We start from the raw sequence: 62,715 nt of genomic DNA on the forward strand, positions 1-62,715 counted from the left end.
TTATGTTTTAACTCTGCTGTATGCACTTTCTTTGAATCATCCTCACATCTTTCAGTGCAAACAGGTTTTGCCATCACACTACCAGGTTGCTTAATTATCTTTCAACAGGAAGCAAAGTGAGCTTTTGTTTGAAAGCACATGTTTAAGGTGTGCCGAAACTAGAACAAGATTTAGAACAAATGTCAGATGCTAAACTGATGAGTCAAACAGTGTGGCTCTCTGAATGTGAAAGCGCTTCAGTTAGACTGAGTGTTCTCCTGCAGAAACGACTTTTAGGAGCAGTTTCACAGTCAGGATGCTTGTAGATGTTATGCAGCAGGATAAAGAGACACATTCTGCGTTTCTACTGGGAATAAAAGATACTATGAGGTATTAGGTCCTCCCTCAAGAAAATGTGAAGTTTTTGCCTTAAAATTATGCAATTATATATAATTTTCGACTATTATTATTACTGTAGATATTATTAAAATAAGAGTTTACTCAAACCCGACATCTTGGGTGAGACCATAACAAGTTGAAGGCAATCATCATTCTGAATGCGGTAGATTTGCTGATATGTTTGTATACAAACTAAAAAAGGAGTGTACTGAACAGTACTACATTATGTATGGTAAAAGTACGATGATGATTCATACACACTGGATATACTTAGTTATTATATACAGCACATCTTAATTAAAGAAGTAAGTTCACATAACTCTAGCCGACCAATAATTTGGAGGGACTCATTCCCAATAAGTAATTCATTATTTGTAGGTCATTTTAAGTATTGCTAATATCATTAATTAAGCCTGATGAATAAGCCCACTTCCTTTACATGGTATCCTAAAAACAACTGAAACAATTCGAGTTGCCGTCTCAGTAAGTGTGGGACGTGTCTGGTCCCACACTTACTGAACAGGTGGAACCGAGATGGTGTCCTAAAGCTTATTGTCTTTAGATAAACTATCGTCCAACACCACCAGAATGAACAGAGTCACCGTACTTCTTTTATATTGCTAATTTATGTGTATTCATATGTTTTCATATCTCTGCTGTATGCACATCTTTCAGTGCAAACAGGTTTTGCCCTCATACTACCAGGTTGTTTACATATCGTTCAACAGGAAGCACAGTGAGCTTTTGTTTAGATGCAAATGTTTAAGGTGTGCCGAAACTAGAACAGGAGTGGACACAAATGTCAGATGCTAAACTGATGAGTCAAGCAGTGTCACTCTCTGAATGTGAAAGCGCTTTAGTTAGACTGAGTGTTCTCCTGCAGAAATTACTTACATACGTATGATTTTGTGTGAAGTTACAATTGATGCCCCTGAACTGTACGTTGCAATATTTGTCACAACAAACTCAGCCCTGATGTCCAACTGAAACATTATACGTAGGTTTAAGGAGGTGTGTTTCAATATGTACAAATAGTGTTAATACTTTAACTGTTTTATTGTATTTGTTGCCTTTAGAATCGCTCTATGACATATTATAGGATGTTTACAGCCTGGAATAAACACCAGCCAGACAGGAGTGAGCTACTCATTCAGGTGTTTGGAGCAGTTTCACAGTCAGGATACTTGTAGATGTTTTGCAGCAGGTTAAAGAGACACATTCTGAGTTTCTACTGTGAATAAAAGACATAAACATTGTGTCGATATATTACAGAACACTGGTTCTCACTGATTCAAAGTTGTGTACTGAACAGGACTATTATATTTGATTTTTTTACAGATTCACATCTAATTTATGCTTTTTTTATTTTTACAAAAATGTCTTTGTGAATTAAGTCATTTACACAACGCATAATATTGTAGGACACGAAAATGCGAAATACTCCCCTGTGAATAATTATCATCAAACTCTTCACATTGTCAGCCACACAAAATCTGACACAGTTGCGACATTTAAATATAAGTTTAAAACATTAAATCAATCACCTCTTTTTTATTGCTAATTTATCTTTGTATTATTATGTTTTAACTCTGCTGTATGCACTTTCTTTGAATCATCCTCACATCTTTCAGTGCAAACAGGTTTTGCCATCACACTACCAGTTTGCTTAATTATCTTTCAACAGGAAGCAAAGTGAGCTTTTGTTTGAAAGCACATGTTTAAGGTGTGCCGAAACTAGAACAAGATTTAGAACAAATGTCAGATGCTAAACTGATGAGTCAAACAGTGTGGCTCTCTGAATGTGAAAGCGCTTCAGTTAGACTGAGTGTTCTCCTGCAGAAACGACTTTTAGGAGCAGTTTCACAGTCAGGATGCTTGTAGATGTTATGCAGCAGGATAAAGAGACACATTCTGCGTTTCTACTGGGAATAAAAGATACTATGAGGTATTAGGTCCTCCCTCAAGAAAATGTGAAGTTTTTGCCTTAAAACTATGCAATTTTATATAATTTTCGACTATTATTATTACTGTAGATATTATTAAAATAAGAGTTTACTCAAACCCGACATCTTGGGTGAGACCATAACAAGTTGAAGGCAATCATCATTCTGAATGCGATAGATTTGCTGATATGTTTGTATACAAACTAAAAAAGGAGTGTACTGAACAGTACTACATTATGTATGGTAAAAGTACGATGATGATTCATACACACTGGATATACTTAGTTATTATATACAGCACATCTTAATTAAAGAAGTAAGTTCACATAACTCTATCCGACCAATAATTTGGAGGGACTCATTCCCAATAAGTAATTCATTATTTGTAGGTCATTTTAAGTATTGCTAATATCATTAATTAAGCCTGATGAATAAGCCCACTTCCTTTACATGGTATCCTAAAAACAACTGAAACAATTCGAGTTGCCGTCTCAGTAAGTGTGGGACGTGTCTGGTCCCACACTTACTGAACAGGTGGAACCGAGATGGTGTCCTAAAGCTTATTGTCTTTAGATAAACTATCGTCCAACACCACCAGAATGAACAGAGTCACCGTACTTCTTTTATATTGCTAATTTATGTGTATTCATATTTTTTCATATCTCTGCTATGTGTAGCAGGTTGGAAATGAAATGCTACATGTTCGTTTTTATTAAAACAGACCCCCCACACTTTCTTTGTTCAGCATTGAACTATTCTAACACACTTCAGACTGTATATCGAGGTAATACATGATCACGTCAGTAGATGGCGCTTTGGTGCTGCTGTGGATCCATGAGAGAGAACGTAGCTTCAGGCTCCGCTCATGCGCAGCTCAGAATAAAACCAGCTCTGGCCTGAGCATGACGCTAACAGTTGTCCTCTCCCTGTATTAATCCACAGTGAGATCAGTTGGCTACACAGTGCTTCCTAGCCTGTGTAACCTTTGCTGCCGGTCCAGATTTCCCCTAGGTCTGGTGCCGGTAACATATGCACATCTTTCAGTGCAAACAGGTTTTGCCCTCATACTACCAGGTTGTTTACATATCGTTCAACATGAAGCACAGTGAGCTTTTCTTTAGATGCAAATGTTTAAGGTGTGCCAAAACTAGGACAAGAGTGGACACAAATGTCAGATGCTAAACTGATGAGTCAAGCAGGGTCGCTCTCTGAATGTGAAAGCGCTTTAGCTAGACTGAGTGTTCTCCTGCAGAAATTACTTACATACGTATGATTTTGTGTGGAGCTACAATTGATGCCCCTGAACTGTACGTTGCAGTATTTGTCACAACAAACTCAGCCCTGATGTCATGAGCTGGCTCTTTCAAACTAAATTGGGAAGAACACACGTGTGGTTTGAAGCTGTTATAGTATTATAACTGGGCTATATATATGCCCTTCATACCGTTATAGTAACGAAGTATTTCTACTTCGTTACTATACACTACTGTAAAGCAGTATAATATTAACGTGAACGGAGCGTGTTAAAAGCATTTAACGGTGAAAGTCATGGCGAGTGGAGGAACTTCAGAAGCCCCGGGATCATTTAAGTAGCAAGTTTGGGAGCATTTTGTCTTCCCTGTATCTTATAATGACGGGATAAGAGTGGTGGAGAAAAGCGTTACAGTATGTAGGTGTTGTTTAAAGACGGCAAAGACGACAACGGCAATACATCTGGAATGTCCACAAAGCGCAATAGCCCAAAGTTCTTTGCTTTAAGTGTTCTTGAAGTTCTTTAATTAATAAATGGAAAGCAAAGTTGTATTTGTCTCCTCCCCTTTTCTTTGCTGATCCGAAAAATGATGCATCCATGATTCAAAAACCGTGATCCGATCCGAACCGTGGGTTTTGTGATCCGTTGCACACCCCTCTGGATTCAGCTGCTTTCACAAAAAGAATAAAAGCATGTAAAAATCGGAATCTTTTGTTTATTTTGAAGGCTATGTGGGGTCACAACAACGCAGGAAAATATTCGCCCTTCCATTTAGAAGTGTCGTTGTCAATCATCTAAAATGTGAAAACTACAAAACACATTTAAGGAATGTTTAATCTGAAAACAATGTTTACACAACAGAAGGTAACCCTTGGCTTTCATGTAACTAGTGACGCTGGCCCTTATTAAAAAAAAATACAAGGTTTTGTGTAATACACATACCTTGTGTAAATCCGATATTTCACCGTGTCCGTGAAGGCAGCAGAGAAGACGCCCATGTGATAATCCAAGGACAGACTGCGCATGCGTACTGTATAAGCGGAAGAAGTATTTGCGTCAGCCGGAAGCCGCGACGTCCTTTCTGCTCCGGGACTGCCATCATGGTGAGTTCGCCATGAGAGTGTTAGCTTTTCTATGTAGAATTTCTTTACATATAACTCGTTGTTCTGGAACAACACCAGTCATGAGTGTTGTTAACACTATCACAAGCGTATTTGTGATGTGTCTGATGTGTGGATGTATGTTTTTATATTATAGTTTTAACGCGAATGTCTGTAAAATGTCGGCTACTGCCCCGCACTACAACGTGGTCCGTCGGTTAATGTTCGGCTAAGCGAACACATTTCACTCATTCTGTCTCCAGAACAATGACTGATATAAGACGGTATAATCACGACGTTATTACATTTAAATACATGCTATCGTATTTAATATAATCCGTTTTTGGTTTAGCTAGTTTTGTTTAGCTAGTTGTCGTTAGCAGAAACGTTAGCTAGTTTTCGTTAGCTAACGGCGTCCGCCATCTTTTATGGAGTGGTCTGCTGGGGAGCATTATCTCGACAGCCGACAGGAAGAGACATAACACACTTGTTATGAAGGCCAGCAGTGTGCTGGGGTGTCCACTGGGTACGGTGGAGGTGGTGGGAGACAGGAGGGTGATGGACAACACTTCCCACGCCGGACACCCAGGCACCTCTGTGCAGCTCCTTCAGCTACCAACTGATTCCCCCCGTGTGTGAAGGAGCGGTACCGCAGGTCCTTCCTTCACACACCGTGTGTATATATATATATTTGTGTATGTGAAGGAGAGGTACCGCAGGTCCATCCTTCCTGCTGCTGCGAGGCTGCAGAACCAGCTCTGCTCCCAGTAGACTACAAAAAATCGGTGCATTATAAATACACCGTGCAACACAACAATTATTCTGAAACAATTTAGTTTCCCCAGTGTGTGTGATAGACAGTTCTTAATGTAACGGAAGTTCGTACACAATTGTCCACGTGGCGTTAAAAGGCAGCCAACCTCCTACTTCAACGTTGGTCATTTCTGACGTGCAGCTCTCTGGTGTCTTCCTCAGGTGTTCAAACGCTTCGTTGAGATCGGCCGTGTTGCCTACATCTCTTTCGGACCCCACAACGGCAAGCTGGTGGCCATCGTAGACGTCATCGACCAAAACAGGGTGAGCGCCCTGAAGGATGGTGGATTAATCAGCGTTCTAACCCGTCTTCTTTCCACTTGTTGACATTTATTTGTTTGTTGTGCTTTTCAGGCTCTTGTTGATGGTCCTTGCACAGGCGTGAAGAGGCAATCCATGCCCTTCAAGTGCATGCAGCTCACAGACTACGTCATCAAAGTCCCTCACAGGTGAGCGGGAGCACCCCATAGTTTCTTGACACAAAAAAATCCAGTGTACGGTTTAGTTTTTGTCTTGCTCTTCTTGTATTAAGAACTGTCCACTTGTCACGTCACAGGGCCTTAAAGTGCCGACATCTACATGAATCTGGTGTCTTTTCTTAGTTGTAAAGTGGTTGTGTGAGGATGCCTCCAGTATTAGTACTGACTGTATTTGATGGTTCACAGCGCCCGCCAGAAGTTTGTGAGGAGAGCCTGGGAGAAGGCAGAGGTCAACCAGAAGTGGGAACAAAGCAGCTGGGCCAAGAAGATCGATGCGAGAAAGAGGGTACGTCTCTGCTCATTATCGCCATTACGGATATTACGCGTTTTGTGTAATTGAGTTACAGTTGATAGTGGACATTTCTAAAAACGTGTCTTCCTTGGCTCCTGAGCAACACACCAGTCATGGCATACAGTAGTTGCATCACACACCGAAGTCGTGGCTACTCACGCTCAAACTCCAGGAAAAAAAACACCGGTGGCAGATTTCATTGTTGGGCAATCTGCCACTGCTGTCGATTTATTATGATGTTTACATATGAATAATATTTACCCCCAAAATAAACATCAAAAACTGAAATTGTGCGCTACGGTGATTCTTGTGAGGAAAAAGTAAACGACTCCCTGACTTTTGTCTTCTGTTGTTCTCTTTGCAGAGAGCAAACATGTCCGACTTTGACCGCTACAAGGTGATGAAGGCCAAGAGAATGGTAAGTCCAACCAAGACACGATCACTGCATGCAGGCCGCTTTCATGCTCTCAATTTAATCCTGTAAAGTAAGAACATCCGAGGAAAACAATTTCACATCTTGTTCATTCGTCTTCCCCTCTGATTAATCGTAAATTAATGTTCATATCATTATTCTTATTCTAGATAATTGCCTTTTTCCCTGTTGCAACATTGTGTTCCTCAGTCGGCTAATTGTTTGATTTTGGCTTAAACTCACAGCTCTAAACGTGATGTAATTTAGCACAGTGACCTGAATTCTAATGAGAATACCCTGATCGTTGAACATGATCAATAATTATTTAAGAATAATTAATGAACAAGATGCAGCTTGATTTAACACCCAGTGTCACTTCAGTTAAAGGCTCAATTAGTGTAACTAACCATCCGACAGCCGCCATTGAGTATTTTCATTTCAATAAACTGTTCTTTTTGTTTCTGCAGAGGAACAAGATCATCAAGCACGAGGTGAAGAAGCTCCAGAAGGAGGCAGCAAAGAAGTGAACACTGCTCACTCAATAAATGTGCTGTTCAATTGTTCTTCTGTGTGTTCTCATCTGTTCTTCTAATGGCTTTGTTTCCACCGCGTGTGTCGTTTATTATAAATAAACCTTTTATGGACCGCTAAATGTCTCTTCTAAATTGGTGTGTGAAGGGTGCTGGGGAATACACTTCAGATTTCTTCTGCTTGACAGGAAGTCGTATTTTGTGGCACACACACCTGAAGTAGAAGATATTTGAGGCCAAAGGAAAAGGTCCCATGAAATGACCCGGACTGTTTGTTCGTCTTAAATTGGTCGCGTTTCACAGAGTGATTTAAGATCTCTGGCTGTTCTCTATTCTAACGTGTTTAAATTGAGACTCTTGCTTCACATAAAGTGATTTCAGCTGTGCAGTTCAATTGTGATGAAACCAAAGAGTGTCTGTTCAAAGAATTCACTTGACATTTAATCGCTAAATTAAAACAGGAAGAGAGTTTATATAAGCCAAGCCTAAACAGTCAATTAGATAGTGGATATGTATCACTTTATTTTATCATGATTGTCGAAGGGATCAATCGGACACATTTTAATGCTTTTGGACAGTTATTGCTTTGCGGGACGAGTTCACCGTTGGTTCCGATCATGTTCCGCTAAAAACGGAAGTTCCATTTTCTCTCAACGCACAAAGAAAATGAAATGATCCAATCTACTTATGCTGAACAGAACATCTTTACTATTATTTAAACTTCAAGTACATAGTGCAGCACTTTACTTAGCTGTTGACTTTTCAGTGGTGTTTATTACCTACTTCGCTTTTCCTGAAAGTTAAATGATTTCGGATTGACGTAGAATCCACTCAACTGTTATTTGTTTTGGTTGGATTTTTATATGAATAGTGTGAGTTGTTTGAAATGGGATGGGGAATTCACAAAGCAAAAAGTTGGACGAAATGGGTTTTGTAAGAGGCCGTTCCTCAAACATCCACTAGATGGCAGTCTCAGCTAACAGTGCTGATTGACCCCTTGTCTTTATTTTTACTTTAAAGAAGCACACAGTCAAAGTTACACCGTTTCAGATGCAGGGAGGTTAAGTCCTCTACAGGTTAAACAATAAAGGGTGAACTGTTTGCTGCCACGTGATGTTAGGAAATGAATACTTATCTAAACTTATCTAATTGAGCTGGTGTCACTCAAACACACCGACACACAGCGCTGCTTGCCAATCCGTGGCTTTGTCTCGTAACAGATGATCATTAAAATGATCTTATTTTACACAGAGCACCTGTGGCCTGCAGCACAGTCCTCATGTGAGATCCTGTCACCAGCCAAACATGCTCTAAATCGCCTCAAACCTCAAAATCGCAGAGAGGAACGTTTCAATATGACATAACTACACACTTGAACATACCAGCTGGTTGAGTGCAGAGAACAGAGACACACCTCCTCTCTCACCATCACCCCCACCTCTACCTCTCTCATCACCCCCAACACATCACACCTGGCAGCCAGAGAAATGTGGCAGTTGATGGGGTTAGAGGGCCAACGGGCCCACCCACTTAATGGAAGTATAAAAGCTTATAATGACCTATTGTTCTTTTAAATCCATAAAATAAATATGTATATTTCACTCTCACAGATAATTTAGCATTAAATGCCTTAAATCAGGATCCAAACATGAAGACGGTTCAGGTAAAGACACAACAGATAGAGAACATTCTCTGGTTTATTATCATGAGGCCTCATAAACACGTTTTTTTTCTTTTTTATCTGAGCGTAGTTCTGACGTCAGAGATTGAATGGTAGGATGCGCAGTGATGATAGAGCCGTCATTCAGTAGCAACGACACCGGAAAACAAACCAGTTGCCCTTCAAAATAAAACCACAATACATAAAGATTGCCAATTTTATATCCTGTTGGGCAACTTAAAACGGATTTAGATTTTTATTTTTTTACCTATTTGCCTATATTTCCACTATTAACTGAAAAAACGACATGCTCGTTAATCACGCCTTTGAAGTTATTCTTTGTCATAGCAGTTCTTACACAGTGAAATAATAAATAGCCGATCTATGTTTTATAAATTCTACATCTGTGCCCTTGTATTAATTGTTCATCTATCTCTTAGTATATGCCACATATACCTAAAGATAAATTACACATATATGAGTGGATTTTCCCATTTAAATACACTTATTTTCTCTCATTTACCTCAAGAGTGTGTATACAAAATAATGCAGTTAAATTCAATTGCAAGGCTGTTGCATTTCTTTATGTTCAATAAAGTTGTAATAGTTGGACGAAATAGATACAAAAATATATAAAAACGTTTTTTGAATCAAACATATTCATATACAACCACACAGACTAGCAGATCATTTCCCATAAAAGTTATGATTTTTAATATGTGAAATTATTACACATCCATGACATCAAGAAGTACTACCCTGAGCCTTCCACTGAGCACTTATTGTATTCGTATTGGTTTGTTTCTGCACTGTACTTCTGCTCTGGTTTATGCTCTTTGATGCTTGTTTAAACAAGGAGATGCACGTATGACTTCTGGTGACGAGTAGTTCTCTTGAATACATATATGTTGAATACACTTATTGTAAATCGCTTTGGATAAAAGCGGCTGTAATGTAATTTATTCATCATGTAATAATCCTTTGCGTGTAAAAGAATAATAATAATAAAATGAATAATCACCTTTGACAACTCAAAACGTCACTAACGTTGATTTATTCCACATCTGAAGCTAGAACTAATACAATATTTCGCTTTTATTCTGAAATCTGCACTTCCTGTGTATACCTGCTACCTGTGTTGATGTTTTTCTACGCAGCTGACCGCGCGAGAGAGGGGGAGAGATAGAGGGAGGTTGGGTTGTCAGTGTGACAGACTCACGCAGGGACTCATTGGACTTAAACGTCGGTTCTCTGTCAGTCGGTACCGACTGTTAAACTGAACGAGAACACGTTAAACCGCGCAGATCACCGCCCGGAGCTCCGCAAAAAGGGAACCGCTAGGACGGCTGTCGCTGCTTCAGATGCCTCCGTGGTAAGTAGGACTGGTGTAGCGCACGCATGCATGCGGACGGTGTGGGCCCCGCGTAGTAATATGTGTCAAGTTAGCTGTAGGCTCCGCTGGATATCAGTGGCGGATGATGCGTTTCTTTAATGCGCATCTTTTGGAGACGCATGTTAGTTCGAATGCTGCCCGACAGCTTCCTGTGCGCCGTTGGCGCAGGCTGTGGTCTGCGCTGTCATGTTATTGTGGATGCAGCCAGCAGGCATGTTGACAGTAGAGGGGAGGGGAGGGGAGGTTGGAAGGGTCCCAAACGGGCAGTAGCACCTATACAGGGATAAGTGATGCTGTGTAGGATGGTCAGCACAGTTTGAACACAACAATGCTTTAATACTCCACAATAGTGACATATTTATCATGCATATGATTTGACTATTATAAAGTGTTCCTGTGGTTCTGTGTACAGAGAGTTTAAATACTTCTCAATGTTGTCTTTATTATAGTCCTACAACAGACAAGATAATGTTTCAGTACTGAATAAATATAGTTATCTTTATTGTGTTCCCTGTTGGCTGCACACATTCAGTGTGCCACAATAAACCGATAAATCACGATATAGTTCCTGTATTATTTCTATAGGGACTTACTGAGTCTATGTCACCTCGTGTTAGACCATAACTCCTGTGGTGGCACTATGATATTCCTCTGGTGATGTACTTTCTGTCATATTTGTATTGTATTCTAGTAGCAGTGGTTCCCAAACTGGGTATTGGGATTCCTGCGAGGGGTTGCAAGTATATCCTGGTGGGGCCATGAGAGTATTAGGATAGGACAGCAGAAGAAAAACATATTTCTACAACTTAAAATGATCTAATCTTTACTTTTAAATGGTGTAATGTTTTTCACATAGAGTGCATTTTCTCACCTTGTAATTTTGATGACAATAAGATCAAGTGATTTTACACACACACACACACACACACACACACACATACACACACACACACACACACACACACACACACACACACACACACACACACACACACTGTTGAGATAAATAAGAGGTCTAGATTTAGACTTGCAGATCCTGGCAAACACACCAGCTGGCCACCAGAAACGCAGGAATAAGTGTGTTTTGTCTGTGTGTGTGTGTGTGTGTGTGTGTGTGTGTGTGTGTGTGTGTGAGTCTCCTTTCACGGCTTCAGTTCCTGAAACATCAACACCTACACGTTGTAAGTGTCAGGCGAAGGGTTCAGCAGAGTTGACTTTGCTTTTGTGTGTGTGTGAGAGAGAGAGAGACAGATTCAGATGTCATCTTCCTATTATAAGAAAAATGACTCACTCTTTTCTCACAAGTACAATCCTTCAACTGAGGATCACATAAAACCCCCAAAAGAGCTTTTTAGGCTTTCAGAGTTTCAGTTGAGCAACTGCCGGCGGGTTAAGAGACGTTTTCATTTCGTCCATCGTACTGTGTCTCGTCGCGTTGATAGGCGTGTTCCCTATCAACAGTTTATTTGCAGTTGTGTCGGTGAACGCAGGTGAGTGGGGCCACACCTGCAGGCGAGGATCACCTCGCAGGAATGTTGTTTTTGTGTGGACAACGTGTGTCTTTTGCCATCGTCTGTGCTCTTGGCACGCAGGTAGACTCCTGGAAGAGGAATGCCAGACGTCCCCCCCGGAGGCGTCGTTTCATCATCAGGCCTGTGAAGCGACATGACGACGGTGGCTTCCGGTGAACAAAGCGGCCGGTCGGACATGTGTGCACAGCTTGAGTGAGCTTCAGAGTTTTGTCATCCCAGAGGGGACAAAACATATCAAATGACCAACATTAATTATGAAAAAACTCTAAACATAGCAGACAACTATTGCACAAAGATGCATTATATTAACTGGAGCTGAAAAATAGTCATTTAATTGACGAGTGGCTTGACATTCCACATATTAATCTGCAATAGTTTCAATAATCAATTAAGGTGATTTAATCAACATTTGCTGGTTCCATGTGATATTTTTCTTTGGGTTTTGGACTGTTGGTCGAACAAAACATTTGAAGATATTCACATTTTACTATTTTCACACATTTCATACACGAAACCATTACTTTATGTGTTCAGTTAATTTCATTCTCTTTGAGTTTAAATGTGTTCTGTTTTTATTGTAAAGCACTTTGCAACATGTGCTGTACAACAAAAGTTTAAAATTATAATTATAAACAATGTATTCATGTATATCTGATGATTTCGGCCTTGTGGTGGCGTGCACTCCTCTAGGACTACTCCATTTAGTTTTCATTTATTGGTAAATGATGTGCCAACATGCACCCAGATGGCATTTTTAGTCACGCCAGCAGGAAGACGTTGGCAAACCTCAGTCGGTCAGTTGGTCTCCCGCTTTGGTCCAGACTGAAATATCTCAACAACTATTGGACATTCCATCGAGCACCATCAGCAGGTCCAAATTCAGATTCGTTCAATGCTTTGATTTATGACCAATAAACCTGTCACACTTTGTTTCGTGGTAATTATCAAATGATAATAATACACGAAATTAAGATGTTAACCAAGGTAAACATTAAAGCCCTTAAACATCAGCATGTTAAATATGCCATGGTGAACACGATGGCATGCTGATGTTAATATTCAGCTCAAAGCGCCTCACAGAGCTGCTAGCATGGCTACAGACTCTTCGTTTCGCTTTGTGTTTTACTTTTGGTCGTGAATGAATTATAGAAACTTTGAACTTATTAAGTTGTTAAATGACACACAGAGTTCATCGGACAGGTTCAGGGTTCAGCAGGAGTTCCTATGAATGGGTGGATTTAGATTTGCTATCTCTCTTGTACCATTGTCACCCTCAGATCGGGAGAAGATGGGATTGAATTGAACACCGGCAGCGCAGGAGGACAACGCTCTGTGAATATTTCCAGTTACCGTCCAGCAGCGGCGTCAAAACCCTGAATCTACCTCGAGAGACCCGCAGCTGGTCTAGAATCACCCGAACCTCACCTAAACTACCCAGGAGGAGATGGAGAACTGACCAGAGACCAGCAGGCAGCTCCTCCCCTTCCCACCTGCAGCCATGGCGGGGCTAAAGCGCCATCGTGATGGCAAGATCGCCGGGCTGTACGACCTGGACAAGACGCTGGGACGCGGACACTTTGCTGTGGTTAAACTGGCCCGACACGTATTCACTGGGGAAAAGGTCCGCTGTGATTGAAGCTCTTCATATTTAAATAGCTTTCAATAGATTACTCACCCTTAGAGACAGATCAAAGAAGGGTGACTGGTAACACAGATATTTGAGTAATGTCCCTCAAGTGAGATGAGTGCATTGATGAGCCAACGTATCGTGTTTTCTCTTCGCTTTTGTGAATGTCTTAGCATCACATCTTCATGTTGTTTCTCGAGGCGTTTCCCACCAGACAAGACTTAACGTGAAATACTTGTAATGTTTGTGTTTGAGGCGGCTGCTGTTGCTCGGAGGTAGACCGGGTAGATTGGCGGTTCGATGTCCGGTTCCTCCAGTTACTGAAAGCCAAGTTACTCCCGAAGGCTGTGAACGGGAATAAGTTTCGAGTCCTGATGGGCAGGTGGCACCTCGTACGGCCGTCAGTGCATGAATGGATGAATGTTGACGTACAGTGTACAGCTCTCTTTGATCGGTCAGAAAAACTAGAAGGTGCTATAAAAATGCAACAATGAGGCCCAATATCTTCAGTATCAACACTATACATCAGCAATTAGCTGCTTCAGTCCAAAAGGAGTCAACAACCTCCACAGTATGCAGCAGCTGCTGCTGATAGTTGTAGATTTGGGGCTAGATGCCAATCATCAGTTGTCATTGCGTTGCTCTTCCAGGTGGCAGTGAAGGTGATAGATAAGACCAAGCTGGACCCGGTGGCGCGGGCGCACCTTTTCCAGGAGGTGCGATGCATGAAGATGGTGCAGCACCCCAACGTGGTGCGCCTCTACGAGGTCATCGACACGGCCACCAAGCTCTACCTCATCCTGGAGCTGGGAGACGGAGGAGACATGTACGACTGCATCATGAAGCACGACGGAGGCCTCACCGAGGAGGTGAGTGGGATTGTGGGTAGCAGATTAACCATTAGGTTGCATAGACCTGGAGTCGCCTCAAACCTCTGGAGATGAAGGTTCAACCCACCTGCAGAACCTTGACTTAGGGGCTCTCCACCATTCCCGGGGATAAAGCAAGAGAAAGGAGATCAATGAAGTATCATATCAATATTAATTCTCCTATGAATGGATGACAATCACTTAAGTTCAACTCTAGGAAACAACATTTGGATGTGGTTCTTTTTTCTTTTTCTTTTGTTGAGACTATTTTGTGGGAAAGCAGTGAAGGACACTTCAAAGGTAGTTAGAAGCTCACCAATGCATTGCGCATACCGATTCTTTAAAGTGAATCAATTCCAGACACCAGGAGGCAACTGTCTGACATTGAAAGCTGTAACGTTGCACCTCCAGCAGGGAAAAGGGATCAGGCGTTCTCTGCAATGGCAACAGTGGCTTTTTATGAAGCGTTTTATGATCCCTTACTGGTACGATATGAGGTGGCCGATAAGAAAGCTAAAGATGTTTCTGCTATAAAATCAGTTTGCATGTTTTGTTCGATTGATGCAGGCTATATTGTGGAGAATTACTTGAGAAATTTAAGATGATTTTGTATTTTCCTACTGTAAGGAGGACATGTAGGGTTAATAAGAATGCGTATTCTGCTGTTTTACTGACGTACCGACATATTATATATTTTGATATTCATTACTGTCGCTTGCTACCATTCCTGTCTCTCCTCTCCAAGGTGGCCAAGTGTTACTTTGCCCAAATCGTCCACGCCATCTCCTACTGCCACCGGCTGCACGTGGTGCACAGGGACCTGAAGCCGGAGAACGTGGTGTTCTTCGAGAAGCAGGGCGTCGTCAAGCTCACCGACTTCGGCTTCAGCAACCGCTTCCAGCCCGGGAAAACACTCAACACCTCCTGCGGCTCGCTGGCCTACTCTGCTCCTGAAATACTGCTGGGCGACGAGTATGACGCTCCTGCTGTAGGTGAGGAGTTATCTACGCTGATCACAGCTTCTACCTTCACTGGGATGGGACGGCGTCTCAGTCCGTAGTCCAGCGTGTGTTCCCAGCAGCAGGACATGGTACACGCTGTCCTTCACTGTGTCTCCCACTCTCTCTCTCTCTCTGCAGACATGACTACTGATATCTCTGAATACACTTTGCCTACACAGTAGTACTTTGGATGTAACCCCTGCATGGCACACTGCCAGCTGTATCAGCCAGCTGATAGACGGAGGAGGAACTGCTCAAGGTTCAGATCGTGTTAGCGAACAAGCCAGTTTTGAAATTAGACCATAACTTAACCCGCAGAATTGCCGTCCCCGCACCTGCAGTTCATTTCTATCCGCCTTTCTGTGTATAATAAAATCTGAGATCCGATCAGGCTGAAATTGGCTCCCGAGCAGCCCCCGCCACCTTCACCTCCGTCTCTCTCTCTCTCTCCCATCGATGGTGGTCACAATCCTTTGCAGAGCCACAGCTTAGATATTCAATCAAAAATGTAACGGGGGGGGGGGAAGAAATGAAACAGAGGCGTGCAGATTTGGAGAGAGAGAGGGGGGGGGGGGGTGGTTGACTGAGAGAAACAAGGGACAAGAGGCAGAGCGAGAGGAACGCATCAGTAGTCCCTCCGTCTACCCAGAGGCCACTGCGTCAGAGCGAGAGAGGCACTTTCTGTTCTTCTGACTGAGTGGATTCGCTGTGGCTCTTTTCTTCTGCCTGCCTTCGCTCCGTGTCTACTGTGGCCGAGCAGATATGCTGCTCCCCAACATTGAAAGTGAAGCAAGAGTAGTTATTTGACTGCATGTGTGCATTTTGGATGATGGTGTGCTGATGGCTGTGTGAGGTCAGCTGTCCTGAAAAAGGCCTGTGTGAGCATTTGACCCAGATGACAAGTCATGAGTGTGTGTGTGTGTGTGTGTGTGTGTGTGTTCTTTCCTCTGTCGTGTTCATTCTGCCCGTGCGCCATTGTTCATTCAGCTGAGATGATGATGTTTTGATTGCGGGGGGGGGGGGGGGGATTATCCGCCCAGCCGGGATGTAATGTTGTGCGATTCTATCGGCGGTGCGGTTTGATGTGGAACAGGCCGAACGGAGGCCAGAAGTCCTGACGTTCGGGGCTTTGAGGTAACCTGGCCTGGGATTACATCGCTGCCGCTGACAGCCGGCGTGGTGCTGAGGTTTGCTGGTGACGTGCCAGGTGGTTTGCTGCGGAGATAAAGAGGCCGTCCTCGCTCGGCCATCTCCAGTCGGACCTGTTTGGAGTCTGTCGCTCTTTTGAGAAAACGCTGAGGAATAATGATTATTTTCTCAATAATCATTTGGTCTATAAATTGTCCTCCCAGCTCCCAAGGTGTGAAAGTGTGAGTGAATAAAAGGAATTTCGAGGATAAATAATGTGTGATATGTTTATTATCATACAGAAAATCAGAGGGAAATCGCAGGTTTAACACAGGGAGTTGATGAACGACTAACAAGTGCAATGAAAAGATGCCTGCATCCTTTTGCCTTCTGATGTTGTGCAGTGTGTGGGCTCCTTTTTGTCTCCAGCAAATGGAAAAGTTAAATATAGATTTCTGCTTCCTCTTCAAGAAGCGCAAGCTTCACTTAAAAAAAATATATTAAAATGAAGTTACCAAATAGCAATTACAAAGAACATATTCTGGGCACTTGCATGATTCAGAGCATATCTGTGCTTCTTTAACAGGATATTTGTAGAAGGAAAAACAAATGTTGTGTCATGATCAGCAGGACAGGATGCTGAACTCGGCCCACTCAGCCGCGGGGCGAGCAACGTCAAGACACAAGGAAGTGCCGGCGTCGTTAGCTCGAGTGAGGCTGATGTGCGGTGACGCGACCGGTGTTATCCAGAGATGTGTCAGCCATCTGGTTTGTAAATAAAGTTGTTGAGGAAGGAAGTTTGGGCCGCAAGTCGCGAGGTCACGGTTGCTAGGATACGTTGGCGAGGGGTAAGATGGTAGTGGGGACTGCAGCAGCGTTTTTTTTTCATTCCCTCCATCAGCAGCAGGAGACGCTCCTTCACAGCCTCGGAGCAATAAATACTCGCCACCCACGGTTTAAACTGGCACATTGACTTCACCAGATGGAAATCCTCTCCTGGCAAACGGCAGAGGTTTGAAGACGTATCACCGGGGGTGCTGGGGAGGATAGACATGCAAGTTACACCAGCACAGGGTCTGCTCAAGGTAGCCATCGATACTTCTGCTGTGCCGGCTCTGGGGAAGACGGCATCCGCTTCACAGGAAGTGAAGTATTTTGCATTTCCGGTTTGGTTTTTAGTGATCAGATTAAGAACTTGATATTTGGCCTTTGCATTCATGGGAGGGAAAGCTTTGTGCAGAAAATCTTTGGAGAAAGAGTCACAGAGTCAGAGTCACAGAGTCAGTTATTTTGTTTGATCAAATAGTGATCTCTGCAGAGTAGCCGCAGGAAAGGAAAAGAAAGGATTAACCTTTTAAAGCTGCACTAATCAATATGTGTAATGTTCAAGTGCAACCCTGCACTTCACCTCACATTTGTAGCTTCTCCGCATCTTTTGAGCTCAATGTTTTGGTTTGACGCTGCAGCTGTTAGCTTAGTTTCTATGAATAGGCGCGAAACACGAACCAGATATCGAGCTGCTAATGCTGAAGAGCACAAGGGTCAGATTGTTGTTTTTTTGTTGCAAGATTGCAATTTTAGTGCAAGCCAACCTGTTTATTGTGGAATCGCTTAAATTCCCTTGAATTCCACTTTCTCAATAAGGGAAATATGAGGAAAGAAGAAAAAAGAAAGTAAACAAAAGGCTCTGATCAATCGGACGAACTTTACCCAGAACCAACAGACCAGAAACACGACTCTGCTGCTAATGTTGCTTCAAAAATGGAGACAGATATTGTAAATCAACTGACTTTTGATGATCCTAACGCTGCTTTAACTGCTGTTTCACTTCCCCACTCCATTACTTCATGTCGCTCTACATATGAAGCCCCAAATCTTGTAAATATTTCTCCAAAGTCAACACGCTGACGATGAGACTGTGCTTTACATCAGCGTCTCGCTGCTCGTAGTCGGTGTCTGACTGCAGGAATGTGTGTCAGTGGACCAGCCAGCTGACCAGAGCGCCAGCGGACGCCCCCGAGCAAAAAGTTGCTCTTTTTTAAAACGGATGATCGAGGGAGAGTTTGCGTGACGCTTTGAGGGGGTGATGAACACATTAACCCAGTTTCCTAGGACTGCGTGTCTGTGCAGAAGTGCATGCATGTGTGTGTGTGAGTGTGAGCATGAAGCCGGCAGCAGTGCAGAGCCTCACCCTTGGTTACACAAATGTGTCCTACGCCAGTGCATATTTATGGAAATGGCTCTGATCGAATATGATTCATGCTTCATTTGAACTGGGGGGGGGGGGGCAGCTCTTGTTTTGTTATATCTAGGTCACTAAGCTGAGAGGACGTGTTTCTCACTTTGTTGGTGGGTATTTGGGGGGTTTCTGAGGCCATCTTCCGTAAACAAAATCCCACTGAGTCCACACTTTCTTTTGGTACGAACAGCATTCTGTCTGTGTCTCTGCAGACATCTGGAGTCTGGGAGTGATCCTCTTCATGCTGGTCTGCGGCCAGCCCCCCTTCCAGGAGGCCAACGACAGCGAGACGCTCACCATGATCATGGACTGTAAATACACAGTGCCGGAACACATCTCCCATGCATGCAGAGAGTGAGTAACACGCACGAGCACAGACCCACACAGACCCACACAGATGGACGGAGTACTCTGCAGGTGCTGCATATTTCATGTTTATAGATGTGTGAAGAAGAGAGGAGCGGCCTCTCTTCTTCTGCCGCTCCCCGTTGCTCCTGCTTTTCGCTCGCTGCTGCAGTCAGCGGCTCCACCGGAGACGCAGCGCTGCGTTAAGTGGATCGAATGCACCCTTTAAAATCGGCCCTCTATTTTTATCATTGTGAGGGTTTAGCTGTGCATCGAAGCAGAGCAGGGCGAAGTAGATGCTGAATACATTCTTGAATGACTGTAGCTTTGAAAACACCGATCTCTGCTAGACTGGTGGAGGTGGAGAGCTTGTTTACGGGATTATCCCAAAGGCAAACACTGATAACAGTGCTCTTGAATATCAGCTGCAGAGGTGGTTATTTTGTGGTGATGTCTAATATCTTTGTACTTTACCTTTTATCATGACAGCAGAGTCATTGATCAAATACACCAAAAGTATGTTGTTGAATGAAGTGCATCTTATCTCTCACGCTGGAGGCAGAAGACACTGAAAAGATCCGATTTTAAAAGTTTTTTTCTCGGCATGTTTGCCTTTATTGGACAGTTGACAGTGAAGAGGCAGACAGTGAATGTGGCACAGAGGGAGATATGACATGCAACAAGATCTATTTTAAAGGAATTCTGTTTTATTATAACCTTATCAGCAACGTTTTGGCATCAGCTGTCTATTGGTGTCACAATCACTGGCTCAATCATCAGCTGTGTGGCTTCCAGCTAACTTGCTTATCATTTCTGGTTCGTTGGAACCGAAGTCTCACTTCCTATTCGCAGGCATTTTGTGGCCTCTATTTCTACCAGTAGTGATGGTGATGTATTCAACGTTGGGGTAAGAAACATGAGCATTCGGACGATTAGATCGTAAACAAGCCAACAGTTTAATCTGAAGCAGTTTATTTGGAGGTAAAACTGAAAGTGAGAACATCGCAATTGTGTACATTTTGTCAGGACAACTGTACGCTTACACTTACTACGGCAAGTCCAGTGGGTCAAAGTTCAACCAGAAGTCAGCCTGTAAACTGTGATGGATGTTTACAGCGGGCAGTTTGGGTAATAATTTGACCATTTGGGTAACCTGGTGGTTAAACCTGTCTGAATGCCAACTTATTGTTATCCCAACTACTCTGAGTATTAATGTGTATCTAGAAACACAGCTCGACCAGATGCTCCTCCACGATGCTGATCCCCTCTGTGACTCCCTCCAGCCTCATAGCCCGGATGCTGCAGAGGGACCCCAAGAAACGAGCGACCCTAGAGGAGATCGGGGCCCACGAATGGCTTCAAGGCGTCGACCCCTCCCCGGCCACCAAGCTGTCCACGCCTCTGGTGTCCCATCGCAGCCTGTCGGAGGAGGAGCACGGCTCCATCATCCAGCGCATGGTGCTTGGGGGCATCGAAGATCGAGATACCATAACTGAGTACGTGTCCCTCGATCTCACATACATTCGCCACGGTTCACTCGTCCAGCTAAATCTAAATTGAGTGTCGTCAAGAGTGTAATTGCCATTAACAACCAGCTGGCAGTCAGTCCTGAGCTGTCGCCATGTCAAATCAAATCTCCACCCTCCCGTCACTTCCTTTTGACTCACGGTCAGGGTTCGGTGCAGCTCAGCGTGCTGATGTGTGTGTGTGTGTGTTTTGATTTCTCTCTCCATCACCTCCAGGGCTCTGGAGTCGAATCAGTACAACCACATCACGGCTACATACTTCCTGCTGGCTGAGAGGATGCTGAGGGAGAAGCAAGAGAAGGAGCAGCACAGCCAGACACGATCACCCAGCCCCAGCAAGGCCCAGTTCAGGTACACGCACACACACACACACACACACACACACACACGCACACACGCACACGCACACACGCACACACTCCTTGAGATTGACAGAGTGCTGCCTCTGCAGGGCTGTGTGCTGTCAGTTTCCAAAAGACAAGTTTGACAGCAGAATGGACGGACGGAGGCTTTTCAGCAGAGACTGAAGGACAGACTGAGAATAGACGAGAGGTTTCAGATCAGCAACGTTATCGTGGATATTAAATTTGTCTTCTTATTAACAAATTGAAATTCAAGAGATATAAGAGATGGTTGGCGTGTACTAAAATTGCAATCTTGCAAAAAAAGCAATCAGACCCTTTTCCTCTTTAGCATTAGCAGCTAGATATCTGGAACTAATGCTGAAATATAGGTCATCAAACAATGAAATGATAATAGCATATTCACCATCCGCTCTGTAGTCTGACCATGCTACTTCTCGTTTTGCTTCACATCTCACACACCAAGCACGACCGCCCGTCTGTAATGTATAATTAGCCAAGCAGCCGCTATGCTGTTGGTTATCTCAGCTGTGTTTGCATCATGCTAATTCATTGGTCAGAGTTCCAGCTTTCAGACAACTGACGCAGATGCCCACCCGTAGCACGGTTTTGACGTGAAATGACAGAGAACGTGACCATTACATGAATCTGAACTTGCTTAAAACCACTCCGACCGAATAAAATATGAACAATGTCTTCGTTTAACATTCTTGTTCAAATGTACAAATGACAGTTTGTGCCATTAGGTGGAGTTACACTATTTGCTGTCATTATTTCTTGGCAATACAATGTGTTCCTTCGTGAGCTTTTTTCATGAGAGTGATTTCAATTTATCTCTTGGAAATAAAGCAAATATGCAAATGAACCAATATGTTGAACTAAGTTCTTTTGTGTCAGCATGCAACTAAATGACTTGATGAAATGTTTGGAAGTGTAAATATATAATTGCAGTATTGCTAATTCTGCTCAACCTCCCTAAACCCTGTTTTTAACCCTTCACAGGCAGTCCTGGCCCACCAGAGTGGACGTTCACCAGGATGTCAGTGACGGCTTGGGGGGTCCGACTATCTCCCACCCCGGGGGGCCGCAGTCACCTGCCCGCAGTGCTGAGAGCCTCCACAAAGGCCCCAGGCCCAAAACGGCTCTGCTGGACCTCAGCCAGCGGCAGGAAAGCCACACACAGCCGCCTGCTCGACAGAACCAGGAGAGGGGGCTCCGGCCTCTGGTAAAGCCCCACTCCAACCCCCTCAGGCTGGGCTCTCTGACCTCAGCGGGCCCTTGCAAACCTCGTAGTCCCAGTCTGTTCAGCGTGGAGGAGGATGAGGAAGAAGAAGGGGAAGATAATTGTTTATCGCCCTCTGCGCTTCCTGCTCAGGTGGTGCTTCGCTGCAAAGCCTCTTCCTCCTCATCCATGTCTTCTTCTGCTAATCGGCTAACGTCCCGTATGAGCGCTCCAGTTCTCAACCAGATCCACGAGGACAAAGAGGAGGAGGAGGAAGAAGAGGAGGAAGAGGAGGCGAGGAGGGAGCTGCATGGATTCGGCCCGCCCAAACCCAGCCTCAGCCTCAGCCTCGATCTGAACTCTAGAATACCATCACTGCCCACGCTCATATTATCGCCCAAAACAGCCGGTGTAACGGCACCGGTTGCCGCTTTCACTCCCAGCTCGGAGACTAGTGACGACGAGACGGCGAGCCACCATAAACCAGATACGGTGACTGCAGGCGGACAGGGGGACGAGAGAGGAGGGAGCAAAGAGGAGAGAGAGAAAAGGGGATCAGGGCAGGGAAGTCCCTCCAACTGCACCAGTCCTGGATCAGGTTCGGGCCAAGGCAAGGGCACCCCCAAAGCTGCCAGCGGCCTGGTGGAAAGCTTAAAGCTGATGAGCTTGTGCCTGAGCTCTCAGTTCCACAACCTGACAGGGGGAGGAGGAGGAGGAGGAGGAGGTGTAGGAGGAGGTGTAGGAGGTGGCGGCAGCAGCGGGGCCGTTGTTGGCGTGGACGCCCAGGACCGTCCCATGTGGAGGATGTGCATGGGCGGCTCCACCGGCAGCCTGGATAAGGTCTCGCTCCTCGGTGGCCCCTCACCCAGGGGGAACCTGTACCACCACCAGCCCCCGCTGGGAGGCGCGCTGGCAGACCCGCTGCTGGAGGGCTCCTGCACGGGCACGCTGAGGCTCGGAGAGCTGGACCTGGCCAGGGAGAACCACAGGAACATGAAGAACCGCGTGCTACAGATGCCCATGAGCGACAAGACTCTGTCCGTCAACATCCACCGGAGCACCAAGGAGGGTCTGCTCTGTACTCCCACCCCACACAGCTGCTGCCAGGTCATCTAGAGCGCCGACAGACGCTCCATCACCTGCTGCACCTCCACGCTCGTCTGTACATCCCCTTATCGTCTCGCTTTTCTTGACTTATTCAATGCGGTTTCCTATTATTTAACACTTACGGCGGAGGATAACAGGGAGGGAGTCCAAAATGCCTACTTTGCACATTTAGAGATGCTAAAAAGTCTCCGTGGAGGACACTGGTTGCCATGCCAAGTATGTGAAGCACTTTCAGCAGATTAAACGGAAACACTAAAGGGACATTTTAAACCCCCGCGGTGTGTTTAAAGAAGAGACATTAAGTATGGGAACGGACACGGGAGGTGCTCACATCCCTGCTCCTCACACACTTGTATATACTGTATGTACACATGTGCACATCCACACGCACACCTGCATCACTCTCTGATAAGCTGGTAAAAAAGGGATACCTGATGAGTTTTAGTGTCATGCTGCATATTGTATTTTTGTCGTACTTGATGCTGTTTTTTTTAACTATTATTTTTAAAGAATTCTTTCTTTGAGACAATCCTTTTTAATGCGTTTTTTTTTATTCCGACTGAACGGGTTAAGTTATGCCTGTGTTTTTTCATTGAAATGAGGACAAAGAACAGGGTGAAAATGGACTTAGCGGCACTAAAGTGTGATGGTGGCGTCACAGTATTTTGTAGTCTTATCACTGTTTTATTTTTCTATCTCCAACGTGCTCCGCAGACTCAGAAAGAAGAAGGCACGCTCGCTTGCCAAGTCTCTGCGCAGTTACACAGCAGAGGCTGTACATATGTGAATAACCCTCCGAGCAGTACTCTGTGCTTGTAGTATTGACGGTAAAGTTGTGTCGCAGTAGTAAACCTGAATACTAGAACCGTACACACCATTATTCTCCACTCCTGCTGGATGTCCAAGCTTTTGGTTGAACCCAGAGGTAGAAGTGTGTTTGGCGGCAGGAGAAGAACAGAACTATTACACAAGCAATGGCAGCTCTTTCCATTCAAAGGGAAGGACTTCTGGGTGGAACCGAAAGCGTGTGCTTTCCAGGATCACGGTAGCCACATGTAGCATATTCCAAGACAAAAACAACAAAAGGGGTTTTCAGTAGAACATAACAACACCGCCCCGTCGAGTATCGGTCTGTGTAACTGGATGTGTGACCCACCCCGAGTGGAATATATAACTTGATCGGTGCATGTGTTTTTTGCTGTAGCAACATTATTCTTGCCCACTGAGGTCAATCCAGCTGCTGTATCTACCTAAGTAACAGATTCAAGCGGTCACTTTACCGTAGCCTCACAACGAAACCAGCGACTGCAAAATGTACAACAAAAATGGATGTGCCATAAAATCTGTCTTGAGCATATTGTACTGTATATGATAGAGATATATTAAAAGGAAATGATGTGAATAAAGAGTCCATTTCTTGACTTTTTGTTGAGCGACAGTTGATTTTCCACCTTTTTATAGATCTGAAAGGAAAGGAAAAATATCAGGGCATCTGTTGTGCAGCCATACAAGCAGCATTACATTCACACTATTGTCTGATCAGGAGTCTCTTTTATACAACGCAAACACCTGCCGGTGTTCAATTTCCTTTTACGCATCCCAAATCAACTTGGAATAGTCCAGCTGTGAATCAGCCTCATATCCCGCCCTCGACACACATTCAACCTCGAACGGTCGAAGCAAAGCACCTCATGAATGCAGAGAAAGGAGCCGGCTGAAGAGCGCTTCTTTACGGTGAATCACAACGACACAGAGGAGGATTTTCTTTCTGACAGAGAAGTTAAAGTGTCTGAGGGTGAGGTGGTTCCCTCCTAAAAGGGTTCTGCGGGGATGAAGTATTTTTGTAGGATATCCAGGAAGTTAGCGTCACACTGGTTCCCTCGACAACAATCCAATGGGGATGTTCCATTGGATTATAGAATGTCGCAGAAAGTAAGCTCTGTGAATGTATATGACGCTTAAACGTTTCGTTTTTCTGTGTGTCTGCTTGGCCGGGTCTCGTTTGGTCACCTTTACTTCATCTGCACACAGGGAAAGGAATCCCTGGTAGTTTAAAACTTTAATGTTTTTGATTCATGTATTGCTTCATTTTTTGTAAACTTTGCTCCCAAAACTGCCAGACATAGTTGAGCATCTTTTAACCATTGAAATGAATCTCATCCATTCCGTGTACATGAAGGTATGACGTGCCACAGAAGAAGGCAGACATCAATTGAGTGCCTTTGTTCTGTTAGCATGAGCGGATTATGAGACTGTATTGTTACTCTGTGGTCATTTTCTGTCTCACTTTAGTTGTTTTTTTCTCTTTTTGTACATGTTTTGGTCTATTCGTAGGCATTTTGCATCGCTCTGTTTTGTGTCTTGTCGTGGTTTTGTGTCTCTCTCTGTAGTTGTTTCACTTTAATTGTTTTGTAGTTGTTTTGCAACTCTTTCTCGATGTTTGGTGTCTCTTAATAGTTTCTTTGTGTCTATTTGTGTCTTTTCATAGCCGTTGTGAGTCTCTCTGTGTCTCGTTGCAGCTGTTGTGGATCTCTTAGTTATTGTTTTGGTCTCTTTGTAGTTTTTTAATGTTTCTCTGCGGTCATTGTGAGTCTCCTCCTGGTTGGTACGTGTCTCTTTGAGTGATATTTTGTAGGTGAAGGCCAGGGAGGCCTCCGACACGACACACGTGATATAACATCCTGCTGAAACCATGAGTTGGAAAAAAAGAAATACTTTTCTAGAGAGGAGAAGAGGACGATAGAGCAGGATGGGCAGGACAAATTCTATCATCGTGTTTATTTTCCTCAATGGTCTCGAAGCTTCACCCCCAAACACTGCAGGGAGTTGTAATCTCTGCAACATCTGGGCTGCTGTTCCACATCAGCCAGCTGGGAGGAAATCAGATCAGACCAGATGAGCTCCGGGGTCGACAGATGACGTTTACAGTGGATGCTGTGTGATATGCAGGGGATCAGTCCGTCAGACTAGCAGGGAAACAGACGCCGCGCTCACAGCAGCGGACGGAGTATCATGTCAGTGCGCATTAACAGCAGTGGTCTGTTAAAGTTAATCCTTTACTGACATACAAAACTCGATTTTCTTTTCTTTTTTTAACACTTTTTTGTTCTTTTTGTAGGTTATGGGAAACATGTTAGAATCAGACGGAGACGTCTCCTTTCAATTCAGAGGTAACCGCATGTTTTTGAATACGATAACAGAATATACATCTGTTCAAATACAGAGGTCATGAAAGAAAAAACACTCGCATGCACGAAAACAAAGTCAACAAAGAGAGGAGAAGCTCTGATTACACCACACACACACAGAGGGAGAGTGACTTCATTGTCTGCTCAGACATTACTCCACTATATATTTACAGATATAATAGTTGATGCTCTGAATCCTGTATGCTGCACCTTTAATCATTTGAAAATGTTCACATAAATTAGCCGTCTCTTCTTAGAGCAGCTTTTTTTCTTCTCGGTGTATAGCGACAGCAGGTTCAGTATCATCGGCCATTGTTGCACTTATTTCCTTTTTTTGTGTTGGTCCCTGTTATAACATTGTATGGTCTCTTGTCTGTCAGCAGAGCATTTCATCTGACCGCCAGTGGAGCTGAATGTTGAGGCTGAACTCCTGTCAGCAGGCTGTCAGTGGAGCTGCTGATGAAACTGCTTTAAGGAACAAAGCCCCCCGACACACACACACACACACACACACACACACACACACACACACACACACACACTGTCAGCAAGCCAGACGGATCCCACACCTCTTAGACTAAATACAGCCTGCTGAGACACTACACTCCTCTGTTATTTTAAAACTTCCTTTCTTTGTGACCATGCCCAACCAGCGCAACACAACACACACAAACACACACACACAGTTGGTCTCAGAGTACACAGACAGTGTTTGGCCATCTGATGGAGCCTCTGTATGCTTGTTCAGAGTGTTACTGAGTGTGTTTGCCCATCTCACACAATGTGAAACCAAGGACTGCCAGAGAGAGCAGACAGGGAGGGAGAGAGAGGGAGAACGGACAGCAAGTCAATTAAAGGGAACTCTTCATTAGCTGTGACAGGAGGGTATAAAAAACCCTATTACAGTAATTACATGGAAGACAATAGAATCCATGGCAATTTAACATCAAATAAACCTGTGAAACTCAAATCATGTGATGTGGAATGAAAGGAGCACACAGCAACAGGGCAAACGGCAGGAAAAGGATGTGAAAAAAACAAACAACAAAACCATTTGCACTGTGAGGAAGGTAGGACACATCTGGAGAACATTTTGCATCACAGCGATAAAAGTTTCTCACAACACTGCTGCTAAACAGGAAGTCACGAAGCAGCTCAGCACAGAGGCCAAGATGACTGCAGGTTCGCTTTCAAGGTGCAATGTGTAAAAAATGAATTAAAAAAAGACAGAATGTGAGGAAGGGTTGCAGTGCCAACGTTTCCTCATACGATTTGTCCAACATCTTACAACATCCTGCAACACATCTCACGTTACATGCATCACGATAAACAGCCACTGTTTGGTTTTAAAGAAGCACGTCATTGATTTTACTAAAATAACTTATTTGTCATTGAAAGTATTACTTAGCCTGTGAAAACAGTCATTTAACATTAGCATGTAGCATTTGTGTTTCTGGCCACCTGGTCCAATCTTTACTTGCTTTTAGCCCTGGTTTGGTTCTAAATGCTCTTTAGCTGCTAAGCTAGTCACCAGCTCTTAACGGGTACATTGGGGTTTCAGACCTTGTTTGCTGCAGCAGAAAATGATGCCATAAAACCAAAACAATGAGCTGAAAGATGCTAAAATGCTCCTTAGAACTGACCATTTGGCTGTTAATTCTCTGTGCCTTCATCACTATGAGCAACTTTTTCACATTCAGGTTGTCATGTGATCCTTTGTGATATAAAAATATGGATTATAGTCGCTTTAAAATAAAGATATTTCAACGCTTTGCTGCATTATATGTATAAGTAAGTGGGAGAGGAAGACCCAGCTGTACTTTTTAAATCGATGTAAACAAGCAGTTTGATGACAGGCGGCTCCAAGACCAGATTCCGTTCTGCAGAATCAATAGTTTCAGTGAAGAGAGAGAAATTACCCGCTTTACAGGATTTTATGAATCAGCAGCACTTCAGTGTCGGTCCCATGATGACGAGATGCCTTCCCATGAGTCTCGATGTTGAAGTCTCAATGCCTCTTTGGATCCATTTCGCTCCGTCTGCGAGGTGAAGAGAAGTCTTTTCCTGTGCTGTGTCTGTGGAGAATAACCTACCAGCTGGCAATCTCCAGCTCTGAGTCTGATATTTGTTCCTGATGCACTCAGTCAGAATTGAAACGCTGTGATCATTAGTCCCTGACGCCGTTGGTGTAATGTGAGAGCTGCGAGGTGCTGTGAAGTGCTCTCACTGCGTAAAGGCTGAGAGGATTTTTTGGGAGTTCTTTGCAAAATAACAGTTCCTTTGAGATCATTGGTAGGGGGAATTTATTTTCTAGATAGATAGATATTACTTTGATTTCACAACATAGCCGTGCTGCACAGACTTCATTGAAATATCGTCCTTTTTTTTTTTTTACTGTGCAAATCAGTCTGGCTGTCAACATAGCTGCATAAATAAATCTCTGGACTGCAAATATCATCAGTCACTCATAGGCAGGCTACAATTGTTTGGGTTAGACAATGGGGAGTGTGTGTGTGTGCGTGTGTGTGTGCGTGTGTGTGTGCGTGCTCGATGCAGGCATCTCATTAGAGCAGTGGATTGTCACATGAAAAATGAACACAATTTTATGGGGCTTTGGCACTGAGGGGATCGATACCTATGAACAAAAACAGAGAGGTGCTGCTCCAGGACAGCCTTCTGGAAGACTGACCGCATGTTCGTTCACATCTTAATTTGTGTTTAAGTATTGAGTATTTACACTTTGGGTTACAGCCCCAAAATGAGTGAGAACAATCAGTGAAATAGCAGTTTGGTCTTGCAGGTCAGAGAGAGATGTGACTGTTAGCTGTTAAAGCGGTGATCCTGATGCTTTGGCTGCACAAACCTGCAAGTGGTGGTGCTGATTAAAGATAAACCGAGAGCTGATAGGCTGCCAGCAGCCACAGTGTGTGTGTGTGTGTGTGTGTGTGTGTTTCTGTGTGCACACACCTTTAATGTGCAGTTATTTCAGGCCTTCAAGCCTTCAATTATATCCAAAACCCAGTATGAAAGCTCCTGTCACTTTTCTCGCCTGTTTCGCTTATCCTAATGAAATGATTTCGTGCCCATGTGACTGAGTGGGTGACAGAGAGAGAGAGAGAGAGAGAGAGAGAGAGAGAGAGAGAGAGAGAGAGAGAGAGAGAGAGAGAGGCATGACGAATAAGCCTGGAAGCTTATTAAGTGAGTATCAGGGACGGAGGCCTGGACACCTCACCCCCCGAGTGCAGCTCGGCTGAACGCTCCTCCCTGAATTGACAAGCAGCCAGCCAGCTTCCTCAAGAAGAACAAGCAAGCCATAATTAGCCCGTCCAAACCGCAGCGTCACTTCCAGCAGCTCGGAGATCCAAAATAATCCGTCTCCGTGGCTACCCTGTTGCCGGGAGACAGTTTGGGTGGGACAGGTCAATGACAGAGACGGGCAGAGGTGACAGGCCAGGGTGCTCAAAGACAACACATCGTAATACTATTGTTCACCCTCTGCATCAAAGCCATCAGAGACAATCATTGGAAATAAAAAGTCACCGTGTTAAAGGTGCCCTGTTGAGGGTTTGCTGTGCACAAACTCAAGTTATATGTAACGCCTAACACACGCGTTGAATGTATTTCCTTCCACATGCAACACCTTTTAAAAATGTATTAAATTGCATCCATGTTTGCTGGTATGTAAACATCATGGGAACGCATCAAAGTCTGCTTACAGGTTGTATAAAGTTGAATAAAGCTTTAGTGTGTACAGAGGGAGTTTGGGGTCACTTGAGACGACGTCGGTTGGTTAGTTAGTCTGAAGACTAAAAGTTTAAAAAAGAAAATAAACTGGTGTGTGAAGTTAGAAAGAAGTGAGCAAACCAGACCTCCATATCACGCTCCTCATCTCTGCATAGAGACTGAAGGCTACGTTAGCCACTGCTAGCATAAGACGCCTGAATCTCTGACAGAAATGTCTACGATCAAGGTGCATTGTGGGTAAAGCAGGCTGGCAGGTTTTGACAAGGAAGAAGAATGGATGGAAGAAAACAGATTTTGTCAACATTGTGCATTGTAATAAAGCCACGTCACAGACCTTGTAAGTATTTTAATATATAATAATATGGTGACTTCTGTTTTCCCTTGTGGGAAACATTTGTAGAAAACTCAATTCTCCAAGAGGAGAATTGAGTTTGAAGCGCAAAAACAGGGCGGATGTAAATATAAAGTCAGTGTATGGAGTAACTGCTAACAGTTACACAAAATGTCACATGAATGGACAAATGTCAAGAGAAAAAAATTGCTTTTTTGGTTCCAGCTATTTTTTTGACTAATATTCACAAAATGTATGTTTGCTGGTAAAGTAAAGGGCCGAGTTGTTTAAAGATCCTCTCCTCTGAAAAATGTCTCTCATCATATTCCTCTACACGTTGTGTCAGCCGCTGCCAGTAACAAACTAACATCTCACGAACTAACTCTCCAATCTTTCTTCTAACGAGCTCTTCAAAGGTGGTGGGCGGGGCATTTGGTCTGTGATATTTGCATATTCATAAATCCTGAATTTCCCACTGAGGGAGAAAGATGTGCTTCCAGCCCTCCTTTTTCATTTATTTCCTTTTTATGTTGGAAAACCATGTTAAACTAAATATTATTCATCGCAGAATATTTTTCCATACTTGTGTCCGGAGGGGTACTTTCACTTATGCCCCCCCTTGAAACAGAAGGCCTATTTTTAGTCCAGCTCCCATCTCTGACCCTATTATGTCACTGCAGTTGTGTCTTAGCAGAGACTCTTAAGCTGTCCAGGTCTCCTGAGTGAAGGTCACTCAACTCAACATGCACGTGAGGGCGCTTTGTATGAGATTCACTGTGACTGTTCTGAAACGGAGAGCGGAGGTAATTAAAGTATGCCGTCACCGTGCTGCCATCTGCTGGCCGCTCCGAGTCACAGCGTCTCCTGAGGAGTGAGGAAGTTTCCTGAAAAACACAAGACTCAGCCCTTTGCCCTAAACGCCTCCTCCCTCGTATCTCTCTGAGAGTGGGTGAGGGGTCAGACAAAAAAGAACACCCTGTGTACTTTGCCTAGACGTCAACCACAAAACAAGATGTTCCCTTGAGGAACGATTTCCCTTTTTCTACAGAAAAGAGTTGCCCAACAGTTTCTCAGGATTTTCAAATGGAAGCCGAAAGACAAAATACAACACGGACTGCATTTCACATTTATTTACAAAACTTATACAAAGAAACCTGTGGCATCATCAGATCTTTGACTCCCAAGTGATGAGTGAAGTGTCCTCAGCCAGTGATGGGTTTCTTTCAAAAGTAAAGTGCATGATAAAGAGGCTTACAGTGAAGCCGCTGAGGCTGTGTAATGGGTGTGTGTGTGTGTGTGTGTGTGTGTGGTCTGACTGAGGGAGCTGTCACTGCTTCGCTCCCTCATCTTGGCTTTTTCTCTTCCATCCCAGCGAGGATCTGAAGGACTGTCTGGTTGAAGTCATCGGGCTGGTCGGCGAAGACGTAGTGGCCTGCTCCTCTGATCACCTGACAAACACAAACACAGGGAGAGAGAGAGAGAGAGAGAGAGAGAGAGAGAGAGAGAGAGAGAGAGAGAGAGAGAGAGAGAGAGAGAGAGAGAGAGAGAGAGAGAGAGAGAGAGAGAGAGAGAGAGAGAGAGAGAGAGAGAGAGAGAGAGAGAGTCGGCTGTTTCGAGATAAAGCTGTCGTGGTTCACATAAGGCAGGTGAACTCTGAGATGGATATTTCTCTTGAGGCAAAAACATTGACATCCTTTGTATATTTGGTTGTGTTGATTTCTCCAGAATTCACCACCAAAGTAGATAATGCCTCATTTGCATATTTTAACACAACAGTTCTGAAAATGTGTAATACAAAAATAAACATTGTCTTAATGTGAGTAATCAACTGGTTTCATGGAGATATCTATTGGTTCATTTAAAACTACAAATACAAAGAGATGCCCTCAGTAAAAAGCTTTGACTCTAATATGTCAACAAAAAGAAACAACAATGTGGAACTTGGATTTATCCAATGTTCAGATTTCTGTTCTGGAAATGAATTGAAGTTATGAACTGGGGAAGTTTCACGGTGCTATTAGTTGCATGTTGACCCTATTCCCCTTACACCACATCCTGAAGAGACGTGACATGAAACCAGAACAAAAGACCTTACCGTGATGTGCACATCTGGTCTGGTTTTCTTCAACGCATATCCAGAGTCACTGTCAATGCTGGAGCGTGAGCCATAGATGAAGGAAACGGGAATGTCAGCCTGGACTTGGCCGATCCTCTCCAGCATGGGCCTCTGCGCCCAGCCGTAGGGGATGCTCATGTTCCTAAAGGCTGTTTCTCCACTGAAGCAGAGAGAAATAATGTTAGAGAGATGAACTCGGTACGTACGGTATAAACATATACAAGTTCCTCACCTCGGAGTCTGGGCATTCAGATGGTAGATGTAGTCGGATACTGTGTTGTCGTCAAACACAGAAGAGTATTTCTGCTTGAAATCCGACCTGATTGTCTGGACCAGCATGGGACCTGAGAGAAGAGAGAATATTTACTTCCAGATGTTCGTATGATAGCTGCAAACAAGTGTGTGTGTGTGTGTGTGTGTGTGTGTGCTGACCTAGAGGCCCAGCCAGTCTGAGTCCAGCCAGTGGGTTGAAGGGGCTCATGACGGCCCCCATGGCTCTGATCCACACTGGGATGGTGTAGTGTTGGGGGTTCTCTGGACGTGCTGGGAAACCCCATGGCTCCACCAGCAGCAGATGTTTTACCCTGCACACACGCAGTTAGTTACTTGATAAATGAACACACTAAATGTTAAATTTGAATTGCAAATCCCACCATTGACTTGTGTACGGGCTTGCACCTCGTGTAGCAGATGGTAAAGTGTGACAAAGTACGAAAAGAGACAGTGAATGTCACAGACTCTTTGAGATCCTACATAGCAGGACCACGGTCGGATTTCAATGTTCAAGTAGCAATCGACAATTGTTTTGCTTTCCAGTATCATTATGAAGTCAATTGCACAGATATCGAATATCAGTATACTAACGCAAATAGCTGGATCGGATATCGGCGACAATGGGCCCGATCTATTCTATTCAATTCTATGTTTATATACTCTATACATTTGATATTTGGATTCCTGTTTACATTTTGACCAAATTAGCGTTGCATTTAAAAGGTTTATAACATGTTTTACCAAGTTGCTGGTCTCCGATTTATTATTCTATTAATAAATTTAGTTCCGCACTAAATAAACAAACCAAAGCACCTGTGTGGGTATTTGAGTGTGTAGGCAGCAGACAGGTATCCTCCCAGGTTATGTCCCAGCAGCACCATTTCCTCCAGTCCCACCTTGTCCCTCCACTCCTCCAGCGCCTCCACAAACTGCTCCTCAGCCCCCTCCGGGTCGGTGGTGAACTCGGGGCGGCTGCTCCTGCCGAAGCCCAGCAGGTCCAGAGTGTAGACCGGCCCACTGCTGGAGAGAGAGTCCAGGTTTTGGGCCCAAAGGGCAAGCCCGCCTCCAAAGCCGTGCAGCAGAACCAGAGGAGATCTGGGCTGGGCGGGGGGCTGGGGGAGAGAGCATGGCTGTGGCCTGGTGGAAAAAGCTAAGGTCCACAGATAGTTGCTGTTGGATATGCGGACGTGTTGCCTGGAGAAAGGCCGCTCCACACCTGGGGGAATTATGGGACAAGGGGAAGACGGAGGAGGGAGGAAAAGTAAGAGAAATGGGACTCAGCCTAACCGCTCCAGATTTATTCGACTGGTACTTTTGACAATTTGTTTCCAAGACAAAATATTACATGAATTGCAGACAGCGAATCCTCTGAGCATTTAGACAACGCAACATCTCAACTTGTGATCTCAGCAGTGGTTCAACAGCACACTTACTCTTCAGCATTTTTTCCTCTGCATCTTTCAGCTGAGAGGCAGAAGTGGGGCACCAAGAGGGAAGCCAACTTAATATCCAGGAGCTGTGACAGCAGACATGCACAGGCAGGCAGACATAACATGTAAAGTGCAATCTCAGACAACGGCTGACTACAATTTGAACTTTGACCATATGACATTGCTGCTATCAGCACTGTTGGTATGCAATCTATACTTCCCAGAATCCCCCTTCTAGACAAACTTGACATCATGTAAACAATATAAGGAGTGAAGCCAAGCTACTTCGGTTACACTTTGTATTTTGAGACCAAATGTCATTAAAGATATGTGTTGACTTGTTTCCCTATATGCATGTTGACTCGGGTTAAGATTACTTCAGAAGTCTCTCGTAACCACTGCTCAATTCAACATTGCATCAAATGCAGTTATATCAGGAGACGGTTATAACACACATTAAAATATTTGTAACAGAGATACAGGCAGAGATTTCATGAACGAGTTGAATAAAGTTGTTTTTATTGTAATAGAATACCGATCTGCCTAAGGGAACATGTTGTACTCCTGAAGATACTGACAGATTTGAACTGATATTCAACTTCATGTGGATATTTGACAGTAAAAGAGAAATGACACAACTTTAACAGAGGTCTGAATCATGTTCATAATGAAAGTACTAGTTCAAAACAACAAGGCAGTTAAGTCATAACAAAACGGACGGCATTCAAAGGGGAACAACAACTGACATAACCAACCACGGTATGAAGACGATTTTAAAATAAAAAGCGTCTTCAGGGATAAATAAACTCACCTCTGCTCTTTGGTAGGTTGTATCTCCTCTGCCATCCTGCGCATGGTGTTTTGTGATGGTCTCGCGACCAGGTACTGTAAGAATTCATAGTGATGCGTTCGGGTACATTCCGTAAATAAACAAATCTAAACTTTTATATAACTTTTACATACTACACTACATTAAACACAAAATATCCTTTTGCCCAAGTATGTGTCTGTGCAGCATGTGGTTATTTAAGAACATACACATATGAATGAAAACCGAAATTATCTTGACGTTTTTGGAGACTTTGTAAATCTGTGGACTCGGAGCGCTTTCAGAGAGCTGAAAGCTAGTATGTCCGACTACACCTGAAGGCAGCAGCGTGGTCTGAAGCTCAGGTGGGCGACGTTCGTCGTCTTTAGCTCTAGTTTAAGGAGAAATTCCGCTCAGACAGTTTATGCTTACTCGAAGAAATGCTATGGATTCTTTAAGAGTTGTTTAGGCACTGTGTCAAACCTTAACCAACCTCCTAAAGTTACACAGCTGACCTCCAATGGCTCCATTTAACAGAGGTAGGCCTGATGTTTATGTATTTTACACGAGTAAAATCGGGAATTAAACAATTCAACATTAAGCTAAATCAGAAGAGTAAAATACAAGAACAAGTGGGTTATTTTGGGGTAACATATTAGCATATAAATTAGCATACCCTGTTCAATGCTTTCAGTTATAACGATACTCTGCCAATCAGAGGCTGGATGGCTAATTGAACCATTAATAGAAACTGTTTATGCTGTTAAGGACACATTTTCAAAAATATCTTTGGCATTAACCTCGAAAATGTTTACTTGAACAGTCTTCGAGTAAATCCCGTTTTTTACACGCGAATTTAACATTTAAAAAACAAGTGTAAAATACAAGAACAAGAGGGGTTTGTCAATTAGCACAGCAAACCCCTTTCATACCTCACTCGGCCAATCAGAGGCTGAATGTCAAATTAAATGTTAAAGTAAGTGTTTTTAAAGTCACATTCTTCCAAAATATCTTTGGCATTAACGTGAGTATGTTTACTTGAACGTTACTCAAGTAAATGTCGTTTTTACACACGAGCTAAAGGTAATTTATAACAATTTGTCTAGTTTTTGTATCTTGAAGCATTATGTGAAATACTGTGTTTCAAAAATATTTTTTCATTCATTAAACAACTGGTGAAGCTTCTTGCTTTATGCTGCTGGGGTACAAATAAAAAGTTAATTAGAATGAAATACACCAACAGAAATTTGCCTGGAAGGGCTGAAAAATCTCTTTGTCTTGTGCAATGGCAAGCCAAGGAAGATGACTTTGGCTTTCCTCAAACTAATTTTAGGAAAACACAATTGCAGGCATGGAGATTAAAGCGTTGCTTATCTGCATACATTTCGTATTATAATTTCAGATAAGGAAAGAGATTAAAGGCAAAGTTAATTTAATTCATTATCCTCAAGGATTTGAGTGGTACAGTATGATCCTGCTGCTGCAGGAATAGCACTTTTTATATCTCCCTTTTTCCCTTTTTTTCTTTAAACGCTTACTGTGAATCTCATTAAATCTTAAAAGGAGGGTTATCTTGTAGATATTACAGAGGTATTACCCTTGAAATGGTCAGGAGCACCCTTCAAAAAATGATTCTGTAGTCGGTGTCGGAGACCTCTGGAACTAGGAGCCGCTTAACAAACTCCGGATTTAAATCGGTCAACAAACAACATACATTGTGAACAATACGTACATTTGATACAGATATTTTAAAAGCTTTTACTCGGGTATTTATTTCTCCAACATGGTGGCAGGTCACTGTGGATATAATCACTTTTCAAATGCAGCGATGATCCGCAAAAAAAAGCCACTCTTTCTCATAAAGGATTTGTGATGTTCTCTCTTACAGGTCAAGGACAATTTGAGGGGAGCCCAACCAGTCCTGGTCCACAAGGTGGCGTACTTGTGTTCTTTTAGTACACCCACACACACACACACACACTACTTTGTCCTTCATTCCTCAAACACAATTTTCCTCTCGTACCACCCACTTCTGGTGGCTCTTTGACTGTGGGCTTACTGAGTGGTTCCTGAGTGGTTCATTTCCTTGGCTCTCATAGATGCACACACTCTTTCTCTCTCCGTGTGTTGCTGTTCGTTCACTCTGCTGAGCACTCAAAATTTCATAAACCAGTAGACAATGAGGCTGTAGTCAAGCTCGGCTGAAGCCGTCTGGAGACCAGTAACTGTGTGAAGCTTTTTAAAGTGAGGAGACGGCATGAAGCTGCGGCATGGAGCCGGCCTGCTCAGTGGCTCTCACAACTAAATGCTATAGTCATGCTAGCGAGAAGGTTTCAGCGTGCTTCCTCTTCCTTTGGTTTTATCAGAGGCTCAAAATCAGTATCCTGCAGTAAGGCAGTAAATTGACTTATCAAAAGGTCTGTTCAGTCTCATCAGTCCTGGGACAATCAGGAGGACATTTCACAAAACAGGCCAACAATTTAGTCTAAATTGTGTTATCTAACTGATTGTTCTTGGAGGTGTGCATAGTGTCAATTCAAGTAGCACTACTCGAGTGCATGCAGAAATATGACACCGTTCAGTGCATAATTAGGCTTTTTTCCAGCGATGATGATACTCAGGAATCTGAATGTGTCTGTAAGTTGTGTTTACATCATTATCTTGTCAACCTGAATACATTTGACACTCTGCTGATATTTATACAGGAACCAAATACAGTGTCCACGTTATTAAAATGAACAAAGCATAGGTGGTTGAAGATAAACTGTGGTTGGATTTCAAGTGAACACTGGAATTGATTTAACCTGTGTGTCCCAATTCCATACTCCAGACTCATTTTCAGGCTTTTTAAAAGATGACAAAGTTTAGTATACTCGTGAAAGCCAGCATGCATACTAAAAAGGTTAAAGAATTGTGTGCGCTGTTGATGCACACGACACTATTGTACCAAAAAGCAATGCACAAAGGGAATGGAGGAGCCGCTAACAGCTGCAAAGAAATGTTAATAATCTGTGGATGGTGTGTAGGATTTATGGGAAATCTATTAGCATAAACGGAATATATATTGGATTCATAGCAATGATCAGATTCAGTTGATTGCAATATGCAACCTCCGTGGCTATAGCTGCCACTTAATCCTACACACTGTTCCTTTAAGCTGGATAGGCAGTGGCATCCCATCGTTGCAGTTAGCTCGACGTCCGTCTGTGTAAATGTTGCATCGTTTCTTGTTGTCACAAAACCCTCTCTCACAGCAGACGTGTTGCCTTGTCGCAACAGGAAGAGGACAGGTGACATTAACGAATGCTTCATTCTATTCAAGTGTCTCAGAAACCCGTGCCAGCATTCGCAAGAGACACCTTTTCACAGCAGACATTGATGTGATTGCAGAGTAAACACGGGTGTAATTGATGAAATGAGTTATAGTCCTGTTCTATTTAGTGTCACAGCCATTCCAGTAAGCAGACATTCACAATACCAGGGCCCTGGCCCACCTAAATGGAACAGGGCCATAATTAATGTTATTAGTTACACCTGTGTTTGCCCGGCAACGTCAACATAGTTGCTGTGAAGAGCTATAAAAAGGCCTTGAAACTGAAGCAGCTTAATGCAAATCAGGCATAATTATTTAAATTATTTTCGCCTGTGCTTTTCCTACTGTGACACGTCAAAATGTCTTCAGTAAAATAAAGGCCTGTGGATTTATTATATACTATTTCATTTAGTACACAGTAGTAGAGAACCCACTCAGGTGTTTTCACTTATGCCTCATTAGAACTAATTAAGGCTGGTGTGTGCATGTGTAGAGACTCTCTCACTCGTTTCGTTGCACTTGTTAAGGTGGGGCAGCCTAAACCTTCATCATTCTGGTTAGTGCATGACGTTTGGTGACCTCACACAGTTCCCATTATAGCTACACCCAACTGCAAGTTGAGCAGGAGGCCTGATTAGCCAGAGGAATTGCAAACACCCGCAAGGGAGCTCAGGGCCCTCATTGATCGTAATAAGTATCGTCGTTGTAATAATATATTCGTGATATGTGGTACTTGTGTCATTGCGTTGGAGCTCAGGACAACATGGATAGTCTCCGGCATGTGAGTGACATTGTGGCTGGCCCTGAACACATCACTGGTATATATTTTCTATAACAGTGTGTGTGTGTGTGTGTGTATGACCTGGTCTGCAGTACGTCCATTTTTCTGGATCTGATTAGCACGAGGTTAATCATACAGACCCGCTGTGGATTAGTCATTTAGCTGTGAGCTACACTCTGTCATGACTTTTTCGGGGCATGGCCCAGTGCAGTATGGGTTGTAAAAGTGACCGAGCTGTTAGCGTAAGATGAAAAAGGGGGATGGAGGAGGAGAGGCGTGTGGGTCTGTCTGGTTGCTAGGAAACGTGGCCGGCGCCAACAGCGGATGTGATTTATAATGGCCAGCCTCACCGTCTCGCTTTCTCCACTAGTTTCCTCCTTCCTCTCCTCCCTTTCACTTTTCCACTGACTCTCTCCATCCCCGAGCCTCATTTCTATCCTCAGCATCCGTGCGGGTCTGTTAACCGGCCCTGTCTCACTGAGCTGAGTACTTACTGCTGGCATTAGGAAAGGCTGTTATTTATATGGGTCTTCCTGATATTCTCTCCTGCATCCATACAGATGAATTCCAACAACTTCAGTTTATTTGGAAAATAACGACTCATTTTAAATCGTTCTCTCTCTCGCTCTCTCTCTTTCTCTCTCTTTTTGGTTTTCCTGCAGAATGTAATTATATAGGTGCAGCAACTTCCGTTCGTGTACGTATGAACGTGCACGTTCACATGATCATGCATGAGCTGCACCCACATGAATGGATGATATTGATTTGCAGAGACTTGATCCTCCTCGGGATGTGAAAATGCTCAGGGGACAAATACAGTGTGAGGAGGAGGAGGAGGAGGAGGAGGAGGAGGAGGAGGAGGAGGAGGAGGCACGAGGCCATGTGAGGGAACAGATAAACGGCCAAATGCAGGGCTACATGTAAGATGAAAGGATGTCATTCAAGAATGCAGTGATGAACAGTGTAGCTTTGGATAGAATGGGTTTTTCACGCCAGCTCTTAAAATAGACATGTTTTGTGCGAAAAGTACAGTTAGTAAAAACAGTGTTCAGACTTCAGACTATCATGAGACCCTAAAGTTTCTACTGAAAGACACTCTTACAAAATCACTATTGTGTGAGTGGCTCCTTAAGCAGAGTGACACGGCAGATTTTTACGAGTGGGCAGACTTTGCTGTTGATTTTATGCGAGAGTCGGATAGTTTTGGTTTTATCCGCTAAGAAGTCTCTGAGATTCTGTCATTCAGAAAAAAAAGTGAAGATTCAACCGCAACATGTTTTCCCGGAAACAGTGTCCCAGTTAATTCAATAATCTCACTGCTAACAGTGGGGTCAGGGCTAACAGTTTTCAAAGGAACTGCTTTATGCTGAGAAAATGGTTCCTTGGCAAAATATAGGGCTACTGATATCAATCTATCATCATCATTCCACCGATTATGCCATCCATAAATCGAGAGAACGGATAAGAAGTGATCACTTTAGAAAAGGTATACTTACAACCTAAAGGAATACATTCAAATAATAAGTCATAAACATTGCCTTTAAGTAGCGCAATTTAACTTCCAGTTTAAGTGCTCAAGCATAATGCAGTGTTTACTGTCTTCTTCCAAGACGTTATGGCATTTTGTGGCAAAGCTTGGCTACCTTAGGGACATCATAACTAACCACCATATTGATCTTTATGGCTTTCATAACCAGCCACAATGAATGTTCATTCTTGACTATTCTTTCGCCTGTCTTGAAAGCATCTCGTCCACAGAGCGGACCCGACTGTAATAATGCTCCTGTGATGGGAGTCCTGCTGTAGACACCTGCAGCGTAACTTGTGATTTATTGCTCACCGATGGATTTCACCTCGTCTTTATACAGGTGTTTGGTACTTGATCAAACCGTATCGTGCTTTAATCATTTTAGCCCATATTCGTAGCCTACGATGCCTTAACCTCAATTATAATTCCAGCGTCAGTGCTAATAATGAGCATCCCATGTGTTTTGTCTAAAAATCTAAAATGTCCCCTCTGGTTAGCCGAGGCCTCATCCGTGTATCCATCAGACTTCTTAACTTATCCGAACTTATTAAATTAGATTTTTTTGACGAAGCAAGAAGTCTGTTTGTCTCTTAGTTCTGCATCCATAAGTGATCCAGGAAGGCATTCAAACTAGAGTGTCCATATTTCTCTTTCCCTCTGTCCGTCCAGTGTCTTCCAGTAAATGGAGGATAATTTTAGAGCGATAAAGAGCCCAGAGGATATTCGAGGGGAGGGAACACACACACACACACACACACACACACACACACACACACACACACACACACACACAATAAGATGGTCCCTCATTCCCTGTTGCACCTGCTGACCCCACAGGATCCACTGAGATCGGCTACTGCTGAGTGTGCGGCTTCTACACACACACTCACACACACACGCGCACACACACACACACACACACATACAGGAATGCGTACGCACTTTGACTAATAGGCCTAATGCTTCCTGAAGAGGGCCCAGCACTGCATTAGCTACGGATGTGGGATTGATTTAGAAACTGAAAGCCTTCTAGTGTGCATGTGTGCGTATGAATATGTTGGTGCGTGTAGTTCCACTCCTCTAACATTATCTGTTTGCTCACAAATAATGCACACACACACACACACACACAGAGAAAGACACACGTGAAGGAGGTTCAACCGATTTTTAAGATTCATATTCAATATGTCTTTACATTTGTACATTTTCATTCCAAAAAAAGCATAAGTATACTGAGTCGCATTCCAGCCTGTTATTTTTTTCATGCTGGAAACGCCTGACATTCAGACCTTCATCAGACACTAAAACTCTTTACTAATTATAGTCGGGCTAATTAAGGCGGTTTGACCCATCACACCAATTAAACAGCAGCAAAACTCTGGAAAACATCAGTCTTTCTAATGCCGGATTAATTCCTGACATCGGTATTAAAAGATTAAAGTTAAGAATATAATGGACGAATGAAAATAAAGGCTGTTTTGACGTGCCGGTGGTCCGTCATTGCTACAAGGACGACAGTGGCAGTGTGTAATATTTAACACCTGGAACGGTCCAGCTCTCTTTGCTACTCACAGTGGCTCTGAATGGCCTCGGGGGTAGCATCACCAATATGCTTCACTGACGTTTTGGCTGCTGTGGTGGAGCACTATGTTGCAACACCGGAGTACCGATTGCTAACATTATGGAACACAATCTTGACCTCGACTGTTGCTACACTGGGCAACCGCCATCGCTGATTATTTTTGCTAGGTTGTAGTAACATGATGTGCGATTTGTGGTTAAAAACAGGAAATGTTTGCATCGACAGTGCAATACGGTAGGTTTGCCTATAGACCGCTTTGTGTGAGCCAACATCTAGCGGCGCCGCCATTACTGCGGCGACAACTTCCATTATATATCACATTAACGCCAGTTAGTTGATTGAGTTCATTTATTCTGTGGGACCACCGCTGCCCCTAGACAGCGTCTTAAGTGTTAACTTAGCCGACGTTACTTGTTTTACCACGTTAGGCAGCTGAGAGCTACAGGTTCTCCCCAAACTAGACATTGTTGACAAAAGTAACATTACATATAGTAAAGAGAATATTAGAAAACTGTGCACTTCGATAGCTTGAATTCAAACTTGTGGGCGACTGGCTCAGTGGTAGAGCAGGGTCGTCCTTCAATCAGAGGACCGGCGGTTCGATCCCGGCTCCGCTAGTCCATGTTGATGTGTCCTCGGGCAAGACACTGAATCCCAGATTGCTCCCGTAGCTGTGTGTGAATGTTGTAGGAATGTTAGATAGTCCTGATGGGCAGGTGGTCCGCAGCATGGTAGCCCCTGTCATCAGTGTATTAATGGGTGAACGATGACATGTACTGTAGTGTTGAAGCGCTTTGAGTAGTCGGAAGACAAGCGAAGACCAAACGTGCACCTATTGTCGGCAGACGCCACCACAGTAATGGCGACTTTCTTATTTCCGGTATTACCCCTCATTTGTGTACACCAACATGAAAATATGTGTAAATTTAAAGCTTTACTGTAAAAAATGGTGGGACAGAATCCACCCTGCTGTGTTGTGGAAAAATGCATTCCCAAGTTTAGCTGAAACTAATAAGAGGCTTAAATAAAGTGGTTATTCCACCATCTTTCTGTACATAATTCCCTCTTTGTGTTACCATGGGCAGTGTTTACTTGCTGTGCAGCATCGTAGGGATTCTGCAGGCAGTTTGCATGTTGGGTTTGTTACGCTGACAAAACGGAGGGATTGCCGTGATCAAGATACCTTCTCAATGTGTCTAACATGGTCGTTTCTTTTTAAAACCAGGACTGTGGATGTTGACCCTCTTAGATTATAGTCTCGCTATTAACGTATCACTATATAGTACACGTTAAACTCAGCCACCTCCTGCATGTGGCCGTTGAATGCATTCCGGGAATCATTGTCAAAAATATAGATATAACGTTAGCATGAAGCCGTGCGGGAGCTAAGTGAAGAAACAAAGAGGCCATGGTGCGTGGGGGAGAATATTTTTAGAGAAGCAGATGACTGGCAGAGGATGCTGGTGGAAAGAACGAGGGCAGAAGAGGAACGGGTTAAAGCGTCGAGAGCGTGAGGTGGCCTGGGGGGAGGAGAAGAGAAAGAGCAGAGAAACACAAAAGCAGACGTGGAAGGAGGCGGGGAACTGATGAAGCAGAGAGCCGCGTTATTCCTGCTGTGACTCTACTGTACGTGTCTTTGCCGTGTGTGTGTGTGTGTGTGTCTGCGCGTGCGAGTATGAATGGCGTGGCTCCGGCTGCAAATGAAACTGTTTATCGGATCGATATGGCCATCATCTCCCAGATGACTGTGGCCTCTACTGAAGAGCAATCATAAATCACAAGCAAATATGGAGGCCACCGATCTATACCAGCTGCGCGTGTCGCTTTTGTGTGTGCGCTGCGCACAAGCGTACATGTGCTTTTGTGTGTTTGTGGTAACCTGTTTGTATCTGTATATATGTGGGCCTCTTTGTGTGTGTGTGCGTCTGTGAAATCTTTCTCTTGATGCGCGGCGATTGGACATGGAGCAGTCGGAAAATGGAGACACAAGAAGAGGCAGACCACACCTTAGACCCGTCTATCTACGCAGCTTCACAGTGTATGAAAATAAGGACGTAGGGTTAGGGTTAGGGTTAACCCAATGCACGCATGCACGATCAGCCATGTTGTAGAGCGGGACATGTCCTCCGTCCTTCCCCACAGGGTTAACAACAGCTCTTGTTCTGGGTCTGACGGCCCCCGGTGCTCTCACTCTGAATAATGTAGCCCTCCCGATATCAGTGACAAGAGTCTCGAAACCAAAATAGCATCTTGAGCTTGATAAATATAGAAGGTAATTAAATCGGCAGCAGGAGATTGACAGAGAAAAGCCAGGGAAAGAAGGGATGGTCTGTTTTATGTGCGAGGACAAAACTCCCCTCTGCTGCGAACACCGGGTTTTGCGGTCTTTTTTCCCCCCTTCACCCCTACATGGATATTAACAATAATCATTTTTGTTTGTGGTAGTGTTTAGTGAACACACTGGACGTGGAGGTTGATCGGCGTGTGTTTTAGGGCCTGCCAGAGTGCAGTGAGTCAGCAGTATTTCACTGGTTGGTCCTCAGGAGACTCGGCGTATGTGAGCACTCGCTGCCATCTGCCTCTTGCCACTCTTTCGCCTTTTGTTTTCGTCTGTATGTTTGTGCTCCTTCCCCTTACTTCGTCTTATTCTACCCTTTTTGTCAAATGTTTCCAGTGAAGCAGACGAATCAGGGATTGATCCTGTGTGTGTGTCGGGAGTCGGGTGAAAGGGGGGTTTGATCAGCTTGTCAAGAGCAACCGGCCCCCATCTTGACAGGATCTCCTCTGGGAGTGTGTGTGTGTGTGTGTGTCCGTTCAGTGTGACATGTTGTGACAGAAACTGAGTGACAAGCCCCTTCGCAGCCCACCACCAGCCACTGCAGAGAGACTAATGATGACAGCGCTCAGGCCGTACACACTGCTCTCTTTTCCTTCACTCTCACCGTGTCGTCCTATCGCTCGCTCTCTTTGTCTTGTGTCTCTCCCTCGGCTACCTCTTCCTCAACCACACGCCCACGCAGACAATGGCATCCTGTATATCGTCTCCCTGACACAAAGGCGCAAACACACACATTTGCATGAAAACTCGGGCATACACACACACACACACACACTCGCACGCATTCACATTAATGCATGCAGTCATACTAGTTTGCATGACAAATATTTCTCACATACACACACAAAGATACACACTTTTTTTTTCTCTTGCATTGTCTGTCTTTTTCTCAGACGCACACTCTGGCTTTTTTCCCACACACACACACACACACACACACACACACACACACACACACACACACACACACACACACACACACACACACAAACGCTGCACTACTCTCTCTGTCTTGGAATTTTACATTTTGATGAAGGAGGAAGCACGTCGTCCAATCACAGCAGCGGGAGCAGGGAGAGACCATCTCGGCGCAGACAGCAGGGAGGCGTCCCCCCGTCTGCGGGCGGCCGGTGGTACGATCCGCCAGGCTCGATAAGAACCCCTCCTCACTGTCTCCCCCTCTTCTGTCAGTGCTAGGGTGTAGCTACTGAACCTATACCACAGCACAGAGAGTGAGAGTGAGGAGGGAGGACGGACATCAGGTGTCACCGCTCTGCAACCCCCAGTTGAGGCTGCATTACCTCGACAACCAGCTCCAGGTGAGTCTGAGGACACACACGCACACTCTCTCTCACACACACACACACACACATACACTTTGACACACATGCCATGCATGTGCACAACGAAGGGATTCCACGTTGTTTTCACACGGGGATGTGTTGGATTCTATAGATTTCCATACACAGGTGTGCAGCCGCTGATGTGCTTGAGGATGTGGGTATTGTCACATACAGCCTATGTCTCCACACTGCCAATAGTGTGGTGTGTGAGCATGTGCGTGGTTGCTGTCAGTGTGTGTGTGCGTGTGTGTTTCGTGCCAGAATGTACAGTATATGTGTGTGGACATACGCCGTCCCTCCCAGCGTGATGGTGGGAGACAAAGGGTCCCCTCTGTCTGACGCTGTAGCAGCGCTCACACCGACGCTGATGGGTGGGAAAGTTCTCTCCGTCAGCAATTATGTCTGATCGGGAAAAGACAAGTAAAATAAGGTGCCCCCCCCAACCCCCACCTTCCCACCCACGCCTCGCTGTCGAACACTCCTGACTCACGGTGATGGGAGGACACGGTCACAGCAGATGATCACCCGTTGGGTGGGGGTGGGGGTGGGGGTTGCGGTGGGGGTGTAGGGGGGGGGGGTGTTCTGAGGACACGGAGGCTAAGAGAGAGGGAGGGATGGGGGTGGGTTGGCGGTCATGACACTACTGTAATGTGTGATAGACATGCCATACAGAATGAGGTGAAAACACATGGGTCATCTACCTGCGTGTGTGTGTGTGTGTGTGTGTGTGTGTGAGAGGGAAGCGAAAGAACAGGAATGTAATGTGCAGAAAACTGCCGGCCATTACTGACCGATAAACCCAGACAAAGGGCGGCGGATCATATATGCGGTCTTGTGTCATACTCTGAGCGAGTGTGTATGTGGGTGGGGGGGGAGTAGGGGGAGGGTTCGTATGTTGAACGGTCACGTATACGCAGGGCACCTCCGTAAGCATGTGCGTACAGTATGTCGGACCATCACGTCTGAGCTCGTCCCGTAAGGTGGCAGTCGTCTCCGAGCTGATCACATGTGCGCATTGCGCTGTGTTCTCGGTCCTCTCTCCCTCTCTCTCTCTTTCTCTCTTTCTCTTGCTCCCTCTCTCTCTCTCCCTGACGCCCTTATTCAACCTGTCCCGTTTGACAGCCGGCCGTCGTCCCACTCCGACTCGCTCCACACCGCCACGCAGCCCCAGCGGAGCCTCGTTCAGCCTCCGTCTCACGAGGCTCCAGACTGGTTCAGCCTTGTTCATATAACACCAAATGATCAATCCGCTCTTTGTGTCAACTCCTGTAATAGATGTGCTCTTTATCCTTGTGTGGCCTTTTATTAAATCCTGCCCATGTGATTGCGGGTCTTTGTAGTGTGGGGGGTGCAGTGTAGTGTGGTTTGTAGATTTGCATTTTAGGACCAGTCAAAGCTTTGTTGGTTTAACAAACGCTGAATCAGATCAGATCAGTAAATTCAAAAAGACCCATTTTCTTTGGAGAGAAATATCTATTATGTAAGAAGTGCAGAGTCCATCTTTTTCAGATTATATTCGTGGCATTTATTTGGTTAGTACCGTGTGGGTGAGACAGGGTGGTTGGGGTTAGAAAGAGGGAACACAGTTCAAACTCTGGACATGCAAGTGCACAGGTCGCACATTCGCCGACAGTGACACCGGCCCGTTGAGTGTGCAATAACCTGGAAAGGCAGAATTCAATATTTAATGGAGACGGCATCCCTCAAACATACATGTGTGTGTATCATGAGAGCGGAGTACTCTATAACCCGAGCACATAGCTTCCCCCCGCAATACGAGTTACCAGTGACCAAACGGCAGAGTCGGTAGAAACGGCGGCGACGGGAACAAGCTGTACATTTCTCTCTCGGTGCCCTTCTCTCCTTTTTTCCCCCATTTCCTCACCCTTCCCCATTTCCTCTCTCATTTTCCCTCTGTGCTCACGTGCACACGCTCATCCCCTCCTCCATATGTGAGCGCTGACGAGCTGTAGGGCGTTCCCCCCCCCCCCTCCTCGGCACATACGTTACAACGAGCTGCGTACATACATTCAGGACCATGTGCGGGTTCACACACGGCTGCACACTGACTGACATGTTGCCGTCATATACGTCGTGGTTTCCTCTGCGGGGCCTCTGCTGCGCCCGATGAAAGACATCGGAGGCCCCAGAATCATGATTCTTTTTTTTTTTTGTATAATTCGGAGGTGAGTGCGGTCGCACGGTGCCTGAGACGGTGCTTTGTTGCGTACACGATGTCTGTAACGCTGAGACACGTCGGCATAAGCAACAATTACCCTAATTGAACATTCCAGAGCAGCCCTTGCAAAATGGCTGCCGAGCCGGCACGCTGTCTGTGATGGCCGACAAGAGTGTGTAGGTCTAAGGTGTGTGCGTGTACAGCTGCACTTGTCTATGTGTGTGTGTGTGTGTATGTTTGTTTGTGCTAACTCCATGTGAGAGTCATCCTGCCTTTTCTTTTTACTGACTGCTTTGTGTCGGGGGAAGTCTCCGCTCACCGGAGATCTCTGCTAATCCATAATTACCCACCTGAATATACCTCGAGTGTAGGAGCCACGATGTCAAACCGCCGTACTGTAACAGTTGATGATTGTGTTTCCTGGAACCTGTAAAAAGATCCTTTTAGCTTTTTGAAATTAAAACTCGACTCTCCGCTTCAAACAGCGGCGGCGCTGGGAGTCGCCCTCACGGCAGAACGTCGGCATTTTCACAGACCAGCATCAACGTGCTGAATGTGTGTTACCAAAGAGCTGACCTTGTTGTTTCTTTACAGCGCTCCGCCTCGCCAGCCCAGCACCCAGCCCGGCCGCCCAGCCAGCTATCTACCCACGGCCCGGCCCAGAACTGGCAACCTGCAGGAGTCATCAGGGTTAGTGCGCCTTTGGCACGCATCCGTGCCAAAATCATCCGCAACAATCAGGCAGGAACTTCTCAATTTAAAGATCTGCACTTAAAGCAAAGGCCAGACTATCAAATGATATACTTACATTAGGGAAAGAGTGAGAGAGAAGGGGGGGGCAGGCGATCTCGAGTCGTCCATAAAACGCTGATCCTGGTGCTGATTTATAACACGCAACAGAACAAGTTAAGAGACATGCAGAGGGTTATATTGCAAGCAAAGGTTTCATTCACTGTAATCTTATAGCAGATATCGAGTGACTTTGTTTGATTTATGCATATTTCTTTGTGCTTTGACACAAAGAGAGCAATGACTCCTCTAAGGTCACTTGTCCAAAATAATATCTTTCAGAGGTGGAGACTCTCAGCCTCACACACACACACACTTTAGCACCGAGAGAAGCAGCATTCTCTCATTTACAGACACACTTTTTCTCCCATTCATTAGACTACACACACACACACACACACAGATTATAAGCATCGCTGGATTAAGTTAAAGCTGTGCCGTTTTGCTAATAATTCAAATACTGCAAGTACTATTTTCTGCAGTTCATCAGGGAGACGCTGTAAAAAGACAAAGCTGAACGAAATGACTACCAGCGCTCAGGCCTTATCGCAACTGTGTGGGCGGGCGGCGTGTGTGTGTGTGTGTGTGTGTGTGTGTGTGTGTGTGTGTATGCGAGGCTTGAATGTGACAGCCGAGGGTCGGGCTTACACATTAAAATCTCTGCCGCTGTTTCTAATGCGTTTGCCAAGCAGTAGCGCGGTCACACCGTTCAGCCGAAATGCCGGCGAGACGCAGCAGAGAGGACAGACGACGATGAGGGAATTTACCGCTGTGCACATGCAACACACCGTGATGGGTGTGTCTGTGGATGTGTGTGTGTGTGTCTGTGGATGTGTGCATATAGGTGTGTGTGAGATACCTCTACTATTCATTAGAGTGAATAATAGTAATGCTTGTTACAAACGGAGCCATTCGTTTACAGTTTATAAATACTGTCGATCCGGGGTAAAAGCACATTTATACTGTAACAAATACTTAAAACTTATTATAAAAAGCCAAAATGAACTAGCTTCTAAAATACAATTTCGCAAAGTAGAATATGATCTTATTAAATGGCCTTCTAGTCAATTTATGTGTTATTTTATATACTCACAAATGTTGATTACGGAGCACATTTAAAGGTAATGTACTAGTTATATGATCGTATGAGCTCACAGCTACAGTAAGCGAAGTGACCAAAAGCCCATTTATTGTTATTGGGTCCCATTTGAAAGAGCTTCTGGTGTTCGCCGATATGCTAATGACAATTTAAGAATAAGACCATAAAAGAGATGAAGTTTGAACGGCCGGGGTGAAGAAATAATCTTGTTTTGTTAACCTCTTTAATTGGAAAGATATTGATGTCCACCCTTTGAGTAAAGGGAACATGAGGACAGCAGAGTGTGTGTGTGTGTGTGTGTGTGTGTGTGTGTGTGTGTGTGTGTCCCTGTGTTAGGCAAAGGGCCTCTTCGACCCGAGTAAAGAGGAAATGGGATGCTTGGCAAATGCTCCACCAGCATCCTCATCACTGCTGCTCTCAGAGCTGACCACCACAGCTCCTTAATAACGTGCACAAAACACGCTTCTATTTGTGCACTCACTCAGCCTCCCAGTGTGTTGCCACAAATAACGTGCACAAAATAATGTGCACTAATCCAGGAGACTTGTTCATTTCTGTTACCGCAGTCATTTGTCATCTGATTAAAAGACGGCGAGAGGGAGAGAGAGAGAGGTGATGCAGCCCACACATAAAGAGAGACAAAGCCAAACTAAAGGACGTAATATTGTAAGTTTCTGTCTTTCTCAGCATGTTGTGATGCGGAATAAAAGAGAACAGTGATTGACACAAGTGGAGGTCTGCTGGCTGACAGTGAGGGTCTAAAACACAGATGTGGAGGATGTTCTCCATACAAAGCTTTCTGCCTCCCTGGCTTCCATCCCGAGTGCAGACAACAGGCGTCTTCATTTTCCAACTCAATTTACAGGCGCATTAGGAGACGCTGAGGCGCGCCCAACTCTCTCAAATGCAATCAGCCTGCTTGTGTGTTTCAAGAGGAAACTGGAGGGTGCCATCTTCATCGGCTTTCCTTTTGGCTCCTCCTCTTCTGTTGACTCGTTTTTCTCCCTGAAATCATTTCTAAACGTAAACAGCTGCATATGGATTTTTTTTTCATGCTGATTTGTCTCCCGTTTTAGGCTGAGGACGCTTGTGAGGACTCATCATCTCATAAACATTTAGATAGATTTCCTGAGGTGAGTTCAACATATGATGACTGATGACTTTGTCCACCTGGTCTATACACACTATATTGCAAAATTAGCATGTTCTCCAAGTGTGTGCAATGTCTTGAGATGTTTTAATTAATTCAATTTAAGGCCTAATATCTCATATTTTCAACCCACAAAGCAAATTTTACAGATTATTCATGTTCTATCAAAGTGACTGATGGCATAAATTAAATAAATTAAAATAATAAGCATTTTTACACAATGTTAATTGGGATAACAGCAGTGCTTGTTATATTTTCTGATATTTAAATTTTCTTTTAAATGATCACAGAGTTTAAGGCAGGCTATATTAACAGGATTGATATCATAGTTTATTTTCTCTCTCTCTCTCTCTCCGTAATTGATTTCACACCTTTGAGCCTCACAATAGTTTCCTGAGTGCACTTATGGGAGGGATTCAGGACAAAGTCAGTTTGAGATGTACATCCATGCGGCACACAACAGCTGCCTACAATCCTGCACTGCTACTGTCCTGTTTGACCCTCAGCTAAGCACATGTCTGATTGAGAGCACGGGGTAAAAAACGAACTGTGGAGAGAGAAGCAGGACAAAGGATGGGGGCTGGGAATGGAAGCGAGGAGATGAGGAGATGGGAAAGAGCAGGTAAAAAAACAAGCTAGGTATTAGGAAAAGAGGCTTTTTAAAAAAGATGCCATTCACTATTATACTCTCCTTTTTGCTTTCTTTCAATTCTTTCATTCGCTCAGAAATGTCACGGCTCATTCATCCTCTCTTTCACCCTTCATTTCTCTCCGTATCACTCCATTTCTTGTACCAGCTGTTCACTCATCTGTTTCACTTCTGATCTCGATTCAGATTTCTTCCATCGTATTCCTTCTCTACCTGCTTATCATTTTCCTCCTCCCTCATATCCTTCAATAAGACATATATGACAGCGGATTGATCTCTCACACACACACACACACACACACACACACACACACAGCTCCAGTATTGATTGTTCTCCACACCGATCACACGTAGACGCACACAACATTATTCATATGCATGGCTTCTGCGGATCTCTTTTTTCTTTTGGATCCATAGCGTTCAGGTGGAGGAGGTCTCTCCGAGCATGTGGACGTTATCTTGAAACGAAAGGCTGGCTGCCATAGCAACCATATGATGAGGCAGGCAGAGGGCTATTTAAAGGAATTCAGCTGCTGCTTCACACCGGTCCAGAGAAAGACAAAGAAGGAGATGTGCACGCAGAGCAATGTAGATCCTACAAGCTAATGTCTGGTACAAAGACTTGGTTATGAAAAGGACTACAATAGACAATCTGTGCTCTCTTAGGAGTCTGAACATTTCTATAATTTGCCTTGATTCCTAATTTACAATCTCCTACGCATGAAATCCAGGTTTTTGCTATTTTGTCCGCCGCTCATTAGTATTCATGCTTGTGCCGCTGCCAGTTAGATAAATCTGATTTAAATGCGGCATTTGCATTTAACAACACAGCTAAACATGTGAATGCTCCATCTTGTAAGTTTCGGTGAGAACATTTTAAAATTGCAACAACGTAGCCAAAGCTCTGCTTGCACAATAGCGGATTTATCTTAAACGGCGATGTGCTTATGCTTGAGTTATCTGCAGAAGGGGCCACTGCAATGTAATGTCTCACATTATTCATAATAATAAAAAAGCATACCTTTTCTCGAGAGAGGCATTTCTCAGTGGACAGCAACATATGGGGGGGGGGGGGGGGACGAGTGTGAGGAAGAGCAACTGCTGTGCACCTACAGTGCCTCGCATGCCAAACAGAGAGCGAGGCGGAGCGAACAAAGGGAAGCAGCACATATTTTATACACATATTTCTCTGTCTTGATATTTATTTCCCATCAGCTACTGAGAGCGTTGCTGTGCTTTAACCCCCCCCCCCCCCATTTAACTCTGGCAGCGCTTCATTTCTATTCCTTTCACCTAATAACCACCACAAGAATGCTGTTTCGAACACAGTGTTCAGGTTGTAGAGGTTCACTTTCCCCCACTCAACAAATTAAAATAGTTCCCGTGGAATGAGACATTTAGTTTGTACTGCTAGTCTGACAGGCGTTTGGACATAAACTTTAATGTAGAGCTGAGACGACTAGCCCATACATTGATGTCAATTGACACGAAATGAATCAGCTGTTCACTACTTTGATGATCAATTCATCCTTTTATTAATTTGTCGAGCAACTTCTAGCTTCTCAAATTTGCTTTTCTGTGTCTTTTGTGATATTTTCTTTCTTTTCCGACATTGTAGAGACTAAACATTTCATTTATCATAAATATTTAATTGAGAAAATACAATAAAAGAATAACAAACAATGATAATAGCTGTTGGTTGGAGCCGTTAACAGACTTCTGGCGGTTGTCCCAGAACAAGACACTGAACCCTGAAACCATTTGTAGGAATCTACCTCACTGGTCTGTGCTCGCAGGGCTCACATTTGATTTTTCCTCTCCTATAAAGATTTTGATGTCGTTTTTATATCATGCTGATATTCTACAACGTTTTAATTTGAAGTGCACGGTTATTGGTGAAGCAGCCGGTGTCATTTTATCCCTCAGTTGAGCCCAGCGTGCTATTCCAACGCCTGTGAGAGCAGTCGGGAAGATTTGAAGCGCTTCACGGAAGCAAAATTATGAGTGACCTCTCTCGTAACACTCCCTCTGCTCTTCACTCCGCTCTTTATCTCATTCTAATCCCAACTCATTTCATATGCTAAGTAAAAGCTTATACTCCTCTTCACTGTACGTACACACACACACACACACATCCCTCGTTGCTGGGGTGTGATTATAAAATTAGCATCGAGGATGTTGTGGGAGCTGTGGAGCTGAAGCCAGGGTGGTGTAATGCCTGTCAGGTGTAGAGAGGTGGAGCACAGACTCTCGTCTGGTCTTTTTATGACGAGAGCTCAGCGAGAGGAGCCCAGAGAAAGTTCCCTCACGTCTCACCTCTAATGGTTTCCTCTCAATCTAATTTGCATGTTCTGTTTGTTTCCCGTTGTCACATATGTAGGGGAGATTAGGAGAAAGAGAGAGAAGAGTGAGATGACTCTACCACCCGAGGAGGAGGGAGGATGCAATGAGATGGAACCACTTCTCTGCTCACCAGTGGAAGAACCTCTTCCACCATCAGAGCGCCATCTGCTGGCTCGGTGGGGCGGGACAGCTGGTGTTGTGAATCAGGCCGCCGCAATCCAGGGAACGGCTACTTCCCAACACCAGGGTCTCACCCTCACCCCTCTCACCAGGGTATCACCCTCTCACCTCGGTCTTCAAGGAGTCCGTTTCAAACTGGTGCTGGTGCTTTATACTCTCTTGTGTTCTACTCTCAATCACTTGTGACACAGGGACTTTGTCCAGATCTATGTGAGGTATATTTCCTTTGCATCACATCCCCTCAAATTAGGAATCAGAAGGAAAAAGTACAACAAACAGCAAATATCCCAAATAAAAATGTAAAACTATTTATCACACCCTATAGAACACACATGATTTACAATTAAAACTGTATTTTTCCCAAATAAATGAATTAAATGTGCATTTAAAAAACATGACTGTGGTTCTGTCTTTTAATAAAAAATACTGTAACTGTTAAAGATTGATGCTGTGTTTCTGATAAAGTCTCCTTACTGAGTTGGCTGAACACAAAGCAGAATGGAAAATATTCTCTTGTTTCATGTTTTAGGCATCTACTTTGAGTATTTTAATGCAAAGGCAAATGATTACCTGAATGTGTATAAACATTTATTTTTAGCTCTCTGCATGAACAGCTGTGTGCTCAGACCAAACTATGCTGATCACCTCCAGTCGCTTCAGGATTAAAATGTATTTATTCACTTTGTCCAGTAGATCTTTATCCCAGGATCACTCTTTTGCTAATTACATTTCCTGTGTGTCCACATTGCTACACCAAATACTTATAAAATACTTTGCCCCCTGCCCAGTGTGTGCAATGGTCAGTATTCACATCGGGGTAATCACACACAAAGATGATGTAAAATAAACCATATGTATATTTTTTCAGTGAAATGTTATTTTTAGTTCAGTTCTATGTCAATTTATGGTTGTAGTTTTACATTATTTAGATTATGCCTTGTTTTTTATTTATGTACTCCTTTTTTTGGTAATGATTTCTTCATCACTTAGTCAGATTAGTGGAAAACGAGAATAACAATCTAAATCATATGAACATAAATACTACAAACACCACAGTGAAAGTATTTTTATTCGTGGCTAATATGTGTCAGGTTGCGAATAAAAACAAAACATTTACATATTTAAATATGAAGGCTAAGGTGTATGCGTAGACACCTTGCGCATGTGCAGAGTGGCCGGCACACCTTAGCTCCATGCCAACATGTAACTGTTAGTTCATAAATGTGAGCGGAAGGGAAAGACGGACGCTAGGGACGGGGTTTAGATTAGACGACGTCACGCAGTGAGAAGTTTAGAACTTTTTTAAAATAGTAACCACTGGTTATTACTTGGTGTAGCTTTCCATAGCCATTTGTTTTAATTAACTGTTAGCATGTTACCGTCTTCTAGCAGGGTCAAACTAAACCGAGTCGCGTTAAAAGATGTCGTTGGGCTAAATGTGGAGCCGCGGCGGAGACGACTCCCGAACTCGGTTAATAATAATGAGTCCAAAAGAACCCGAGAGGAACCCAAAGTAGTGTCGCACGAACCCGTCCAAACGGCTTTAACTGGCCCAGAAAATGTGACCGGTACTAACAGCCCCGGAGGAGAAGAGCCGTGGGAGAGTCGCGTAGGTACGCAGAGGCCAAACCGGATAAATAACAGCCGGTGTAGCGTGCAGGTTAAACACGAGGGGCAAGTATCAACGGAGCAAACCGAACACGAGGAGCCAGGGCGTTTTGTTGCACGGCCTCGGAAAGATCTGCGAACTCCGGCTCAGGTTCACTTGGTGCTTCTGCACCGCTGCACACGGCGCGTCGCATAAACGACGGGTCAAACCGAGGACCAAAATGTCAAAAATGGAGGCTACAAGGCGCCAGACTCCTCTCGATCTTAACGCTAGTGTGGGCACATCTAATTGTGGACGCGGTAAATCCAAACAAGTGGGTGTTAATCGTAAAACGCGTGTGACTATGGGTAAAATCAAAGCGAAGGCCAGGTCCACCGGGTGTCACGTGGTGTCCACTCCACGAGCGCAAACGGAAACACGGTCGATGCCCACCGGACTGTCAAGTAAGGTGCACTTTAGCGGTGTTGTTGAGTAAGCGTGTGAAGTTACTGGCATTAAACTCTAACTCAGAGTTTTCTTTTTAGATGAGGATATTGTCTGGTAGGTAAAAGGTTTTAGCTAACTTTTGGCTAATTGCTGTGTTGTTGTTTTTTTGTGTTTGGGGGGGGGGACATGTGAGATGCTAAGCTAACGGCTCGGCTAAAACATAGCAACAGTGATCTAAATACGTCACAGTAACGTGACTTTTAGTGTTTTGTGTGGAGGGGATGACGTAAAGGGGGTAATTTATGTTAAGTAACCAACCTTTTTAGATTTGTATTATAAATGAGTTACATAAGATGATAATAGCAGCTAAAGCTGTTAGCTTTTCGTCTCATCTTCCAATTGAAATTGGTGGGAATCCATTTCTGTTTAACCACACACACACACACACAAAATATGTGGTGATAAAATGCGTTAATTTAGTCCTTAATGATTCCAGATGGTGATTCACTTTTCCACTATTTGTTTCCACTTGCAGACGTTGATAGAAACGCACACCCGAGCCCCACTGGACTCGCTGGTTCAGAGGGCTCTTTGAGAAGAGCTGTCAGAGCCTCTGGCTGTGGTGACTGTAAACACGTTTCCCCCCCGCAGAAGACATCGGGCAAACAGGGGCCACAAAGCAGTAGCCCAGGGCCAGAGCGGCCCACAGTTGAGGTTAAGAGCAAGAGGGAAATCACAGCCACTGAGACCTCTAAGAAGATTATCGTACGGATAGGCCGGTACCCGAAGGTGACGCTGTGCGACGTAGCTCAAAACGGTGCTGCTTTTAGTCCCGATTGTGGCTACATGTTACCGGATGTGCTCAAGACCAAGGTCGTGCGTTGCTTCAAGCAGGAGATGAGAACTGGGGTTCGGTTCAGGTCGGGTTGTTTCGGGCACCGCAAAAAAGAGGAAAGCGCTCTAGCTCGAAAGGGCGAGTTTTTTCCCAGACTTCAGTCTGAGAAGAGCGTCTGTCGCTCTCGGGGTCTGACCGGACTCCTGAGAGATTGTGCAGATATATGGACATTATCCAGTCGTTTCCTCGAGAGTTACACTAGTGAAAGCTCTGGGATCTGTTCTGCTTCTCTCTCACTAGGTGAACGTAAGAAAAAGGTGGTGGTGTGCGGGACGGGCATGTGGGACAGAGGTGTTGAGGAGGATCCGGGGCCATTATCTCGCCAGACAGGAGCAGAGATTCACAGAGACAAGAGGATAAAGCTCGGGGATCGTGTCCAAGATGGGATTTTGCCATCCGCTCCGGATTTAGAGAGCAACGGCTGCAGAGACCCAGCGAAAACTGACTCTGGAGACGAAGAGAAAACATGCCTTTTGACGTCTGATGACAGTCAGTCTTGTTTAGAGCACGCGTGTGTGAGCAGCAGCTCTTCTGGTTCGGCTGTGACGGAAAACTGTGTCCACGAGAAACCTCGTGGTGAGGTTGAGAATCCCACAGAAACTGACGCAGCACAGATGTCATCAGAAGGGTCGTGTCAGGGGAACGAGGGGGATGAACTAGAATCATTCACCTGCCAGAGAGTGAGGGTCTATTTAAGACGAATAAAATGTACGTGTGCTCGCACTTACATGGCCTGGCCCTTCTCCAACAACGGCTGCACCCGTAGAGTACATGCTGGCCCTATAGACCCGCCAGCTGGAGATAACAGAGACTCCCCATTGGATGAAAATCAGCCGGGCTCATCCGGCGACCGAGCCAGTGACGGGCTCCCAGCTGCACCGTCAGCCCACCAGGTTCATCGTCGGGATGAAGAGAGGCAAGACGAGGATGGAGAAAGCGGTTCAGAAGAGAGAAATGGGAGAAGACATGGTGATGTGTCTTCGTACGCTGTGGAGGCAGAAGCGTCATTAGCCCGTCTTCAATCGGATGCGTTGGCCACCCTTTCCAACCCAAGTTGGTGTGGGAGAGAGCGCGTCACAGCCTCATCTTCGCTGGTTGACGGACCTGAAGCCGACACATCTACCCCTTCCCCCTCGGCTCTCGGTCTTCGCAACTTTGAAACCGCCACTTTGTCTCCCATGTCGTCTCCATTCACGCACGATGGTGCGAGCAGCCTCTCAGCCACACCGTCCTCTCTCCCACCGTCAGCGGTCCCACTCAAGACAGTCGAAGGTGTCGAGTTGGCTAACTCTGCAAGTGCACCACTAACGCCCTTTTCACCCGAATGTACGGTCGAAACTGTAGAGGAAACGTTCTACTGTGAAGGAAGGATGTTGTGGACTTCATCCTCTGCTCCTCCACACAACTCTGACTCCTCATGCGAGTCGTACTCCCTCCCTCAACACGAGCAAGAGATCGAGGACAGATGTTCACCATCTGATACGAGGCCCTTCAACCACGTGGCTGTCAAAGACGGATTGTTGCACAACATCCTTGCGGAGAAGTGTGTAGAAACGGACTCCAATGAGTTTGTGCTTCCTCCAGTGCTCTCTCCCGTCACCTCACCACGAGGGCCCTCAGGGACACGCCTCCTGCTTCAAAGACCAGGCTGTTCAGATGATGATGAGGAGGAGGAGGAGGATGAAATAAACTCTACGGATTATCCTGAACACGGTAGTGAAGAATTGGAAGGAGTCTCTCAAACTTTAAGTGAACCTCAGTCTTCTCCAGGCAACGATGAAGACGATGTGGAACAGGGTAACAAAATATCTGAACAAGTTCCCTCCGACCCTAAACTAGAGGCGTCCCTTGCCTCAGGTGCGCTGACAGAACCCTGCTCTTCTCCCAGCAGTGATGAAGATGACGGCTGGGCCTTCAGTATAGGGTACAGTGAAAGGGGTGAAACTCGTGCCGAGGCCGCTGGTGATCTTCAGCACAGCGTTTTGGATGAGTTCACAGCTTACGAACAGGACATCCTGCTTGTTGACGTGGTCCAGGAGGATCCAGAGCTGTTTGAAAACCTTCCCCGGGGAAGTCTGCTGAAACTGGGCCTCACCAGGGCCACCAAGGCCCCTGAAGCCAAACCTGTGGGAGTGGTGAAAACGCGAGCATCACTGGAGTTGAAGCAAAGGTACGGTCCCGTATATTTGATAGCGTCTCCTCACAGTCAAAGATGAGTTGTGTAGCTCATTACGAATTAAATCAATGTTGTTTTTTTGCAGATGGACGCCAGTTAATGGTGATTTTCACTTGGACATTCCTGATATCAAAGGTACCAGTCAGAAGATGCAAACAGTCATTTTAAGCCACAACACAACATGCTGAAGTTAAAAACCTCTGCAACAAAAGAAGACCTTTCAGTGAACATTTGCTTGATTTAACCTGAAGATCCTCCTGTGATTGTACTGTTTCTCCGTGTGTTTTACAGAGGACAGTTACAGCAGATCATGGAGACCTCAGTGTGGTGTCAGCACCCCTCCCGAAACACAAAGCAACACATGGCCCGCTGCAGAAAAGCAAATCAAAAGCATGGTAATGTAGTGGCTCCGACACGTCCCGGGACTCTCAGTGCTTTACTGCAAGGCAACAGCAAACAGAACGTGAACAGGGTCTGCTCCCCTGCCCCCAAAATAAAAGTCCAGGATGAAAAGAAACCGGAACGTCCGCTCACCATAGTCGTGGATGAAGTAATGGCCTTATGCACTGGTTCCCAGCCTCTTTCTTTCTTTAAAGGGACACCTTTTCAAAATAAACTGACGACCAGACTTTTAATACAAATCTCTGTCTGTAGTATGGATTATTTTATTTCTTTACATTTGTAAGTACTTAATAGGCTTTTGTGGACAAATGTAGGCTGTTTAGCAGAGAGTGAGGGCTCTGTGACTGACATGGTGTCTTTATTGTAAATAATTAACCAAACTTTACATTTAACAATTTAATTTAGTTTCCTCACAGAAGCTGGGATAAAGCCCAACTGTTTACTTTGTCCTACACCTCCTAATATCCAGAAGGCCTCTGGACGTTGACCAAACTGGTTTATTTGCTACAATAAGAAGTAAACTTCACGTTTCTTCTGTCTCGTGGCTCTGAACAGGGTCAGCCGGATGCCAACAACAATCATGTCAACGGAGTCCTGGAGAGGTAGCTGTTTGATGATGAAACATGTTTTCAACCTTCTCAATCTTTCATCGTTTTGATAATCCCTGTGTTTGCTAAATAGGAGCCAGACCATCCCGACCATGAACTCTCTGCATAGTCACATCCCTCCACTTATGTCCGCCAGAACTGGTAAACACGACAAATGTGTCTAGTTTTCTCTGAGAACTGATGTTCAGTCAAGTGTTGAAACCTCCAGCTGCTGTGTTCTTTTGCTCCTCTGCTCTCTGCACAGGGCCTTTGATCACAACCAAAGCAAACATGACTGAGTTCAGGCGCCATAAATCAAATAATGTGAGTGTTGCATTAAATACACAACAGTCACATGTCTTCCCACAAAAACAGGCCTCGTCATAAACATGTTTATTGGCTTTAGCGTGGGCTGTAAAATACAACTCATGACAGAGCTGGGGGAGTGGGTTATTAGTTAGTCGCTTCATCCTTTCGTCTTGTCAATTTAATTTAGAATAATCCTCTCTCCTCCTCTGAACCCTCAGTACTGCAGGCAGTACTTCAGTGAGTCTCTGTCCTGTGGGTTCACGGTGTGTCGCTTCCAGCATGTTCCGGTGGAGGGAGACGAGAAGGTACTGCTCAACGTGAAAAGCATCGCGCCAAATCATGAGCACACTGACAAAATGATTGCACGTAAATGAATTTGAGTTTTTCTCTCATGCCGCCACAGTGTACGAGCAATTTTAAAAATGGAGAAAAGTCTTGAACTGAAGTAAATGGGGGCCACGTTTCACACACAGTGCAGTATAATCAAAGTCTCATTCATCAAATCCTACGCTCACTACTTCCTAAACATGCATCTTCACTAAGACCTTACTATTAAACACACTTCACATAACGGTCTCATCCGCGTGAGTCCGGACAAGCCCAGCGTGTTTTAAATGATACGGTTTTGGCAAAGACGTGTGTTTGTAAATGAATGTTTTCATAACGTTACGCTACTTAAATTCATCAAGACTTTTCTCTTGTTTTTTGACTCTCAAACTAAGTTTATTTTCAAGGTAACACGGGGTGAGTAATTGATAAACTGGTCATTCTGTGTGGGAGAAGTATTCTGTAAGTAGACGATGAACTTCTGATGTATAGTCATTCGTCATCCTAAAGCTCTCAGCAGAAACAACAACAACGCCCTCTGCTGAGCCTCTGCTGTGATACCACACTTCAGTTCGGTCGCTTCACTTTTTTCCTCTTTCAGTTTTGCGTCGAAACTGTGACACGCTTCACCAAAAATTCAATGTGCCTTCAAAAAGCAGGTGAGTTTTCAGTTTATTTAACAATTTAAACCCTAATAGTCTGTTTAAACGGTGTTCATATGTTACTCCTACGCGAGTGCCTCTGTTTGAATGTCCTTCACCTTTGTTATTTTACTTTTCTGCATCACCTGAGTCTCCGTTGGTGTCTCTTACACGAGTAAAACCGTCTCCTTGTGCCTCCAGGAGCCGTGTTTACAGGCTACTACCAGAGCAGCGCACCAGGAGTGTACTTCTCCATGCCGGTGCTCCTGTCTCTCCTCTGGGCTCTGCTGAAGGCCGGCATGGTGTCCGACGTCTTCTCGGTCCTCAGCGTCGGCTTGGCCCACAGGATCGTGGTCAGTGTGGTTTTCATCCTTCTGTTCACAAACTAAATGTCACGCTGCAGTATGCCGTGCAGTCCAGCAGAGGACAGCACATGTTCTGTTTAGTAGGAAGCGTTCAGATTACCCTTCACCACAGTGTGCATTAAAATAGACGCTGATGAACTCATTCCTCCTCTCTTGCTAGCCTGGCCATGAGTTCCTGTTGGCGCTCTTCAACATCGTGAGAGAAAAGGGTCTCATGGGTGTTGTACCTGAACTCATGCAGCTCACATTCAAGGTATCTCGACGCCTACACACTGAACATACCGCAGGGTAGTAGGATCTGCGTGTATGTGGAAACGTTATTTATGTATACGTGTGTCGACAGATGGTCAGTGCAGGTCTAGTGCTGAGTCTGGACTGCCTTGACTGTGTTAAAAACACCCCTGAGTTCCAGCAGACAGTCGGTACAAACTCCCTTGTTTTAGTGTCCGGTAACCACAAGTAAGTGGAACTTCAACTCTCATCACAAGAAGAAAAGTAGTTACGGTAATTCACCCTTTGCAAACCTACGTGATTACTCTCTCTTTCTATTCATTATGACAGGTTATCCACCGGTGCACCTCTTCCAGAGTACCTGAATCTGACT

At 44.5% G+C, this 62,715-nt stretch overlaps 3 protein-coding genes across 3 annotated transcripts; 2 read left to right on the forward strand and 1 right to left on the reverse strand.

Moving 5' to 3' along the window:
- Positions 1-4,589: 4,589 nt before the first annotated feature.
- Positions 4,590-7,232, forward strand: rpl14 (ribosomal protein L14). The gene is made up of 6 exons (XM_079288770.1): positions 4,590-4,676; positions 5,649-5,750; positions 5,841-5,935; positions 6,152-6,251; positions 6,622-6,675; positions 7,137-7,232. The coding sequence occupies exons 1-6, from the start codon at positions 4,674-4,676 to the stop codon at positions 7,194-7,196; spliced, it is 414 nt and encodes a 137-aa protein (XP_079144896.1). The 5' UTR covers positions 4,590-4,673; the 3' UTR covers positions 7,197-7,232.
- Positions 7,233-13,126: 5,894 nt separating this feature from the next.
- Positions 13,127-24,540, forward strand: LOC306790944 (SNF-related serine/threonine-protein kinase-like). The gene is made up of 7 exons (XM_079287501.1): positions 13,127-13,405; positions 14,062-14,280; positions 15,026-15,272; positions 18,861-19,002; positions 20,277-20,489; positions 20,736-20,870; positions 21,884-24,540. The coding sequence occupies exons 1-7, from the start codon at positions 13,283-13,285 to the stop codon at positions 23,217-23,219; spliced, it is 2,415 nt and encodes an 804-aa protein (XP_079143627.1). The 5' UTR covers positions 13,127-13,282; the 3' UTR covers positions 23,220-24,540.
- Positions 24,541-31,787: 7,247 nt separating this feature from the next.
- On the reverse strand, positions 31,788-35,165 carry LOC306791268 (1-acylglycerol-3-phosphate O-acyltransferase ABHD5-like). Its single transcript, XM_079287919.1, has 7 exons — positions 35,104-35,165; positions 34,296-34,378; positions 33,676-34,078; positions 33,022-33,173; positions 32,822-32,933; positions 32,569-32,749; positions 31,788-31,921 (listed from the first exon to the last, which is right to left on the reverse strand). Exons 1-7 carry the CDS (start codon positions 35,145-35,147, stop codon positions 31,817-31,819), a joined length of 1,080 nt encoding a protein of 359 aa, XP_079144045.1. The 5' UTR covers positions 35,148-35,165; the 3' UTR covers positions 31,788-31,816.
- Positions 35,166-62,715: the final 27,550 nt, after the last annotated feature.

This window comes from Melanostigma gelatinosum, assembly GCF_949748355.1.
Source record: "Melanostigma gelatinosum genome assembly, chromosome: 17".
NCBI classification, from domain to species: domain Eukaryota; kingdom Metazoa; phylum Chordata; class Actinopteri; order Perciformes; family Zoarcidae; genus Melanostigma; species Melanostigma gelatinosum.

What these genes read in the sequence shown, in the direction of transcription:
- LOC306790944 (XM_079287501.1), top strand. Translation starts at nt 13,283, where the DNA reads ATGGCGGGGCTAAAGCGCCATCGTGATGGCAAGATCGCCGGGCTGTAC. An exon ending in ACGGAGGCCTCACCGAGGAG is followed by an intron (nt 14,281 to 15,025) that starts GTGAGTGGGATT and finishes CTCCTCTCCAAG; the next exon opens with GTGGCCAAGTGTTACTTTGC. An exon ending in ATCTCCCATGCATGCAGAGA is followed by an intron (nt 19,003 to 20,276) that starts GTGAGTAACACG and finishes GACTCCCTCCAG; the next exon opens with CCTCATAGCCCGGATGCTGC.
- rpl14 (XM_079288770.1), top strand. An exon ending in ACGTCATCGACCAAAACAGG is followed by an intron (nt 5,751 to 5,840) that starts GTGAGCGCCCTG and finishes TGTGCTTTTCAG; the next exon opens with GCTCTTGTTGATGGTCCTTG. An exon ending in AGATCGATGCGAGAAAGAGG is followed by an intron (nt 6,252 to 6,621) that starts GTACGTCTCTGC and finishes TTCTCTTTGCAG; the next exon opens with AGAGCAAACATGTCCGACTT.
- LOC306791268 (XM_079287919.1), bottom strand. Translation starts at nt 35,147, where the DNA reads ATGCGCAGGATGGCAGAGGAGATACAACCTACCAAAGAGCAGAG. An exon ending in CAGACTGGCTGGGCCTCTAG is followed by an intron (nt 32,934 to 33,021) that starts GTCAGCACACAC and finishes CTCTTCTCTCAG; the next exon opens with GTCCCATGCTGGTCCAGACA. An exon ending in GACCAGATGTGCACATCACG is followed by an intron (nt 31,922 to 32,568) that starts GTAAGGTCTTTT and finishes TGTGTTTGTCAG; the next exon opens with GTGATCAGAGGAGCAGGCCA.